Here is a 72089-nt window from a genome sequence, read left to right as displayed (position 1 = left end):
AGCTACGCGACAGTGCATCAGCCTTAATATTTTTAGACCCAGCCCTATAGGTAACCAAAAAATTGAATCTGGTAAAAAATAACGCCCATCGAGCTTGTCTCGGGTTTAGCCTCCGGGCAGATTCTAGGAAAACCAGATTCTTGTGGTCGGTAAGGACCGTTACCTGGTGTCTAGCCCCCTCCAGGAAGTGGCGCCACTCTTCAAATGCCCATTTAATGGCTAAGAGTTCGCGGTTGCCAATATCATAGTTACTCTCAGTTGGCGAAAACTTCCTGGAGAAGTATGCACAGGGGCGGAGATGGGTGAGGGACCTGGTACCCTGGGACAAGACAGCCCCCACTCCCACCTCAGATGCGTCAACTTCCACGATAAATGGCTCCATTTGTTTGGGCTGAACCAGCACCGGGGCCGAGATAAAGCACTTCTTAAGGACCTCAAAAGCCTGGACAGCCTCAGGAGGCCAGTGGAGGAGATCAGCACCTTTGCGAGTGAGGTCCGTAAGAGGCTTAGCGATGACCGAGAAGTTAGCAATAAATCTCCTGTAATAATTAGCGAACCCCAAAAAACACTGTAACGCCTTCAGGGAGGCAGGTTGGACCCATTCCGCCACAGCCTGAACCTTGGCGGGGTCCATGCGGAATTCATGAGGAGTGAGGATTTGACCCAAAAATGGTATCTCCTGTACCCCAAACACACATTTTTCGGTTTTGGCAAACAGTTTGTTTTCCCGAAGGACCTGGAGCACCTTCCTGACATGCTCAATGTTGGAGGACCAGTCCTTGGAAAACACCAGTATGTCATCAAGGTACACTACAAGAAATATCCCCAGGTAATTTCTCAAAATCTCATTTATGAAATTCTGGAAGACCGCAGGGGCATTACACAACCCAAAGGGCATGACGAGGTATTCGAAATGGCCTTCGGGCGTGTTAAACGCAGTCTTCCACTCATCCCCCTCTTTGATGCGAATAAGGTTATACGCCCCCCGTAGATCCAATTTAGAGAACCATTGGGCCCCCTGAACCTGATTAAAGAGATCAGGAATCAAAGGAAGGGGATACTGGTTCCTTACCGTGACCTTATTCAGGCTACGGTAGTCAATGCATGGCCTAAGACCACCATCCTTCTTCCCCACGAAGAAGAAGCCAGCACCTACCGGAGAAGAAGAGGGACGAATGTAACCCTTGGCCAGGGATTCCTGGATATACTCTCTCATGGCTTCACGTTCGGGACAAGAAAGATGAAATATCCTACCCTTAGGGAGCTTAGCTCCTGGTACCAATTCGATAGCGCAATCGTATTCTCTATGAGGAGGTAACACTTCGGAGGCCTCCCTAGAGAAAACATCAGCGAAGTCCTGAACAAACTCGGGTAGCGTATTCGCCTCCTCAGGGGGAGAAATAGAATTAACAGAAAAACATGACATACAACATTCATTACCCCATTTGGTTAGCTCCCCAGTATTCCAGTCAAACGTGGGATTATGCAACTGCAACCAGGGAAGGCCTAGAACCAAATCGTACGATAATCCCTGCATCAACAGTACAGAGCATTGCTCCAAATGCACGGAGCCAACCAGGAGTTCAAAAACAGGGGTATGCTGTGTAAAATAACCATTAGCAAGAGGAGTGGAGTCGATACCCACTACCGGGACAGGTTTAGGCAAATCAATCAGAGGCATAGCAAGAGACATAGCAAATTCCACAGACATAATATTAGTAGAGGACCCTGAATCCACGAAGGCACTGCCGGCAGCAGACCTACCACCAAAAGAGACCTGAAAGGGAAGCAAGATCTTAGTACGTTTCCTATTTACTGGAAATACCTGTGCGCCCAAGTGACCTCCCCGATGATCACTTAGGCGCGGAAGTTCTCTGGCTGCATTCTTACGCTTAGGACAGTTGTTCACTTGATGCTTGTCATCCCCACAGTAGAAGCAGAGACCATTCTTCCTGCGGAATTCTCTACGTTGTTGGGGGGACACGGAGGCCCCGAGTTGCATAGGTATCTCTGAGTCTTTCGGGGAGGAACGAAGCAACGGAACTTCGGGAGGCATCATGGGGGAGTCGGAGGAGAAAACACATAAACGTTCATGTTGTCGTTCCCTGAGACGTCGGTCAAGTCGTACCGCTAAAGCCATAGCCTGGTCTAGGGAGTCAGAAGAGGGATAGCTAACTAGCAGGTCTTTCAGGGCATTCGACAGACCCAACCTAAACTGGCACCTTAAGGCAGGGTCATTCCACCGAGAAGCTACGCACCACTTCCTAAAGTCAGAGCAATACTCCTCAACAGGTCTCTTACCCTGACGTAAGGTCACCAGCTGACTCTCGGCAAAGGCAGTCCTGTCAGTCTCGTCATAAATAAGTCCGAGAGCAGAAAAGAAACAATCAACGGAGGAAAGTTCAGGGGCGTCAGGAGCCAAGGAGAAGGCCCACTCTTGGGGCCCTTCCTGGAGCCGGGACATAATTATACCCACCCGCTAGCTCTCAGAACCTGAGGAATGAGGCTTTAAACGAAAGTAAAGCCTACAACTCTCCCGAAAGGAGAGAAAAGCCCTCCGGTCCCCTGAGAACCGGTCGGGCAACTTGAGGTGGGGTTCAAGAGGTGCGGTGGGGTGAACTACCAAGGTAGCATCAGGCTGGTTGACCCTCTGAGCCATGGCCTGGACCTGTAGGGAGAGACCCTGCATTTGCTGAGCCAGGGTCTCACGGGGGTCCATAGTGGTGTCAGGGACCAGGGTAGACTAGGTATGGGCTTGTGATTATGTAATGACCGGGGGGTAGGGAAACGGACAAGTGAGCCCTAATCTACCCGCCACTCTGTCCCTGCCTACTTGCAACGACCCGCCCTAGGCGACGGGGTACAACTGGGCGGCGGTCCCTGCACTCAGTAAGTGCACGACAAACACGACGAACATACAAGGGAATACAAGCAAGGGAAAGGGGCAGTTGCCCACGGCAACACCGTGAGCAACCAGAGTGGTGAACGAGCCGAGTCAAGCCAGGAGTGTGCGAGGTACCAAACGAAGAGCAGAAGAGTAGTCAGTAAGCCAGGGTCTGTATGGAGCAGGAACAAAATAGAAGGAGCTGTAGCTGGGCCAGGAAACCACACGAAAAAGAATCACAAGCACTGGAGGAACAGGAAAGGCAGGCTTAAATAGACCGAGGGCGGGAGCTAGCTGAGTCTGGCCAGGTTGCGATAGGCTCTCCCACTCCTAAGCCTGCCAGCCTGAGTGGTGGAAGCTGGAGTCAGTCTCAGGGATGTAGATTCAGGTGCTGACTGATTAATTAAGGGAGTTAACCCCGAAGCTGTGCCTGGCAGATCCTTTACACATATATGTATTATTGAAACAGCATATATGTGTAATAAGTTTTATTAGAGTTTTCAAGAAAACACAAACAAACCCTAGGTGAAACATACCCCGACATTGAACAAGAAATACAAGTCACATAGGTCACAAAAATAGAAAACTTGTATACCTGTAAATCATAGCCATATTTCATGTATACAACGGCACTGATAATAAAAACTTTGAGGTAAGCAATAGTCGACCTGCAGATAGACAAGGAGTCCAGTATGGAATTTATAAAATGTATTAGCGAGCAGATAAGCCAGTATCATTAGTGACCTGGAAGTCGACCAAACAGAACAATAGACACACCAGGAAATGGGGAGTGGGAGAGAAAATAAAATAAATATAATAATCACGAAAAAAAAACAGTATATAGGAGTGCGGTTAAATGGACACTAACTTTTCAAACAACTTATGCTAAGGAAATAGTATACCTGATATAGATCAACTTTGTAATTTACTTACTGTTAAAATTTTGTTATTTTTTTCCTTGCAAATTCTGAGTGAAGTTACTGCCACTAGGTGTCTCCCTTTCTGTAATCTGCTGTCGACCCCCTGTTGTAAAGCAATGTACGTCCCTGGTTACAGAGCAGAATTGATGGACTACAGAAGGTGGGGGTGTGTTGCTTCATTGCCTGCCAATACAAGTCTTTGTAGAAGTACTGGGCAAATGTCTCCCGCTAAGTAAACTTACTGCTTCACTGGCCCGTAATGAAACCAATTAACGAGCCGAGTAAGGAGCTACGCCTAATCATATAATCATAGGTCAGAGAGCCCCGTCCCACTTCTATATTTGGGGCATGTGAGAACCGTTCTTGCTATAAGAGGCCTATCCTTGCCCCAGACAAATCGTGTGAAGGCAGAATATAATTCACCAAAAAAAAGGACAATCGGTACTGTCTGGAACAGGTTGAGGAATCTAGGCAAAACATCCATCTTTAGGTCATTTATCCTCCCGAACCAGTACAGAGATTTCCGTTGATATACCCCAAGGTCGCTAAAGGATTTACAGAGGAGGGGAGAAATGGTATAAATTACACTTCAGATCAGTGGGTATCTTGACCCCTTAATATGTAATGAAAGAAAGACACCATTGGTAAGGGAAGCTTAATTGTATTGAGTGGGCTAAACAGAGAAACACAGAGGGAAAAGATGCCCACAATGATGTATCAAAGGCATATTCCAAATTTTACATATATGTACAAAATAATTATCAATTAATACGGGAGAGTCAGTGCAAAAAGATGTAATGATCACCACTGCGATCATAGAGACAGAAAACCCTTGGTGTCTCACCAAGCCATACACAAACACTCATGTGAGGGACCTTTTCCTGCGCTGCCCGACAGGACAGTCCTTCTTCTTCTGCCCATCATGGGTGAGAGGATGTGGTGTAGGTGCCGGCAACAAGATTTAGGCGAGGTGAAGGCGCGGAACAGACAAAAAAGTTTTTTTCACATAGCCAGGACACTCCCACTCCCGTAACAGCATTTGTAATAATAACATATTAGTACATTTCTATACAATTCATTCTATACACTTTCTATATCCTTTTGGCCAGGATCTCACACACACAGATTTGATGCAGCTTTTGGCTTCGTTTTTCGAGCCAAAGCCAGAAGTGGATCCAAACGGAAGAAAGGATATAAAGAAAAGACTGATACATCTCTTTTCTTTTGTGTCCACCTCTGTGTTTAGCCTTAGGCCAGGATCACACGCACAGATTTGATGCCGTTTTTTATGCCGTTTTTGGCTCAGTAACTTTAGCCAAAGCCAGAAGTGGATCCAAAAGGAAGGAAGGTATAAAGAAAAGACTGATGCATCTCATTTCTTTTGTGGCCACCTCTAAGTTTTATCAAACAAACTGAGGCAAAAACTGCATCAAAACTGTGTGTGTGATCATGGCCTTAAGGTAACTGTAAAGTGAACATCACAAAGTTATCTAATATAATTATTTACATTTTAGTATGCAATAAAAACGGAAGAGTGCAAAATCATATTTTTATCCTACTGTAACCATCAGGACATGCAGATTTACTGCACATTTTTGGTGTGGATTCTGCACTGAAAATCCTCAGCGATATACAGTTCAATTCAAGTGAATTATACAAAAATTTCAAAATTCAGAGCATGCCCTACTTGTCGCAAATTTGTTCCGGATTCTGTACAACATTTCACTTTTGGTACTGCTAGGGTGAAATCCACACCCAAAACTGCAGCTAAACTGGTGGTTGCTGGTCTGTTCCACAGCAGAAATTTCCGCTGCGTGTGAACATGGTTTAATGTATTCATGTTTCATCCATTGTCATTCATGGTATGTTCACACACTACAGATTTGTTCTATACATCTGGCTAGGGTTTGTAAATATCTATTCACATGCAAAAACTGCACCAAAGACTGTCTGTGTGTGTGATCCTGGCCTTATAGTGTTTTTTTTCTGAGATTTGTCCACACACATGGTTTACATGGAGACTTTCTTTAACTTATATCATTGTTTTATTCCATTTAGTCTTAGCTGAATGACTAATTTCCTAGTAGTAACCCACAGTTACACTTCCAATGCTACTTCCAGTAATCTATGATGACTTGTTAATCTTGTCATGTCTTGTTTATTGTCAGTGATTAGATATTGTAATATTATAATATGACCGGGCAATTCTCCTGCATTAGGGAGATCTCTGTCGCAAGAAGTTTTTAAATTTAGAATGAGTGGGAAAAAGTTTTGATCTTGGTTATTTACTTATGGATTATGTTATGATCACCCTAACAGATGTTTGCTTTGCCTTCTAGTTTTGTGAGATCGTGAAGAGGATTATCAGAGATCAGAGAAGTGTGTTCGTTTCTGCTGCTTCAGGACTGGTTTTAACCCTTTGTCTGGGACTGGATCCTTCAACAACTCTGCCTTGTCTCCTTATCACTTTCACCCTGTGGATGGCGAGCTAGAAGCAGTGGACTCTCGCAAACTGTAAATAGTACATAATGTAAAATAATGTATTTATATTGTATCTGTTAAGGTGATGTGTATAACAAGTCATGTAATATTTACTCTCATTTGTTTGTACAAAGAGGTTACTGTACAATAAAAAGTTTTGTAAACTCAAGTGAGATTGTTGATTGACATGTTTTGTAAGTACAACCCAGACTGCTTTCCCTTAAAGTGGTATTCCCATCACAAAATGTTATGGCATATCACTAGGATATAACTTATATATAAAGCATTATGATCAGTAGAGGTCTGACCTCGCCGTTCCTGTCCCCCTGCCACCCAATGTAACGGGAAGTGCAATACAGCTCCATTCAAGTGAATTGGTGGCTGGGAGCTCCACTGTGTAGGAAAAGACTTTAAAAGGGGCCCCAGAGCTAAACTAGTACTATGGCCTCTTCTTACTGAGGATCAGTGGGGGTTCCAGCAGTGTTACCAAGAGACGATGAATTGAAAAATTAAAGTACAGTGAAATACCTTTAATCACAATTCTGCTGGTCAGGCACTTGTTTTCATCACTGCACAAAAATAACACAATATTTAATAAACAGTCACCTCTCAAGTTCCATTAATGCCAGATTTAAAGAGAACCTTTCACCTGCCCATAAATGATCAGCTGAATGCAGCATGTACTGGGGAGGGCTGCACAAACCCTGGCGCACTTTATATTTTTTTCCTATCTTCCTCCGTTATTTAGATATCGGTGCCATTATATTTGGCGCACAATATTTATATAACACCCTGAACTGTCAATGGGGCGAGTAATTGGCAAGGGGGCATGTAAAATCACTGTGACACTGTCCAATCCACTACGGACAATGTTACAGCAAGAGCTGGAGAGAAGAGAGCGTGCGCGCACGCACACGCAGCTCGGAGCAGTGCACGCTCTCACTCACTCTTCTGCCCTCGGCAGACAAGACTGTGTGATCTCTCGCGAGAGATCACACAGTCTTGTCATCCTTGTCTGCCGAGAGCTGAAGAGTGAGAGCATGCGCACACTTGCTCGCAAAGTTCCGAGCTGCGCGCGCACACGTTCTCCTCTCTTGTCAATTACACGCCCCATTGACAGTTCAGGGGGTTATTTAAATAGCGGGCACCAAATATAACAGCATAGGAAAAAAAAATGTAAGGTGTCCCAGGGTTTGTGCAGCCCTGCCTATTACATGCTGCACTCAGCTGCACATATATTGGCAGGTGAAAGGCTCCCTTTAAAGAATTTGACTGTACCTAAATAGGGTTTGATAAATATGTTACAGATGTGTCCACCCTTACCTTTTCTTGAATTTGGTTATGTACTTTAATTTCCCATTAAACAAATTCAATACAATATCGCAATATGCTAGCAAAACCTTTGAAAGGCTGCAACTTACATCACAACCACTAGGTGGCCACACATAGACACATATAGCATAAATATCTTATGATAGTAAATCGCAAAATCATGTTTTTTTTTCAAAGCTGGCCATCTCGAACCATACATCTTAGTATATGTTGGGAGGAGGTCTAATACTCTTTACAGGTGCCTTTGATTAGGAGGACCCCCAGAAATAACTTTGCTTGCGTCCCCAGGAATGCTAAATCCGCCTCCCCTGAGATTGAGCACAAGGATACCTACTGTTGGGGCCCTATATCTAAGCCTATCATGTGTGATACTGTCTGCTAGACCCTGTATCTTAGCCTATCATGTGTGACAGTGTCTGCTGTTCCCTGTATCTAAGCCTATAATGTGTGATACTGTCTGCCTTTCTGCTGTGTCTAATCCTATCATTGGTGATACTGTCTGCTGAGCTGCTGTATCTAACCCTATCCAGTGTTGCAGCTATAAGGGGGCAAAACATATGTATTGGGGCTACTGCTCCTGATGTCTTAAGACCTTAGCGATGCTCCTGGCTGCTAGTGCTGCATCGATGGATCACCTATAAGACCCAGCGATGCAGCTGACAGCTGCGAGCCATCGACAATGAAGAGAAGTTGGGGGGCACCAAGATGAATTTTGCGCCGGGACCCATGAGCATTTAGCTACACCCCTCTTAGTGAATGTTTTGGCAGGCCTTAATTATTCTTAGCAATATATATTTTTCACGCAGTAATGATTTTCCAGCTAATGCACAGCCCTCTATAATCATAGGTCTTTAATAATTATTTGTCAGGCAAGAGGATGTGATTCATGTTTACACATATTTCAAGGGTGTCCAGTTGAGAAATTACATTCGTATGACACAATGAAACAATACAAAATCACAATAGCCTGCATCTCTCACATTACATCACACAACTGCTGACATATGTTGTGTAGGGCTATTTGAAGGTAATGCCTACATAAAAAAAAGTTATAACATTACCAATAGTTGCAAAAGAAATAGGTATCTAAACCACATTGAAGAGTGAGAGGAAAATAAAATCTGCACCCACTTTTCTGCTCCCGGTCCAATCACATTTCCTACCAAGTTTCTCACAGTGATCATGTTTATATTTTTCAACTTTCCAAATGCACTGTTTTCCCTGAAATTGGGAGCATATATTTTCCATCTCCTAAAACACTGCACCCCCTTTAATGAAGACCTCCCACACTGCCAGTCCTTCACAGAAATAAATCTTCAAAAATGTCACTAAATAGCACTGGCTATATACATATATACAGTGCCCACGAAAACACCCGGAACACCCTCATAACTTTTGAACGGCTCGAGGTAGAGGGTTGAAATATGCTGGGATTTAATGGGGTCATAAAATCTACCAGTTAACTCCAAAAAAAATCACCCCACCCCCTTGGGGGCGGTGGGGTGGACGGGGGTAGCAAAATCTTAAATGGCACGGGGGTCGAGTGGGGGCTCATTTGAAAGCTCTTTTCAATACAAAAACGATGTTGCAAACAATTTTTTTTCGCTGAGAAATTTAACGTTAAAGTTGTCATCTAAATTATCGGCTACCGCCGGTGTTCGCATTACCCAAAATGTACCGCACGGGTAAAATCCTAAATGAGTGTGGGCGTGTGTGTGTGAGAGCTTGGGAATGTCACCTCAAGGTGACTTTAAGTTACGTATTAGTACAATCGGCTTCGGCGATACAAAATATATATATTTCCCTTTAGAGAATTGGTTGTTCTCTTTTACTTACCTTTTATATAATTACTTTTTATACAATTATGTTAATTATCATATTTAGAGTACAACTAGATACAAAAAAAATGCATCTCACTGGTTTAGTCATGTGAGTGGAACTGACACTACTCAAGTCTAAATTTTTGGCTTTGACTAGAGACTTCTTGTTATACCAGTTTTGATTACAGAGTACGTCTCTATGATCAAGGAAAAAAAGGAAGCTTGGTCCAGCGCAAACTCTAAAAAGTAGTAGTTTTCCAACTTTATTCAAAGTATATTGAAATCCGATGTACAAAGGGGTGGATGCATCAAACGCAAGTCACCTGTCCTTACACATGTAATGTTGTGCGGCTCTATGATGTTGTTAGTTCACGTAGGCTCTATGATGAGGTTAGTTCATGTAGGCCCTATGATGTTTGTTCACGTAGACTCTATTATGTTAGTTCTAGAAGGCTATACAATGATTTTAGTTCACGTAGGCTCTATTATGTTAGTTCACGTAGGCTCTATGATGTTGTTAGTTCACGGAGGCTCTATGATGTTGTTAGTTCACGTAGGCTCTATGCTGTTGGTTTACGTAGGCTCTATGATGTTGTTAGTTCACGTAGGCCCTATGATGATGTTAGTTTACGTAGGCTCTATGATGTTGCCAATTCACATAGGCTCTATGATGATGTTAGTTCACGTAGGCTCTATGATGTCACTTCACGTAGGCTCTCTGATGATGTTAGTTCACGTAGGCTCTATGATGTTAGTTCACGTAGGCTCTATGATGTTGTTAGTTCACGTAGGCTCTACGATGTTGTTAGTTCACGTAGGCACTATGATTATGTTAGTTCACATATGCTCTATGATGTTGTTAGTTCACGGAGGCTCTATGATGTTATTAGTTCATGTAGGCCCTATGATGATGTTAGTTCACGTAGGCTCTATGATATTAGTTCACATAGGCTCTGTGATGATGTTAGTTCACGTAGGCTCTGAGATGTTAGTTCACGTAGGTTCTATGATGTTAGTTCACGAAGGCTATACAATGATATTAGTTCACGTAGGCTCTATGATGTGAGTTCACGTAGGCTCTATGATGATGTTAGTTCACGTAGGCTCTATGATGTTAGTTCACGTAGGCTCTACGATGTTGAAAGTTCACGTAGGCACTATGATTATGTTAGTTCACATAGGCTCTATGATGTTGTTAGTTCATGTAGGCTCTATGATGATGTTAGTTCATGTAGGCTCTATGATGTTAGTTCACGTAGGCTCTATGATGTTAGTTCACGTAGGCTCTGTGATGATGTTAGTTCACGTAGGCTCTGAGATGTTAGTTCACGTAGGTTCTATGATGTTAGTTCACAAAGGCTATACAATGATGTTAGTTCACGTAGGCTCTATGATGTTAGTTCACGTAGGCTCTATGATGATGTTAGTTCACGTAGGCTCTATGATGTTAGTTCACGTAGGCTCTATGATGTTGTTAGTTCACGTAGGCCCGATAATGATGTTAGTTCACATAGGCTCTATGATGATGTTAGTTCACGTAGGCTCTATGATGTTGTTAGTTCACGTAGGCTCTATGATGATGTTAGTTCACGTTGGCTCTGATGTTGTTGGTTCACGTAGGCGCTATGATGTTGTTAGTTCACTTAGGCTCTATGATGTTGTTAGTTCACGTAGGCACTATGATTATGTTAGTTCACATAGGATCTATGATGTTGTTAGTTCATGTAGGCTCTATTAGTTCATGTAGGCTCTATGATGTTAGTTCACGTAGGTTCTATGATGATGTTAGTTCACGTAGGCTGTATGATGATGTTAGTTCACGTAGGCTCTATGATGTTGGTTCACGTAGGCTCTATGATGTTGTTAGTTCACGTAGGCTCTATGATGTTGTTAGTTCACGTAGGCTCTATGATTATGTTACTTCACGTAGGCTCTATGATGTTAGTTCACGTAGGCTCTATGATGTTATTAGTTCATGTAGGCCCTATGATGATGTTAGTTCACGTAGGCTCTATGATATTAGTTCACATAGGCTCTGTGATGATGTTAGTTCACGTAGGCTCTGAGATGTTAGTTCACGTAGGTTCTATGATGTTAGTTCACGAAGGCTATACAATGATATTAGTTCACGTAGGCTCTATGATGTGAGTTCACGTAGGCTCTATGATGATGTTAGTTCACGTAGGCTCTATGATGTTAGTTCACGTAGGCTCTACGATGTTGAAAGTTCACGTAGGCACTATGATTATGTTAGTTCACATAGGCTCTATGATGTTGTTAGTTCATGTAGGCTCTATGATGATGTTAGTTCATGTAGGCTCTATGATGATGTTAGTTCACGTAGGCTCTATGATGTTAGTTCACGTAGGCTCTATGATGTTAGTTCACGTAGGCTCTGTGATGATGTTAGTTCACGTAGGCTCTGAGATGTTAGTTCACGTAGGTTCTATGATGTTAGTTCACAAAGGCTATACAATGATGTTAGTTCACGTAGGCTCTATGATGTTAGTTCACGTAGGCTCTATGATGATGTTAGTTCACGTAGGCTCTATGATGTTAGTTCACGTAGGCTCTATGATGTTGTTAGTTCACGTAGGCCCGATAATGATGTTAGTTCACATAGGCTCTATGATGATGTTAGTTCACGTAGGCTCTATGATGTTGTTAGTTCACGTAGGCTCTATGATGATGTTAGTTCACGTTGGCTCTGATGTTGTTGGTTCACGTAGGCGCTATGATGTTGTTAGTTCACTTAGGCTCTATGATGTTGTTAGTTCACGTAGGCACTATGATTATGTTAGTTCACGTAGGATCTATGATGTTGTTAGTTCATGTAGGCTCTATTAGTTCATGTAGGCTCTATGATGTTAGTTCACGTAGGTTCTATGATGATGTTAGTTCACGTAGGCTGTATGATGATGTTAGTTCACGTAGGCTCTATGATGTTGGTTCACGTAGGCTCTATGATGTTGTTAGTTCACGTAGGCTCTATGATGTTGTTAGTTCACGTAGGCTCTATGATTATGTTACTTCACGTAGGCTCTATGATGTTAGTTCACGTAGGCTCTATGATGGTATTAGTTCACGTAGGCTCTATGATGTTGGTTCACGTAGGCTCTATGATGTTAGTTCACGTAGGCTCTATGATGTTAGTTCATGTAGGCTCTATGATGATGTTAGTTCATGTAGGCTCTATGATGTTAGTTTACGTAGGCTCTATGAAGTTGTTAGTTCACTTAGGCTCTATGATTATGTTAGTTCACGTAGGCTCTATGATGTTGGTTCACATAGGCTCTATGATGTTGTTAGTTCACGTAGGCTCTATGATGTCCTTAGTTCACGTAGGCTCTATGATGTTGTTAGTTCACGTAGGCTCTATGATGTTGTTAGTTCATGTAGGCTCTATGATGTTGTTAGTTCATGTAGGCTCTATGATGTTTTTAGTTCACGTAGGCTCTATGATGGTAGTTCACATAGGATCTATGATGTTAGTTCACATAGGCTCTATTATGATGTTAGTTCACGTATGCTCTATGATGTTGTTAGTTCACTTAGGCTCTATGATGTTGTTAGTACGCGTAGGCTCTATGATGTTAGTTCACGTCGGCTCTATGATGTTGTTCGTTCACTTAGGCTCTATGATGTTATTAGTTCATGTAGGCCCTATGATGATGTTAGTTCACGTAGGCTCTATGATGTTAGTTCACATAGGCTCTGTGATGATGTTAGTTCACGTAGGCTCTGAGATGTTAGTTCACGTAGGTTCTATGATGTAAGTTCACGAAGGCTATACAATGATATTAGTTCACATAGGCTCTATGATGTGAGTTCACGTAGGCTCTATGATGATGTTAGTTCACGTAGGCTCTATGATGTTAGTTCACGTAGGCTCTACGATGTTGTTAGTTCACGTAGGCACTATGATTATGTTAGTTCACATAGGCTCTATGATGTTGTTAGTTCATGTAGGCTCTATGATGATGTTAGTTCATATATGCTCTATGATGTTAGTTCACGTAGGCTCTGTGATGATGTTAGTTCACGTAGGCTCTGAGATGTTAGTTCACGTAGGTTCTATGATGTTAGTTTACAAAGGCTATACAATGATGTTAGTTCACGTAGGCTCTATGATGTTAGTTCACGTAGGCTCTATGATGATGTTAGCTCACGTAGGCTCTATGATGTTAGTTCACGTAGGCTCTATGATGTTGTTAGTTCACGTAGGCCCGATAATGATGTTAGTTCACATAGGCTCTATGATGATGTTAGTTCACGTAGGCTCTATGATGTTGTTAGTTCACGTAGGCTCTATGATGATGTTAGTTCACGTTGGCTCTGATGTTGTTGGTTCACGTAGGCGCTATGATGTTGTTAGTTCACGTAGGCTCTATGATGTTGTTAGTTCACGTAGGCACTATGATTATGTTAGTTCACATAGGATCTATGATGTTGTTAGTTCATGTAGGCTCTATGATGATGTTCGTTCATGTAGGCTCTATGATGTTAGTTCACGTAGGTTCTATGATGTTGTTAGTTCACGTAGGCTGTATGATGATGTTAGTTCACGTAGGCTCTATGATGTTGGTTCACGTAGGCTCTATGATGTTGTTAGTTCACGTAGGCCCTATGATGTTGTTAGTTCATGTAGGCTCTATGATTATGTTACTTCACGTAGGCTCTATGATGTTAGTTCACGTAGGCTCTATGATGGTATTAGTTCACGTAAGCTCTATGATGTTGGTTCACGTAGGCTCTATGATGTTAGTTCACGTAGGCTCTATAATGTTAGTTCATGTAGGCTCTATGATGATGTTAGTTCATGCAGGCTCGATGATGTTAGTTTACGTAGGCTCTATGATGTTGTTAGTTCACTTAGGCTCTATGATTATGTTAGTTCACGTAGGCTCTATGATGTTGGTTCACATAGGCTCTATGATGTTGTTAGTTCACGTAGGCTCTATGATGTCCTTAGTTCACGTAGGCTCTATGATATTGTTAGTTCACGTAGGCTCTATGATGTTGTTAGTTCATGTAGGCTCTATGATGTTGTTAGTTCATGTAGGCTCTATGATGTTTTTAGTTCACGTAGGCTCTATGATGGTAGTTCACATAGGATCTATGATGTTAGTTCACATAGGCTCTATTATGATGTTAGTTCACGTATGCTCTATGATGTTGTCCATTCACTTAGGCTCTATGATGTTGTTAGTCCGCGTAGGCTCTATGATGTTAGTTCACGTCGACTCTATGATGTTGTTCGTTCACTTAGGCTCTATGATGATGTTAGTTCACGTAGCCTCTATGATGTTAGTTTATGTAGGCTCTATGATGTTTTTAGTTCACATAGGCTCTATGATGTTACTTCACGTAGGCTCACTTATGTTATTAGTTCACGTAGGCTCTATGATGATGTTAGTTCACGTAGGCTCTATGATGTGAGCTCATGTAGGCTTTATGATGTTGTTAGTACACGTGGGCTCTATGATGTTGTCAGTTTACATAGGCTCTATGATGATGTTGTTTCACGTAGGCTCTATGATGTTGTTTCACGTAGGCTCTATGATGTTAGTTCACGTAGGCTCTATGATGTTAGTTCACGTAGGCTCTATGATGTTAGTTCACGTAGGCTCTATGATGTCGTTAGTTTATGTAGGCTCTATGATGTTGTTAGTTCATGTAGGCTCTATGATGTTTTTAGTGCACATAGGCTTTATGATGGTAGTTCACATAGGCTCTATGATGTTAGTTCATGTAGGCTCTATAATGTTAGTTCACGTAGGCTCTCTGATGTTGTGAGTTCACGTAGGCTCTATGATGATTTTAGTTCACGTAAGCTCTATGATGTTGTTAGTTCCCGTCGACTCTATGATGTTGTTAGTTCACTTAGGCTCTATGATGTTGTTAGTCCACGTAGGCTCTATGATGTTGTTAGTTCACGTCGACTCTATGATGTTTTTAGTTCACTTAGGCTCTATGATGATGTTAGTTCACGCCGTCTCTATGATGTTGTTAGTTTATGTAGGCTCTATGATGTTGTTAGTTCATGTAGGCTCTATGATGTTTTTAGTTCACGTAGGCTCTATGATGGTAGTTCACATAGGCTCTATGATGTTGTTAGTTCATGTAGGCTCTATGATGCTGTTAGTTTACTTAGGCTCTATGATGTTGTTAGTTCACGTAGGCTCTATGATGATGTTAGTTCACGTAGGCTCTATGATGATGTTAGTTCACGTAGGCTCTATGATGTTAGTTCACGTAGGCTCTATTATGTTAGTTCACGTAGGCTCTATGATGTTATTAGTTTATGTAGGCTCTATGATGATGTTAGTTCATGTAGGCTCTATGATGTTTTTAGTTCACATAGGCTCTATGATGTTAGTTCATGTAGGCTCTATAATGTTAGTTCACGTAGGCTCTCTGATTTTGCGAGTTCACGTAGGCTCTATGATGATTTTAGTTCACGTAGGCTCTATGGTGTTGTTAGTTCCCGTCGACTCTATGATGCTGTTAGTTCACTTAGGCTCTACGATGTTGTTAGTCCACGTAGGCTCTATGATGTTGTTAGTTCACGTCGACTCTATGATGTTGTTAGTTCACTTAGGCTCTATGATGATGTTAGTTCACGCAGGCTCTATGATGTTGTTAGTTTATGTAGGCTCTATGATGTTATTAGTTCCCGTCGACTCTATGATGTTGTTAGTTCACTTAGGCTCTACGATGTTGTTAGTCCACGTAGGCTCTATGATGTTGTTAGTTCACGTCGACTCTATGATGTTGTTAGTTCACTTAGGCTCTATGATGATGTTAGTTCGCGCAGCCTCTATGATGTTGTTAGTTTACGTATGCTTTATGATGATGTTAGTTCACATAGGCTCTATGATGTTAGATCACGTAGGCTCTATGATGTTCTTAGTTCACGTGGGCTCTATGGCAGGGGTCTCAAGCACGCGGCCCGCGGCTCTGCTCCGAGACTCTGGAATTCCCTGACATCGCTGTCCACATATGAACAGCGATGTCTGGGGCTTCCCCAGAGCCGGAGTCCCGTGCAGAGCGCTAGTATCGGCTCTCCTCTAGGACTCTGTGGAATTCCCTGACATCGCTGTCCATATATGGACAGTGTGTCAAGGTCTTCCCCAGAGCGGAGTCCCGAGCAGAGCGCTAGTAAAGGCTCTGGTCCGGGACTCTGTGGAATTCCCTGACATCGCTGTCCATACATGGACAGTGTGTCAGGGTCTTCCCCAGAGTGGAGTCCCGAGTAGAGCGCTAGTACAGTATCTGCTCCGGGACTCTGTGGAATTCCTTGACATCGCTGTCCATATATGGACAGTGTGTCAGGGTCTTCCCCAGAGTGGAGTCCCGAGTAGAACGCTAGTACAGGCTCTGCTCCGGGACTCTGTGGAATTCCCTGACATCGCTGTCCATATATGGACAGTGTGTCAGGCTCTTCCCCAGAGCGGAGTCCCGAGCAGAGCGCTAGTACAGGCTCTGCTCTGGGACTCTGTGGAATTCCCTGACATCGCTGTCCATATATGGACAGTGTGTCAAGGTCTTCCCCAGAGTGGAGTCCCGAGTAGAGCGCTAGTACAGGCTCTGCTCCGGGACTCTGTGGAATTCCCTGACATCACTGTCCATACATCGACAATGATGTTAGGGGCTTCCCCAGAGCAGGAGTCCCAGTGATGTCAGGACCACAGCTGGAGTCCCAGTATCCACGGAGGACTCTGCGGCAGCATCCACTGAGGGCACTGCGGCAGCATCCACGGAGGGCACTGCGGCAGAATCCACGGAGGGCACTGCGGCATCATCCACGGAGGGCACTGCGGCATCATCCACGGAGGGCACTGTGGCAGCATCCACGGAGGGCACTGCGGCATCATCCACGGAGGGCACTGTGGCAGCATCCACGGAGGGCACTGCGGCAGCATCTAAAAAGGGGCTGCCCAATCTTGACGTGTGTCTGCCAAACGCTGCCAACTGAGCGACTGGAAAACTGGATTGTTGAAATAAGCACGTGGAGAAATATCTCAAATTTTAAACCTAACGCTATTATTATAGTAATGTAGTATTCATTTTATAGTAATGTATATATTATATATTATATTTTGTGTTGTATCAAATTTGAAAGCAATGCGGCCCGTCAACTTCCCATTTTTTCTATATGCGGCCCACTTACCCTGCCGAGTTTGAGACCCCTGCTCTATGGTGATGTTAGCTCATGTAGGCTCTATGATGATGTTAGTTCACGTATGCTCTTTGACGATAGTTCACGTAGGCTCTATGATGTTGTTAGTTCACTTAGGCTCTATGATGATGTTAGTTCACATAGGCTCTATGATGTCGTAAGTTCACGTAGGCTTTATGATGATGTTAGTTCACATAGGCTTTATGATGATAGTTCACGTAGGCTCTATGATGATGTTAGTTCACGTAGGCTCTATGATTATGTTAGTTCACGTAGGCTCTATGATGTTTTTAGTTCGTGTAGGCTCTATGATGTTGTTAGTTCAGGCAATCACACCGGCTCATGTAAAACTGGCCAAAGGCTGTCCAATTGTGCAGGGCATTGGTTTGGTGTTTCTGTAGTTCAGGATTTTACAGGTGCCCTTAAAAATTTCCTTTTTTAAGAAAAAATTCTTTATTTCATCAGAAAGAGAAGAACATCAGCAAGAAATACCATTGTTTCAATGGACTGTGTGAAGGGCCTGTTGAAAAATAGAACATGTCCTATTTTCTTACATTTTCATGGATCTCTCCATAGACTCAAGTCTACACTTAAAAGTCAACAGATGTATCTGGGTTACAAGACTGCTTCACTCAGTATTTTTTTTAAATTATTATTATTGCAAACCAGTATATTATGCTCATTAAATGCTATTAACAACTTATACATTTATAGCATATCCAGAGGATATGCTATAAATGTCTGACAGATGCGGGTCCCAGCTCTGGCTGCAGATTCCAGGCGGTGACCAGTGGAGAGAGGGCCATCCATATATTAGCTATCTTGCTTTTAGCAGCAGCATGGACTGTCTAAAGTCTGTGCTTGCGGCTGCTCATAATTATACAGTTAGGGACAGAGCCGTTAGTGCTATAGCATTCTACAGTATTGGTGGCAGTTCTGGATATGGGAGCCAAGGAGACGAGCAGGACGCTCTGTCTTTAAATGCACAGTTATGAGCAGCCGGCATCATGGACTTTACACAGTCCGTAAAAATGATTACAGTGTACAGTGCTGCACTATAATCGATCTTCACTGAAAGTGGAGGTACACTTCAAGGCTGGTTGGCTGTTGCTTATGAACTGGAATTTTAAGATTTCAAGAAGATGTAGTTTGTAATTCCGATAAATTGACTTTTTAGGGGGGTTGAATACTTTTGCAAGGCACTGTATATGGTAATATATAATCTATATATTTTCTATACATTGTATATAAAACAATCTTTGAGACCATTACTATTATATAGTATTTGCAGCACTTATATATTATAAACAACTTAAGCTGAATCAAAACAGATGTGTTGACATGTCTTTAATGGTGACAGACCTGCTCATCCTGGCATGGTGTACATTTCAAAGATCTTGCTGCCCTTCAGGGAGTTGATCAGAAGAGGTTGATGATGAGAGCTTCCCTTCAAATTCTAGACGTCAGCATTGATTAGGATAAGACAGGGATCATCTGACCCCAGGGTTAACCGCTATCAATGACTGAGGGGCCTTCAAGGCATATGGTTAAAGTCCTCACAGGAAGGCCAAATTAAAGATGAAATCAGACACACAGAGAAAGTGATCAGCAGACACTGAGCATCATATACCATGGTTGTGGGTCTAAATCAGAGAACCTGGTACCTGGGTAAATGTATATTTAATCTCTTATACTTGCTTGCAGACAAAACAGTAAATACACGCTGATTAGACATATGTGATCAGTTCTAGAATAGTAAGACAGAGTTAGATATCTAGTACATGACTGTAAATGAATACTAATGGTGACAGCGGACACAATACCTATTGAGACTGAAGTTCTTATAGGATTGAATGTTTATGGGTGGTCACAGTAACAAGTCCTACTCACAAAAGAGGGCTAGAAAATGTATCCCCTAACTGAAAAGATGCTGATTTGTCCAATAACTGATCTTGTCACGGCCAAATTAAATCCAGTGTGTGACTGTAGTACAAAGCCATACAATGGTCTGTAACAGCAATTTTCTAATATAAAATCAGCGCAATATACCCTAACAGACCTCCCTGCTGCTACAGTTCACATATTCTACAACTCCCCTCCCCTCTATGACTACGCATAGCACCTCTCCGTGACTACACTGGTTCTATGACTCCATACTGAGTGATGGTTGTCCCTACTGTAGAAGTGTTTAAGGCTCTGACAGCCCATACAGAAGATGGAAAAATTTGACAATTATCGTGATATTATGTCTTCTAAATTACCATATGCTTAGTTCGGAATTGTGAAACAAGTCTCAGGTCTTCCCTTAGGTGTGCCTCCAGTTTTGAGATGCACAAGTCTGAATTGTCTGCAATTCCCTAACATGCGTTTGTGAATATTTGTTCCTGCTATGAGCAGAAAAAATTCTGCAGGAAGGCAGAATATAAAGGCGTTGTCCTGGATTAGAAAAAATGGTCTGCTTTTTTTTTTTTTACACAAACAGCACCACTGTTGTCTATAAGATGTGTTAGTTGTTTCAGTTCATCCCCATGCAAGATAATAGGGCTGAGATGTAATATCGCGTGAAAAATGTGTGTTGCGTTATGCATCAGTGTGCTTTGCGAGGGGCATGCATTAAAGTCAATGGGTGCGTGAAAATCACGGACAGCACACGGACGTTCATCCGTGGTCTGTCCGTGATTCACGCAACAGTTGCTAAAGAAATGATGAGAAAAAGAAAAACACCTCCTTCAGTTTATTTTGCTGACGTTAAAAACTTGTGACATACGAAAAAACATACGCGCGTAAAAACCGCAGACACGCACCATGCACGTACGTCACACGTAACTGCAACGCAATAAAAACGATGCATTTTTTACGCGCGCAAAATGGAGACGTTCGTGTGAATAAGGCCTTAGGAAATGAAAAACACGGCACCAATAAAGGCAGTGGATTCTCAAGTTGGTTCAGGAATAGTCCCTGTTCCCAATGTCCCAAAGGACAAAAATACTTTATTTTTGGATGTTGGAATAACGTAGTAGACTGAGCTATTCCATCTTGAGGGATCCTGCTAAAAAAAAGTATAACATGTGGTATACGTTTTTTTTTTAACATGGGAGCCTATGTTTGACGGATGCCACTGTGTCCACTATATGGACAGTGATGTCAGGAGCTTACCAAGTAGCGCTGTGCCGGGGAGTTCTGGTGACGTTTCCCACTGTATAACTATACAGTGGCATATGTCACTACCTTTTGTCAAAGGTATATGTCGGGACTTCTCGCGAATACCTTACACCGTATACCTTTGATGGAAGGGTTAAAACGTTGTGTAAATCAGGCCTGACATAGACAAGAGCAGCACTGCTCGACAATCTTGAATAAAAAATAAGTATTTTTTTATAACCTTTAAACTGCAAATTACAAACTGCCAATAGTTTGCCTATAGAGCAGAACTCTAGTGAAAGCGATTCCCTAAGAAATATCATGTAAATGTGACATATTGAGCAGTGGTACATCTATGTATGTGAAAATATTCACAATAACATTGTATCTTATTTATGCCAACTGCTAAAACCACCTGCCAGGGCATTATAAAGATCATGAGCTTTTATTATACCCAAGAAGGGAAAACACAACACTATGCATTTTACTTTCTCTCCAGTAGACGCCATTTGACTTTGACAAATAGGAGGCGTCATATTCATTTAAAACATAATCATTCTGCAGGGCATAGACATAAATGGCTGAGGTTAAACTTTAACCAGACCTATGCTTAGAAGGTCTCTCCACACTATGCTCCATAGACTTGAGAAGGACAATGGGCAATACGGGATAATGTGACATACAAAACAGATGTTTTTGTTTAAAATTCCAAGTTAAAAAAATAAGTGGGACCACCTAATATGTTAAAGATTACCATGTTCTGTGCAGCTGACTGTGATCTCTCTTGCACTGAGTGTTGTGCTGTCCATCAGCTATTGACTACTGTTCTGTCTGAAGAAAGGTCGTGCCCCTGACACCAAGAAAAAAGCCTGTTAAATACAATGTAAAAGTGTTCTTTCATATTTTATGGATCTAGTGCCAAGTTTATCCAATGCACATAATTGATCGCAAATCACTGTACTAATATGTGTTTTTTCCAATTTTTATTAGATTTTTTTGATGGTGGCTGCTGATTTGCAGTATATGGGTCATGAATTCAAATCTGACTAAGGCCACATCTGAATGGAGTTGACATACTCGATCTATGTCTCCATTGGTTTCCTATGGCTACCTAGGTTTTCTCCTACTTTCCAAAAACAGACTGATAGGCTTTCTCTAAAAGACTGGCCGTGGGGTTTGTCTATAAGGAGATTATATTGTAAGCACCACTGGGGACAGGAACTGATGAGTGAAAGATTACAATCTGTGTTGAGAGTCATGGAATTTGTTGGTACCATATAAATGATAACAAAATAACAAAAAACAGGGAACACATTGATTTTCCGTCTTTTTATATAAATAACTAAACACATGTGTTGACCACATTGTCTAATAATGTCAAAAAAACAGTGCCCCTCACTAGTGTTTACAACATGTTTCACATTTGCTTTTAGTATCGGTGTGGGCTAAATAACTATCATAATAAAATACATATATTACAACGTATTACCATTGTTAGTAAAACATTTTTTTATTACGTATTACAGTAGATGGAATATCATACAACATAATATTACAGTGGTAAATCACATACAAGGCGCAATCATGTTACGCGTGTATTAAATCTGCCTAGGCGAAATAAGAGGTTTTCCGCTCTTATGTAAATTAAACTTAGTTACTGCACATTAAATAGTTATGTAACAGTTTGCTACAATTGTATCCAGTCTAGTCAAACTTTTGCGATATTATCAGCCTGGTCAATATTTTACCTACACTGATACATTGTAGCAAGCTATCAGGACAGGAGAGATTTGCGCTACTGACGTCTTTAGTTCACAGAGTATTAGCTTTGTATGGGTTTTCAACCTCTGACTAGAAACTGGAATATTCTTATTCACTGACAGTGAATATATGATATAACCCTGAAGAGCCCCTGCAGGTTGAGGACCCCATCTATAGCCCTCCTTAGTTTTTAAGTAGAGTTAGGTGTAAAGTCTACCATTTACTTCTGTAGAAGTATTTACGTATTTAAAGGGGTTTTCTAGGATTACCTAAATAGATGCAAGCTGCCTAAAAAGTTATGCTTATTATTTTACTGTTTTAGGCATCTTTGCAGCCATTTAAAATTAAAACAAAAACCTAGGTAGAATAGAATAACTAAAAAAATAATCAAACTGTATGAGTGTAGAGTATAAATTGAAAGATAATTAGTAAAAATATATATACAATATATACTACTGCTAGATAGAATGAAATATAAATATAGTTCATACACATCTATGTTATCAAACGGATTTCCATAGTTTTTCCATCAAAATTGTCGTCTCTCTACTTAGAAACAGAGCAACTGTTAAAAAGTGCGAGTAATACGGCATAGAACACAATTTACATGTAGTGTATCAGTTGTGATAAATATCGGAGCAGGATAACTGGTATGTTTATGGCAAATGTAGTTGGTAGATTAACTGAACCTCTGTGCACACGGCTGCTATGTGACATGGTTGTGAATATAGTCGAAACCCTACACAAGCAACTTCAATCTGGTAATTCAGTTAGTAACAATGAAATAAATATATTGTGAATGAAAGCTCAGCAAGTAGGAAGAGAATTGGCACAGACAGCTATTTCCCAAGAAACGTGAGATCATGTGACATAGCCATAGTTATGCATCTATGGATTGTGGCCTCAATACTCTGCATTACTACATTGTACTAAAATAGTAATACTTCTCATTGTAAGAAATTGTAACTCTATCTTTAAAAAAAAATAATTATAGAGTTACAAATTAAAACGTTTTAGTCTTCTCATAAGTATGCTACAAACTACAATATCCAAAACCTAGTGATCTCCAGTATTCTTACTCGTGGGTTTGGCCAATACTTTTCATTTCTATGAACATTGCCTAAAGCTCATGTTGCACATTTTGAAGGCACATAGCAGATTTGGTCATTCAATGTCTTGTCACACGTGTCCCAGCTCAGCTAGCCATCCAGAGGGTGAAGGTAATAAGAAAACTGGGAAGGGCGGTGAATGGGCCTACTCCCACACCAAGCGTCAATGCCATCCCTACGGCAGCAGAAATTACAACACTTCTTTGGTCTCGAATGATCTTCTTCACGATATCACAAAACTGAAATGAAAAGAAAAGTAAAAGAAATGAATGGTAAGTATAGAAAATTAAATACAATGATGTCATCAGCGTGAAAATAATATTCACCTTTATGACAAACATACTGAATGAGTATATATATATGTATATATATATGTATATATATAAATATGTATGTATACATACATGTATATATATATACATATATGTATGTATATATACATATATGTATATATACATGTATATATACATATACTTGTGTGTGTATATATATATATATATATATATATATATATATATATAAATAAAAGGAGAGAAAGAAACTATATACAGCATAGTCATACAGTTGTGCTATAGTCTTAACTTTATTTTTAAGCTATCCAACGGAAATCAAATAAAACAGTAAAATGCACCTTTATAGCAAATAACGCAAATTACATGCTACGTAACATTAGGGGCTCTATAAGTTTAACAAGCAGTAACAAAGTGTAAGACTTGTAATTGTGTAAATCGTATTGTATACTATATAAGACAAAGAAGTTTATTACAAAAGCACTGGAAATAATGTCGATTTTATTGATTTTTATCAATATTTCTTGGAAAGTTCAGAATTAAACATAATACATTTAGTATGAAAAGCTAAAAAAACAAAACATTGGTTGCAATGAAGGAGAATAATGTAATTATCCAAGAATATAAATATTTCTGACAATAGTGGTCTGGCAGAACATATATAGAGAAAATGAATGAATGTAGATGTGTTGTCTATTCCATGTAATATATATGATACATATCCATGATACATATAACACAAGCATTTGTTCCACATAGTAAAGCAAGGAATAAAACCCCATGAATTATTTTATTGGACAATTATAGGGAAGTAACACCTTCACAGACTCTTAGCAGATACCACAAGGCCCAGACAAGGTTTTATGTCTGCTGTTACTACAGGAACTATTTAACTATTAGAAAGGTTAAAGGTTATTAACAATTAAAGTGAATTGTTCCAGGCCCATCCACAATACCAGGTATACGTCGCCCAGCAATAAAGGGGTATAAAATCCAGCTTTAAAGGAAAAGAAGAAAGTGACTTTGTACTTGATACTTCCACCCGTTTTATGTGTAAATGAAATTGCGGCACTGAAGGAGTTGTAATTACAGAGTGTTATTATACTGGTCAAGTACAGACATACAACCTCATAAAGAAGAAATCTCAATAACCATGAATGTACAAGTCGATTATGTGGCACCTATATACAAACCTCTAATTTTATGTTAGAATAGATCTTAACATTATTAATATGTTTTGTTGTTGAAGTTTGTACACAATTCTTGCAGTTCTAAAAGTGAATAAAGCCTAAATAAAATGGATACAAGTTGCTTTCATTTCAAGTTAATATCAATAAATTAAATACATGATTCCATTTTCATGCATATAATGCATTATACACTATGATAAAATTGTAATATACATGAAGAATTCTACAAATAACAGTGTGCACAAATCCTATTAAGCTGAGTTTACCTTATCAGTCTGAAAGCTTACAGGAGACCCGTATCTACAATAAGTGACAAAGTGCTCGCAGTTATCCCACAGCAGACTGTATGATGTGGCCCCCACCAGTTTCTCAGCCCTCTGAGCCACTTCTTCATTAGAAAGAGGTTTTGTCTTGAAACATTTGTCCATGTGATTAACTATTATACTTCCACCATAGGCAAAGTCCTGCACAGTGTCCACCCTGATACTGGCCACCTTAGCCAAGACGCCCAGGATAAGCCTTTTGTTGGTGACAAGTTTTCCAGTCAGACACTTGTCGTCCGAAATAGCAGGGAGGATATCAGGCATCAGATGGGCAACCTTGTTATTTCCCAAGTAGATCCCAAAGTGAACAAACAGAGTCCTGGGGACTTGCAATAAGTCCCCTCTCTTCAGAGTGCAAATCTCAATAGCACATCTTGCTCCAATTTTCCTCTTTGCCAGTCTAAACTTCTTTAAGTTTGCAAAAATGAAGATTTTTTCAAAGATGAAGACCATCAGTCCTACCAGAAGGGATTTCATGATGCTCACCTTGAGCAGTGCAAGGCACGTATTAACTACTGTGTTGTCTTTCATGCTAATCTGTGGTTTTTGTTAGGCACATGGGGGAGAATCTCTTGAGAATAGTCTGAAAGCATTGGTCAAAACTAATGTGGGAGTCACCCTTCGTGGCATTCTATTAAAAATATTTAATACAAGAAAAAAACACTCCAAAAAAAATACATATGAGCTTTTAATATTATGACTATTTTATCTTAGTCTTGGTTTTATTTTTTTAATTTAAAAACGACAGTTAAAATTTTGAAGGGGTCCATCAACATATTCCGTAGTGTAATACAATTTTTTTTCCAAAAAATAATACAAATATATAAAAAAAATAATAATGAATTATTGCAGTACATGCTACGACTTGTATATTTTCAACATTAGTTAAGTTGTTCCACACGTACATAATAAAGCAATATACAATATTTAGAGATATTGTATACAATGGAACATACTATTTTTAATGAATAAATAATATGCTACAAAACAAAATTGTGCTTCTAAGTGCAGAATTAACATCTTCAGATGTTTTTTTTTAAAGAGCTCCATAACCAATAGATCAAGAAACATCTGAAAATGTTGTAGAGGTAGGAGTAGCATATTAGTAGTAAAACACATTTATACATGGATACTTACTATCAATCTCTGTAGGATTTTTTTTTTTATTGTAATTATTCAACCCGTACTGAAATTACTGAAATCAATTTAAAATATGAATTACTTTAGATCTAAAAATTCTTGTTCATGAAATGTTTTTAATTCTTAGCATACAAATGTATTATTTCAGGTTATTGCTAGGCCTGAAAACTAAAATTATCATCTGAATATCCTTTTTAATGCTCTGTCCTATCTTGTTTCAACGTCCTATCAACGTCTGCTGTTTGAAAGATACAGTGCTACTGTTGTGTGTCTGTACTATTGTATCCATTTAAAGACAAATTCCACAAAACGTCTAATAAAAGGGATGATCCCGGTGTTCGCTGATCAGTGCATTGTGAAGATGTGACTAGAATAAGATAGTAACGCTTCAGTAGTAGCCAACTTTAAACTGCAAGAGTCTTTGTATGGTAGTAATAGCACCCAGTTGTAAAGACAAGTGGCTGCTCTGAAGAAAAAAGTGGAAAAAAGTGTGGAACAAAAATTGTGAATACGTCTATAATTAAACAAACAATATAAAAATAAATTATTTGTATTATAATTCCTATGTTTTTCATTTCATATGTCTTATTTTAATAAAGTTCACTCAGGAGCCCAGTGCATTAAGAAGTGTAAGGGTAATTTTAATTGGTAAAAACCAGCGCCAATCGATGCTTTTTAGGCCATCATAAAAGACAAGTGACCAATTTCTGATTTCTAAATTCTATTCCAAGCCCACAACACAGGTCGACTTAGTTACCAACACAGGGTTAAAAAAATGACGTGTGTTTTATGTTAAGTGTGCATGTTTGTTACAAATGTTACAAGTTGCGATGCCAAACATGGGAAGTGTTAGGCTGGATTCACACACAGCATTTTGAATGGCATTTTTAATGGTGTTTTTGGCGGAGGTTTTTCATGTAGTTTTAAGTGCGGCCAGATGTTACGCTATAGTCTACAGTAAAATATAAAATGCACTACATAAAACAATGTTTTAATTTGTGGCCTTTTGAGGCAATTTTGTGGTCAGTGAAGTTTTTTCAAAAAGCAGCATGGATCCGGCTTTTTTTTCAGATCTGTTTCCCAAAAGCTTCTCTATAGGACTTCAAAAACGCCAGAAAAAAAAGCATTTACAAAAGGACACCGATTCAAAAACGCCACTAAAAACGGCTTAAAAAAAACATTATTTTAATAACCCTAGCGTTTTTAGAAGCTTGTTTGATGCAGTTTAAAATGCCAGAAATGTTCTGTGTGTGAAGGAGGTCTTATAACTATGGAACGAACAGTACTTTACTCAAATAATAATTACATATCAAAAATGTCATCAAAAGACCCCTGACAAGTGAAGAGGACATCTACTAGTGTGAATGCTACTAGTATTTGTATGTTAAATAGAATACTACGGGATAGTGCTGGACACATTATTTGACACCTTGAGAAGATATACAATATTATTACATGTATAAGTAATATAGCCTTTTTATTTCCCCTAGTAAAGATGTAACAATGGCGGCGCTCTCCTTACCAGGTACGTATTATTCCTACATTATATATTAAGGTAGTAGTCGTGAGCGAATACAGTTGTACCATATTCTTAAATCCATCAAAAAGGCAAGCAGGAAAAATGGAGTAATCCGTTAAAGTGCATTTTGATACATGTTAATCCATTATGTAAATGAATAAACCCCAGGAACAAAGCTCACAAAGGGGCAGCTCTGTCTTGTCAACAAAGCTTCTTATTCGGCAGCTAATAACATCGTCAGCCAAGTAAATGCACTACTAACCCACAGGGCTTCAACTTCCCAGAGAGTCTGCAAGTAATGATAGATGGGATGACACATTCATCTTACCTGAAAAATGACTGAGCCATTGAGGCCCAGAGAAAAGAGAACTTGATCCTTTATCCACTTGTATACAGACAGCTTTTCCCTTAGTGCCTGCCAGCGCGCTGTCATCAGCCATTAGCCAGGCTTTTTTGTGCTATCTCAACAAGGCATCACAAAAGCTTACCTTCTAACGCCTACTTGGTAAGAAATGATCCCTACTCCCAGCATAAAACCAAGCAGAGAACATACACCTTTCACACTGTTCCGTGCTTTGTCAATTGACATGTTTATGGCCCAATTTCCTGACTTTCCAGGTTACGTCTTGCTATAATATATAATTGTTCTTACTCATCAAAGAGAAAAGATGTTTAACTGGATACTTCCTTCCCGGCGTCTGGCATGGCAGGACAAGCAACAGCTATGATGATGCCTTCAAAAAGCTCTAAAAGACAATCTTAAGAATGCTAAGTATACACATAGAGGAGGAGAGGCTTTAGACGGGAAAAATTAGAGGCTCGCTTTCAGTTTTAGGGATTGTTTTGGATCCAAATGATTTTGTATGGACACTCACCTTATTACCTAATAGGCTCTCAACATGATAGTCAACGATACAAACCAATAAGCAACCAGTTACACATAGATAAAACATAATTTTATGTACTTTGCCTAAAAAAGTGTAGATAGGGAATTGTAATAGTTCTATTAGGCCTCATAGACATTGCGGCTCGTATAAGCATCAAATTGTAAAGAGCCATAAAGGGCTTGTCTACCCGTAACGCATTTGCTGCGTATTTTCTGTCCGGAATTGTGGATGGAAAATATGCAGCGGAATACAGTAGCAGCAAAGCGGGGGTGATTGAACAAATGTCATTCACCCGCTGCGGAAAAGTCCAGTCCAGAAATTCACCTGCGGTGCGTAATTTTAGTTCGGCATCATGTCAATTACTGGTGCGGAAAGTGGACTGAATTCCTGTGTTTTTCTGAAGAAATATCACACAACCTTGGAAAAAAACGCCGCAAAATCAGCACTATTTTCCACAGTAAAAAAAAAAGCATGAAATGGTGCAAATTTTCTGCAGCAAATCTGTTACATGCGGATAAGCCCTAATAGGCAACAAAAAGGCCACAAATCAAAACGCAGTTGTACGTAGTGCATTATATATTTTATTATAGACTTAAGGCCGGGTTTACACGAGCGTTTGCGTTTTGCGCACGCAAAAAACACGGCGTTTTGCATGCGCAAAAGGCACTTAACAGCTCCGTGTGTCAGCCCCGTATGATGCGCGGCTGCGTGATTTTCGCGCAGCCGCCATCATTAGGACACTCCGTTTGGATGCTTGTAAACAGAAAAGCACGTGGTGCTTTTCTGTTTTCATTCATCCTTTTCAGTGCTGTTGTGCGAATCACGCCTGTCCCACGGAAGTGCTTCCATGTGACATGCGTGGTTTTCACACACCCATTGACTTCACAGTGACAGCGCACAAATATAGAACATGTCGTGAGTTTTTCGCAGCGGACTCACGCTGCGTAAAAATCACGCACCTGTCTGAACGGCCCCATAGACGAATATAGGTCTGTGCGACGCGCGTGAAAATCACGTGCGTTGTACGGACGTATAGCACGCTCGTGTAAATGAGCCCTTAATGTAACATCACATAAAAAAGTTATTAAAATACCACGAAAAGCAAACAAAAATGCAGCAAAACGTTGTGTGTGTGTGAATCCAGCCTTATGCCTCTTTCACATGGCAGTATTTTGCTTTAGGAATTGGAAGCCAAAACCAGAAGACATAAACAGAGAATAATATATTGGAAAGATTTGCCCCTCTTCCGTGTTATGGACTTCCTGGTTTTGGCTTCCAAATACTGACGTTTAAAAGAGACCTAAGGCTGGATTCACACGAGCATGTTCGGTCCGTAAAGGACGGAACGTATTTCGGCCGCAAATCCCGGGCCGAACACACTGCAGGGAGCCGGGCTCCTAGCATCATAGTTATGTACGACGCTAGGAATCCCTGCCTCTCCGTGGAACTACTGTCCCGTACTGAAAACATGATTACAGTACGGGACAGTTGTCCCGCAGCGAGGCAGGGACTCCTAGCGTCATACAAAACTATGATGATAGGAGCCCGGCTCCCTGCAGTGTGTTCGGCCCGGGATTTGCGGCCGAAATACGTTCCGTCCTTTACGGACCGGACATGCTCGTGTGAATCCAGCTCAACACGTCTCACATGAAAACTGACCTTGCCTACAGCAAACCACTCAAAGCTCAGCTTATGTTTCCTATACTTATCTGGTAAAATGAGAGCTGAACTTTGGTTGCCATGGGCTACAAGGACAGGTTTTTTTTGTTAGACAGTTTTGATAAATGAGGCCCATTTGTTTTAAAGATTCTGAGAGATTCACTAAACATTCATAACAAGTGGAACTTCAGTTTGTATAGGAGTTTCAAAATGAACATTTTATGTTATTTGTCTACACAGTGATTGTCCAGTAACCTTTTGGGTGTATTCACATGGTTGGTTAATCCACATGCGTTTTTGCACTGCGAGAATGCACCCTTAGGCCTTATTCACACAATGCAGATTTGCTGCAGAGTTTACCAGTATTTTTTAAGCCAAAACCAGGAACGGAACCTAAACATATATAAAGAAAGGCCTCATAGGTCTGCTTTCTTGGATCCAATTCTGGTTTTGGCCAGCTCTGAAATCTGCAGAAAATCTGCACTGTGTGAACAAGGCGTTAGGGTATGTTCAGATGCCATAGATTCTTTGCAGAAATTCCTGCGACTGAAAAATCCATTCCATACATCTAAATGAGGTTGTTTCTGCAAACCCGTTAAGATAAAATTGACAGTTGCAGAAATTTCTGTAAAAAATCTGCCACGTGTGACTACACCCTTAGGGGGGATTCACACGAACGTGATTTGCGTCCGTGCAGCCCGCGTGGTTTTCACGCGGGTCGCACGGACCTATGCAAGTCTATGGGGCAGTGCAGACTGTCCGTGAGTTTTGCGCAGAGTGAGTCCGCTGCATAAAACTCACGACATGTTCTATATTTTGGCGTTTTTCGCGCATCACGCACCCATTGAAGTCAATGGGTGCGTGAAAATCACGCGCACCACATGGAAGCACTTCCGTGGGAAGCGCGTGATTCGCGCAACAGCAGTAAAAGAATGAATGTAAACAGAAAAGCGAGTGATTTTCTGTTTACAAACATCCAAACGGAGTGTCATAATGATGGCGGCTGTGCAAAAAGCACGTAGCCGCGCATCCATATGAACATGACACAAGGAGCTGTCACGCTGCTGCCACGCGCGCAAACCGCAGCGTTTTTTGCGCGCGCAAAACGCTCACGTTCGTGTGAATCCGCCCTTATGCTAGGAACACACACAGCGTATTCAAGGCGGATACACTCCTTCAAGCTGCGCAGCGTATTCGCCCTGAACACCGCAGGGAATGCCGTCTGAAATCCCACACCACACTGTTGTGCATTTTTTCGGGCATAAATTCTGCTGTGTAAATTATCGCACATACTTACCCCATCCCTCCTCTGATATCCGTTCTGACTTCCCTGGATGACGTTGCAGGCCACGTGACCGCTGCAGCCTGTGATTGGCTGCAGCGGTCACATGGCCTGCAACGTCATCCAGGGAGGCTGGACTGGAGAAGAAGCAGGGAAATCTGGGTAAGGCTGGGTTCACACGAGCGTGGCGTTTTTGCGCACACAAAAACGCGGCGTTTTGCGTGCGCAAAAGCCACTTAACAGCTCCGTGTGTCATCAGCATATGATGCGCGGCTGCGTGATTTTTGCGCCCATCATTATGACACTCCGTTTGGATGTTTGTAAACAGAAAAGCACGTGGTGCTTTTCTGTTTATTCATCCTTTTGACAGCTGTTGCGCGAATCACGCAGTTCGCACGGAAGTGCTTGCGTGCGGCATGCGTTGTTTTCACGCACCCATTGACTTCAATGGTGCGTGATTCGCGCAAAACGCCCAAAGAACGGACATGTCGTGACTTTTTTTCAGCGCACTCACGCTGAGTAAAAATCACGGACATGTCTGCACGGCCCCATAGACTAATATAGGTCCGTGCAACACGCGTGCAAATCACGCGCGTTGCACGGACGTTTTTCCCGTTCGTCTGAATAAAGCCTAAGTATAACTTTATTTTAACTTTTTCTTACTTGGGGTTTTTTCGGCAGAATCACTGTGATTTTGCCGCAAATATCGCAGCACGCACCACACCCATTGCATTCAATGTGAAAACCCGCAATGGAAGAGCTGCAGCATTAACATGCTGCAGTTGAGGAAACCGCACCACAGGTCAATTTATGTGCGTTTTCTTCTACTGTATTTTTCTGCAATGTGGGGACCAGATTTGTTGAAATCTCACCCACACTGCTGCTATTTTTTTCCCCAATAAGACGTAGCTTTAGCTCAAATTTTTTCATTTTCTCAACAAATATAAGAAGAAAAAGTCCCCCAACTTTTGTAAAGCAATTTCTCCCGAGTACGGCAATAGCCAATATGTGGTCATAAACTGCTGTTAGGGCTCAGAAGGGAAGGAGCGCCATTTGGCTTTTGGAGTGGAGATTTTGCTAGATTGGTTTCAGGGCACTATGTCGCATTTGCAAAGCCCTTGTGGGACCAAAACAGTGGAAACCTCCCTGAAGTGACCTCATTTTGGAAACTACACCCCTTAAGGTATTCACCTAGCGGTGTAGTGAGCATGTTAACCTCGCATGTGTTTTCCAGAAATGAGTGTACACTCGATATTGCAGAGTGAAAATGGCAATTTTTCTATAGATATGCCAATATGTGGTGCCCAGGTTGAGCCACCATGAAAATACAGCTTTCTAATTAATATGCTGTGTTTCCCGGTTTTAGAAACACCCTACATGTGGCCCTAATATTTTGACTGGACGATTGACAGGGCTCAGGAGTGAAAGAGTACCATGCGAAATTGAGGCTTAAAGAGGCTCTGTCACCAGATTATAAGTGCCCCATCTCCTATATAATCTGATCGGCGCTGTAATGTAGAGAACAACAGTGGTTTTTATTTTGAAAAACGATAATTTTTGAGCTTTATTTTAGATTTATGCTAATTAGTTAATAGACAACTGGGCGTGTTTTTACTTTTTACCAATTGGGCGTTGTACAGAGGAGTGTATGACGCTGACCAATTAGTGACCAATCAGCGTCATACACTTCTCATTGTTCCAGCCCAGCTTCTTTCACTGCACAATCACGCTGTAACAATGAGAAGTGTATGATGCTGATTGGTCACTGATTGGTCAGTGTCATACACTCCTCTGTACAATGCCCAGTTGGTAAAAAGTAAAAACACGTCCAGTTGTCTATTAAGAAACTAATTAGCATAAATCTAAAATTGCTCACAACTTGCTCAAAAATGATCTTTTATCAAAATAAAAACCACTGTTGTTATCTACATTACAGCGCCAATCACATTATGTAGGAGATAGGGCAATTATAATCTGGTGACAGGGTCTCTTTAATTTGGCGTCTTACAAAGTATTGGTTCACAATTGCAGAGCCTCTGATGTGAAATAATAAAAGAAACCCCTGAGAAGTGAACCCATTTTGGAAACTACACCCCTCAAGGCATTTATTAAGGGGTGTAGTGAGCATTTTCACCCCACAGGTCATTTCCATAAATTAATGTGTTGCGGATGCTGCAAAATACTAATTGCAATTTCTCCCTAGATATGAAATTTCAGTGGCAAATATGTCGTGCCCAGCTTGTGCCACTGGAGACACACACCCCATTAATTATTAAAAGGGTTGTCCCTGGTTTGGCAACGCCATATATGTGGAAGTAAACTGCTGTTTGGGCATGCAGTAGGGCTCAGAACGGAGGGAGCGCCATTTGGCTATTGGAGCACATATTTTGCTTGGTAGTAGTTTTGTTTAGAGTTTTACAGGTGTTTCAGTTTATAATGTGGGGGCATATGTAAGCTGGAAAAAGTACATCAGGGCATAGTCAGGTGGTATAATAATAGGGTAAAAAAAACAAACAATAAAATAATCCATACATGTGTGTTACGCTGTGAATCATTTATGCACAGGCGAGTGCCATACTGATAAATGGTGTCCTTTCTTATCCCCCTTAGGCCACGTTCACACGTGGCTGAATTTTTCTGCTGCAAATGTTGGTGCAGATTTGGGGCAATTATGCAACGAATCTGCACCCACATTTGCATATTTGACAGATAATTCAGACGTTGCAGATATCACAGCGGACTTGCCACAGATTTCAGTTTTTGCATTTCAAAGGCTGAAATACGCAGTGAAATTCCGCTGCTTCTCCGCAACATAATGTGCATGATGCGGAGGGGAAATTCTGCACGCAGCCTAATTTCCGCACAGTTAATTTCCGCACCGTCCGAACTAAGTTTCCTAAAAATTTATAGAAACAAAATGTCAAAAACGGCTGCTGCAGAATTCCACTGCGGACCGTCCGCAGCGGAATTCAACAGCAATTCCGCCACATCTGAACGTGGCATTATGGTACACACGCTACACCTTTTTTAGTTTGTGGAATTTTGCTGGGAAAGTGTTGTCCTGGTATAATATGTGCGCCCTCGCTTTCATCAGATAGGTTTGGGCCCTCCCCTTCCTGGTTCCCTAATTTTAGGTCAATTCTGGCATCGTTTTTGTAGGGTTTTTATATACAGCATTCATCATGCGTTATAAATTACATGTTAACTTTATTCTGCGAGTCAGTACGATTCTGGCGATACCAAATCTATAGCACATTTTTATGTTTTACAACTTTTTTCACAATAAAATTACTTTTGTAAAAAGAATGTATTTTTTCTTTCGCCATGTTCTGAGAGCCATAACTCTTTATTTTTTGTTGTTGATGGAGCTGTATGAGTGCTTGTTGCGAAACAAGCTATAGTTTTTATAGGTATCATTTTTGGATCGTGCAGCTGTTTGATCACTTTTTATTCCAATTTTTGGAAGCCAAAATGACCAAAAGACAGTAATTCTGGCATTGTTTTTTTAGTTTTTTTTTTAACGGCGTTCACCGCACGTGGATAAATAACATAATATTTTTATAGTTCAGGCCGTTAAGGACGCGGCGATACCAAATATGAATCGTTTATTTAGTTTTTTTTCGATAATAAAGGACTTGATAAGGGAAAAAGGGCAATTGTGTTTTATTTTATTACTTGAAACTTTTATTCTATTTTTTACACTTTTTTTTTAGTCCCACCAGGGGACTTGAAGGTCCAACTGTTTGATTGCTGTTCCAATACATTGCACTACCTACGTAGTGCATTGTTTTAGAACTGTCAGTCGTTCTCCGACAATAAACCGATTAGGCCCCGCCTCCGGACGGGGCTTAATCGACTTCCGTAATCGGCAGAGCAGGAGACCATTGTTAGGCCTCCTGTTGCCATAGTAGAAGTCGGCAGCCCTGTGATCGTATTGCAGGGCTGTTGATTTGCTACAAACCACTAAGATGCAGCGATCGCTTTCGATTGCTGCATCTTAGGGATTAATGCCAGGAATCGGAGCTAGCTCCAGTTCCTGCCGGGTGTCTGCTGTAACATACAGCTGACATCCACCACTAATGACGCTGGCTCAGCTCCTGAGCCGGCGCCATCTTGCCATCGGCTACGGAAGCCTTTTAGGCCCTGCCTCCGGGCGGGTCGTAGGAGGCTTCCGTAGCCGAAAAACCGGGAGGCCAGTATTAGGTCTCCGGTTACTATTGTAGTTATTGGCAGCCCAGCGATCGCAAAGCTGGTATGCCGGTGGCTAAAAACCCCTCAGATGCTGCGATCTCTATTGAGCGTAGCATCTGAAGGGTTAAATGGCCTGATCGGAGACTAGCTCCAGTCCTGGCCGTTACAGCAGGGTGTCAGCTGCAACATACAGCTGACACCCGGCAGTGATGGTGCGGGCTTAGCTCCTGAGCTCGCACTATAACCACAACGTAACTTACTGCGTTTTGCGGGAACCCCTTCCCGGCAGTGCCGTATATATGCTGCAGATGTCGGGAAGGGGTTAAAAAAAACGGAATTACAAGTATCTACATGGAAACAAAATAACAGTCATAATGTACAAGCTGTACAAAACTATGAATTCCGGGATCTGGGCTTTCCAGTTCTGAGCTGTCCTCAATCCGTAGATTAACTGTAGCTATTACATTGACATAATTGTTCATTTGCCACTGTTGTTCATGTGTCAAAGTGTAAAGATTAAAACCCAGGCGTGTCCACACTTTGTAAAGAATACTAGGTCTGCATACTTTGTTGTTGTGTAGTATGATCCTGTAGAGCCACATGTATGTAAACTATTTTCAAATAATGTGAAATAGAATGAGATTCATAAAGACAACCCCTGTCCTTATGCACATATGGGCGGTTCCCCCTCTATAAGCCTCAAGTAAGACTTGAGACGTCCCTTTATCACAGCTCCCGACTCCCATATGAAAGTGGTTATCTGTAAAGACACAACCCATTTAAAGGAACACTCCGGGAAATATTCCTGGTGCAGGGACTGATATGTTGATATGCATCTCTCCTCGGGGCCCTCCCTAGCCATAACACAGTGTATATCATTTTTGCTCGGAGTATTTCTTTAAATGATACAGAACCAGGTCATTTATTGTTTTAGGGCTTGTTTTTATTTTCAAGGACGAGCTGTAGTTTTTAACAGCAGCATTTATTGTACCATATAACTTACTGAAAAGCTGAAAAAAATAAGTGGAATATAAAAAAAAGCCATTGTTTTTTTACAAGGGGCGTAACTAGGAAAGAATGGGCCCCATAGCAAACTTAACAGGGTCCCCCTCCCCTGGGTGCCACACAACCCCCTCTGTAGATAGGGTCATACAGCCCCACCTCGTAGATGGCGCCATACAGCCCCCCCATAGATAGCGCCATACAGCCCCCCCATAGATAGCGCCATACAGACCCCCCCGTAGAAAGGTACATACAGCCCTCCTGTAGATAGCACTATACAGCCCCTCCATAGATAGCGCCATACAGCCCCCTGTAGATAGCGCCAAACAGCCCCCACTGTAGATAGCCCCATACAGCCCTCCTGTAGATAGTGCCATACAGCGCCCTCCATACACCATACAGCCCCCCCTGTAGATATCATACAGCCCCCCTGTAGACTGCGCCATAAAGCCCCCCTGTAGATAGTGCCAGACAGCCCCCTGTAGATAGCGCCAGACAGCCCCCACTGTAGATAGCTCCATACAGCCCTCCTGTAGATAGTGCCATACAGCGCCCTCCATACACCATACAGCCCCCTGTAGATAGCATCATACAGCCCACGTGTAGATAGCACCATACAGCCTGCCTGTAGATAGCGCCATACAGTCCCCTCCCTGTAGATAGCGCCATACAGCCCCCCTGTAGATAGCGCCATACAGCCCCCTGTAGATAGCCCCATACAGCCCCCCTGTAGATAGCGCCATACAGCCCCCTGTAGATAGCCCCATACAGCCCTCCTGTAGATAGCCCCATACAGCCCTCCTGTAGATAGCCCCATACAGCGCCCTCCATACACCATACAGCCCCCCTGTAGATATCATACAGCCCCCCTGTAGATTGCGCCATAAAGCCCCCCTGCAGATAGTGCCATACAGCACCCCTGTAGATAGCGCCAGACAGCCCCCTGTAGATAGCGCCATACAGCCCTCCTGTAGATAGTGCCATACAGCGCCCTCCATACACCATACAGCCCCCCTGTAGATAGCATCATACAGCCCAAGTGTAGATAGCGCCATACAGCCTGCCTGTAGATAGCGCCATACAGTCTCCTCCCTGTAGATAGCGCCATACAGCCCCCCTGTAGATAGCGCCATACAGCCCGTAGCTAGCGCCATACAGCCCCCCTGTAGCTAGCGCCATACAGCCCCCCTGTAAGATAGCGCCATACAGCCCCCTGTAGATAGCGCCATACAGCCCCCTGTAGATAGCGCCATACAGCCCCCACTGTAGATAGCGCCATATAGCCCCCACTGTAGATAGCTCCATACAGCCCTCCTGTAGATAGTGCCATACAGCGCCCTCCATACACCATACAGCCCCCCCTGTAGATAGCATCATACAGCCCAAGTGTAGATAGCGCCATACAGCCTGCCTGTAGATAGCGCCATACAGTCTCCTCCCTGTAGATAGCGCCATACAGCCCCCCTGTAGATAGCGCCATACAGCCCTCCTGTAGATAGTGCCATACAGCGCCCTCCATACACCATACAGCCCCCCTGTAGATAGCATCATACAGCCCACGTGTAGATAGCGCCATACAGCCTGCCTGTAGATAGCGCCATACAGCCCCCCTGTAGACTGCGCCATACAGCCCCCCTGTAGATAGTGCCATACAGCCCCACTGTAGATAGCGCCATACAGCCCCACTGTAGATAGCACCATACAGCCCCACTGTAGATAGCACCATACAGCCCCACTGTAGATAGGGCCATAGAGCAGCCCCCTCCCTGTACATAGCGCCATACAGCACCCCTGTAGATAGCGCCATACAGCCCCCTGTAGATAGCGCCATACAACCCCCTGTAGATAGCGCCATACAGCCCCCTGTAGATAGCGCCATACAGCCCCGTGTAGATAGCGCCATACAGCCCCCCCTCGTAGATAGCGAAATACAGCCCCCTCATAGATAGCGCCATACATTCCCCCCGTAGAGAGCGCCATACAGCCCCCTGTAAATAGCACTATACAGCCCCTCCATAGATAGCACCATACAGCCCCCTGTAGATAGCGCCAAACAACCCCCACTGTAGATAGCGCCATACAGCCCCCTGTTGATAGTGCCATACAGCGCCCTCCCTGTATATAGCGCCATATAGCCTCCTGTAGATAGCATCATACAGCCTGTAGATAGCGCCACACAGCCCCCCCTGCAGATAGCGCCATACAGCCCCCCTGTAGATAGCACTATACAGCCCCTGTAGATAGCGCCATACAGCCCCCTCTAGATAGCGCCATACAGCCCCCTCTAGATAGCATCATACAGCCCTGTAGATAGCTCCAGCCACCCTGTACATATCGCCATACAGCCCCCCCCGTACAGAGCACCATACAGCCCCCTGTAGATAGCACTATACAGCGCCCCCATAGATAGCGCCATACAGCCCCCTGTAGATAGCGCCAAACAGCCCCCCCTGTAGATAGTGCCATACAGCCCCCCTTGTAGATAGCGACATACAGCCCCCTTGTAGATAGCGCCATACAGCCCCCTGTAGATAGCGCCAAACAGCCCCCCTGTAGATAGTGCCATACAGCCCCCCTTGTAGATAGCGACATACAGCCCCCCTTGTAGATAGCGACATACAGCCCCCCCGTAGAGAGCGCCATACAGCCCCCCCCATAAATAGCGCCATACAGCCCCTGTAGATAGCGCCAAACAGCCCCCACTGTAGATAGCGCCATACAGCGCCCTCCATGTATTTAGCGCCATACAGCCCCCCTGTAGACAGCATCATACAGCCCGGCTGTAGATAGCGCCATACAGCCTCCCTGTAGGTAGCACCACACAGCCCCTGTAGATAGCGCCATACAGCCCCTGTAGATAGCGCCATACAGCCCCTGTAGATAGCGCCATACAGCCCCCTGTACATATCGCCATACAGCCCCCCCTGTATATAGCGCCATACAGCCCCCCCTGTAGATAGCGCCATACAGCCCCTGTAGATAGCGCCATACAGCCCCCTGTACATATCGCCATACAGCCCCCTGTATATAGCGCCATACAGCCCCCCCTGTAGATAGCGCCATACAGCCCCCTTGTAGATAGCGACATACAGCCCCCCGTAGAGAGCACCATACAGCCCCCTGTAGGTATCACTATACAGCCCCCCCATAGATAGCGACATACAGCCCCCTGTAGATAGCGCCAAACAGCCCCCACTGTAGATAGCTCCATACAGCGTCCTCCCTGTATATAGCGCCATAGAGCCCCTCTGTAGATAACATCATACAGCCCGGCTGTAGATCGCGCCATACAGCCTCTCTATAGATAGCACCACGCAGCCCCCCTGCAGATAGCGCCATACAGCCCCCCTGTAGACTGTGCCATACAGCCCCCTGTAGATAGTGCCATACAGCACCCCTGTAGAGAGCACCATACAACCCCCCCTGTAGATAGCGCCATACAGCCCCTCTGTATATAGAACCATACAGCCCCCCTGTAGATAGGGCCATACAGTCCCGTCCTTGTAGCTAGCACCATACAGCCCTCTCTAGATAGCGCCATACAGCCCCCCTCTAGATAGCGCCATACAGTCCCCCTGTAGATAGCACCATACAGCCCCCCAGTAGATAAGGCCAACACCACACAGCCCCCTCCCTGTACATAGCTCCATACAGTCCCCCCTGTAGATAACGCCATACAGCGTAGGGAAACGGACAAGTGAGCCCTAATCTACCCGCCACTCTGTCCCTGCCTACTTGCAACGACCCGCCCTAGGCGACGGGGTACAACTGGGCGGCGGTCCCTGCACTCAGTAAGTGCACGACAAACACGACAAACATACAAGGGAATACAAGCAAGGGAAAGGGGCAGTTGCCCACGGCAACACCGTGAGCAACCAGAGTGGTGAACGAGCCGAGTCAAGCCAGGATTGTGCGAGGTACCAAACGAAGAGCAGAAGAGTAGTCAGTAAGCCAGGGTCTGTATGGAGCAGGAACAAAATAGAAGGAGCTGTAGCTGGGCCAGGAAACCACACGAAAAAGAATAACAAGCAAGGAGGAACAGGAAATGCAGGTATAAATAGACAGAGGGCGGGAGCTAGCTGAGTCTGGCCAGGCTGCGATAGGCTCTCCCACTCCTAAGCCTGCCAGCCTGAGTGGTGGAAGCTGGAGTCAGTCTCAGGGATGTAGATTCAGGTGCTGACTGATTAATTAAGGGAGTTAACCCCGAAGCTGTGCCTGGCAGATCCTTTACAGTACCCCCCCTTTTATGAGGGGCCACCGGACCCTTTCTAAGTGGACCTGGCTTACTGGGGAAACGCAGGTGGAACCTCCTGACCAATACCCCAGCGTGAACATCCCGGGCGGGTACCCAAGTCCTCTCCTCGGGCCCGTAACCTCTCCAATGGACCAGGTACTGGAGGGAGCCTTGGACCATCTTGCTGTCCACAATCCTGGCCACCTCGAATTCCACCCCCTCAGGGGTGAGGACGGGAACAGGAGGTCTCCTCGAGGGAGCCAAGGACGGGGAGCAGCGTTTAAGGAGGGAGGCATGAAACACGTCGTGTATACGAAAAGACGGGGGTAACTCTAGCCGGAAGGAGACAGGATTGAGGACCTCAATGACCTTATACGGCCCAATAAACCGGGGAGCAAACTTCTTGGACGGAACCTTGAGACGCAAGTTCCTAGATGACAACCACACCAGATCCCCGACCATAAACAGGGGGTTAGCAGAACGTTTTCTATCAGCCTGAGTTTTTTGTACGCTCTGGGACGCCTCTAGGTTCTTCTGAACCTGGGCCCAGACTGTGCACAGTTCCCGATGAACGACCTATACCTCGGGATTGTTGGAACTACCAGGTGAAACGGAGGAGAACCGTGGATTAAACCCAAAATTACAGAAAAAGGGAGAGACCCCTGACGAGTTACTGACCCGGTTATTAAGGGAAAATTCGGCGAGGGGAATGAATGAGACCCAATCATATTGACAGTCAGAGATAAAACACCTTAAGTATTGTTCTAGAGATTGATTAGTCCTCTCCGTTTGACCATTGGTTTCAGGATGGAAGGCAGAGGAGAAGGACAGATCAATCCCCAACTTCATACAGAAGGCTCTCCAAAACAATGAAACAAATTGTACCCCTCTGTCCGAAACAATATTGACAGGGACCCCATGGAGACGCAGGATGTGTTTGACAAACAAGGTAGCCAACGTCTTGGCGTTGGGTAGTTTCTTGAGGGGCACAAAGTGGCACATCTTACTGAAGCGGTCTACCACCCACCCACACCACCGACTTGCCTTGGGATGGAGGCAAATCGGTGATAAAATCCATGGAGATATGTGTCCAAGGTCTCTGGGGAATGGGCAACGAACGCAGTAAGCCCGCTGGTCGGGACCTGGGAGTCTTGGACCTAGCACAAACCTCACAAGCGGCGACGTAGGCCTTAACGTCTTTAGGCAACCCAGGCCACCAATAATTTCTAGTAATGAGGTGTTTGGTACCCAGGATGCCTGGATGACCAGATAGTGCGGAGTCATGATTTTCCCTAAGTACCCTTAGCCGGAATTGCAGGGGAACAAACAGCTTGTTCTCAGGAAGGTTCCCGGGAGCTGAACCTTGATCAGCAGCAATTTCAGAGACTAAATCAGAATCGATCGAGGAAATGATTATACCTGGAGGCAAAATACAAGCAGGATCTTCCTCCGAAGGAGGGCTGGCCATGAAGCTACGCGACAGTGCATCAGCCTTAATATTTTTAGACCCAGCCCTATAGGTAACCAAAAAATTTAATCTGGTAAAAAATAACGCCCATCAAGCTTGTCTCGGGTTTAGCCTCCGGGCACATTCTAGGAAAACCAGATTCTTGTGGTCGGTAAGGACCGTTACCTGGTGTCTAGCCCCCTCCAGGAAGTGGCACCACTCTTCAAATGCCCATTTAATGGCTAAGAGTTCGCGGTTGCCAATATCATAGTTACTCTCAGTTGGCGAAAACTTCCTGGAGAAGTAGGCACAGGGACGGAGATGGGTGAGGGACCTGGTACCCTGGGACAAGACAGCCCCCACTCCCACCTCAGATGCGTCAACTTCCACGATAAATGGCTCCATTTGGTTGGGGCCCGGTTATTAGGCTTGTTATTATGTAATGACCGGGGGGTAGGGAAACGGACAAGTGAGCCCTAATCTACCCGCCACTCTGTCCCTGCCTACTTGCAACGACCCGCCCTAGGCGACGGGGTACAACTGGGCGGCAGTCCCTGCACTCAGTAAGTGCACGACAAACACGACAAACATACAAGGGAATACAAGCAAGAGAAAGGGGCAGTTGCCCACGGCAACACCGTGAGCAACCAGAGTGGTGAACGAGCCGAGTCAAGCCAGGAGAGTGCGAGGTACCAAACGAAGAGCAGAAGAGTAGTCAGTAAGCCAGGGTCTGTATGGAGCAGGAACAAAATAGAAGGAGCTGTAGCTGGGCCAGGAAACCACACGAAAAAGAATAACAAGCAAGGAGGAACAGGAAATGCAGGTATAAATAGACAGAGGGCGGGAGCTAGCTGAGTCTGGCCAGGCTGCGATAGGCTCTCCCACTCCTAAGCCTGCCAGCCTGAGTGGTGGAAGCTGGAGTCAGTCTCAGGGATGTAGATTCAGGTGCTGACTGATTAATTAAGGGAGTTAACCCCGAAGCTGTGCCTGGCAGATCCTTTACACCGCCCTGTAGATAACGCCATATAGCCCCAACACCCCCCAAAAAAAAGAAACAAAAAAAAACGGCCTGTAGCCTATGGGTTGTCCCACAAAACACATGTATCCCCTAGCCACAGGATGAGGTATACATGTGTGATAGCTGGGGGTCCGACCGCTGGGACCCCCAGCTATAAGGAGAATGGGGGACCGAAAGTCCCCAGAAGTGCTCCATGAGAAACCTTGGACTTCCGGGTCTGTGTCCAGCAGCTCAATAAAAATGAAAGGAGCGCACAAGGGCGACCGGCGCTCCATTCATTTCTACGGAGCTGCCGGACACAGACCCCGGAGGTCCAAGGTTTCTCATGGAGCACTTCGGGGACTTTCACTACCCTGTTCTCCTTATCACTAGAGGTCACAGTGGTCAGACCCCCAGCGATCACACATGTATCCCCTATCCCGTTGTACAGAGGTAGTTACGCCACTGGTTTTTACAGCGTTTACCATACGGTAAAAACAACACATTAACATTATTCTGCATGTCTATACAAAATTTAAATATTTTTTTTAAGACTTACTACTTTTACAGAAAAAAGCTATTTGTTAAAAACAAAAAATTGTTTTGTCCCGCCATATTCCGAGAGCCGTAGCTTTTTACGTTTTCTGTCAATTGAGGGGTGTAAGGAATTGTTTTCTGCAAACTGTTATGTAGTTTTTGTTGGTACCATTTCGGGGTACTTTTTGATCACTTTTTATTCCATTAATTGGACGAGCTAAGGTGACCAAAAAACTGCAATTCTGGAATTTTATATATTTTTTTTTAAGGTGTTCACATTGCGTGTTAAAGCACATTATATTAAAATAGATGTGCGAAGGGTCAGCTTTAAAGGAACAGTGTCACCACAATTTTTTTTTTAATATGTTAAAGATGTTAGTGCTTTATTAAAAACGTTTGGATTAATTTGTGTGTTTGTGTGTTACTTTTTTTTATTTTAACACTTTTTCTTCCCTATGGGGGCTGCCATTTTTTTTTCCATTTCTGTATGTGTCGATTAACGACACATACAGACATGGAATACGGCAGCTCCAGTCCCATAGGGACTGCGAACGGGGCCCGTTCCATCCACTATCGTGTACGCCGCTGTGTGGGAACGGCGCATGCGCCGCTCCCACACAGTTCAATTTGAAATGCGCGCCGTCCGGCGCCATTTTACTGTGGACCGGAAGTCGCGGCCGGACAGTAAGATTACTACTTCCGGTCGCGGCTTCCGGACTTGTGCACATGGAGCAGCGGCAGCAGACGGAGCGGATGGACCGGAGGGAGCGGCGGCGACTGGAGCAGGTAAGTTATTTCTATGTATGTTCGTGTTTCAGTGTGTTTACTACTGTATGTTAACCTTCTACACTGTGTGTTAGCTCAAAAAATGGCGACACACAGTGTAGTAGGTCAGACCGTTCAAACCCCTCATTTCTCCCGGCACTAGCCAGGATAAAGGAGGGGGGGATTCTGAGAGCTCACTAGAGCGAGGGATTTTTACCCAATTTTGCAGCATAAAGCAATGTGGTTGCTTTACCACATGCAATGCTGCAATTTTGGGAATGGCTCCATCTAGTGACCAGTGCTGGGAAATATTATAAATTGAATCCAATTTATAATATTTCCTGACTCGTGAAAAAATAAATAAAAAAATTTGAACAATGTTTAATCACCTATACACTAACTGTTTAACTAAAAAAAAAAAAACATGTTTTGCTGGCAACACATGTCCTTTAATACACAGCCCACACCCACAGCGTATGGAGCAGGCTCAGCTCCATACTTCTTCCTCAGGTACAGTTTTGTCATGGTGCAAAAAGGGGTTGTAAACGGTCACTGCTACGGCCAGTAATTGGCTGTAGCGGTCACATGCCCTTTTGTCGGCGCATCATCGTTGCAGCAGGGAGTTCAGACGGATGAGAGATTAGGCAGCAACGAAGTACATCGGTGAGTATGTCTTTTTTTAATGTAAGTACACCATTGTGAGCCATTTTAAAAATAATTTTTATTTACTGGACTACCCTTTTAACCCCTTTCGGACGCAGCCTGTTTTGGCCTTGTGGAACTTTGTGTGGTAATAACTCGGTAATGCTTTTACCTATCCAACCGATTCTGAAATTGTTTTCTCATGACATATCGTACTTTATGTTAGTGGAAAAATTTGGTCGATAAATTCTATATTTATTAGTGAAAAACACCAAAATTTTGAGAAAATTTGTAAAAATGTGTATTTTTCTAAATGTAAATGAATCTGCTTGTAAAACAGATAGTAATACCACACAAAATAGTCACTAATTAACATTACCCATATGTCTACTTTATGTTCTCAGCGTTTTTTTAACGTCCTTTTATTTTTCTAGGACGCTACAAGGTTTAGAACTTTAGCAGTAATTTCTTACATTTTCAAGAAAAATTCAAAAGGCTATTTTTACAGGTACCAGTTTAGTTCTTAAGTGGTTTTGAGGGCCTTATATAATACAATCCCCAATAAGTCAGCCCATTTTAAAAACTGCACCCCTCAAAGTATTCAAACCAGCATTCAGAAAGTTTCTTAACCCTTTAGGCATTTCACAAGAAATAAAGGAATGTAGAGGGGAAATTTACAAATGTAGTTTTTTTTTGCCAAAGTTCGTTTGTAATAAAAAAAAATCTGTAACACAGAAGGTTTTACCAGAGAAACTAAATCAATATTTATTGCCCAGATTCTGCAGTTTTTAGGAATATCCCACATGTGGCACTAGTGTGGTAATGGACTGAAGCACCAGCCTCAGAAGCAAAAGAGCACCTACAGTATTTTGGGGCCTGCTTTCTTTTAGATTGTATTTTAGGCACCATATCAGGTTTGAAGAGGTCTTGTGGTGTCAAAACAGTGGAAACTGGGTATAGTTAGCATTTTGACCTCACAGGTATTTTGCTATATTTATTGGAGTTAGTCTGTGAAAATGAAAATCTCCTTTTTTTCTGAAAAAACATAGAAAATTGAAATATTTACAAGGAATAAAGAAAAAAATGCACCCCAACATTTGAAAAGCATCTTCTCCCGACTACGGAAATACCCCATATGTGGTAATAAACTGCTGTTTGGACCCATTGCAGGGCTCAGAAGGGAAGGAGCGCCATTTGGATTTTGGAGTGCAGATTTTGCTGGATTGGTTTTCAGTGCCATGTCTCGTTTGCAATGAACTGGAGGGACCAAAACAGTGGAAAAACCCTAAAAGTTACCCCATTTGGGAAACTGCACCCCTCAAGGAATTTTTTTAGGGGTATAGTTAGCATTTTGACCCCGCAGGTTTTTTGCAGAAGGCCGTGAAAATCAATATCAACATTTTTGTCCACTAAAATGTTGAATTTTTTTTTTATTTTCACAAGGGATAAAGAAGAAAAAGCACCGCAACATTTGTAATGCAATCTCTCCCGAGTACGGCAATACCCCACATGTGGTAATAATTGTTTTTTTATTAGAAATTAATTAACCTTTGCAGGAATGATCCTTTTTTGCTTTTCCATTTTAGTTTTTCACTCCCCACCTTCCAAACGTCATAACTTTTTTTATTTTTCTATCAATAGAGAGGTGTGAGGGCTTATTTTTTGCGGGAAGAGTTGTAGTTTCTATTGTCACCATTTAAAGTACCATATAATGTACTGGGAAACCGAAAATAAAATTCTTTACAGGGTGAAATTTGAAAAAACTGCGATTCCTCCATTGTTTTTTGGGTTTCATTTTTACCGCTTTCACCATGCGACTTTTTTTTATATTTTACTACTTTTACGAAGAAAAAAACTATTTGTTTTGTATCAACACATTCTGAGAGCCGTAACATTTTTATTTTTTGGTCGATTGAGCGGTGTGATGGCTTATTTTTGGCGGGACGAGCTGTAGTTTTTTTTTTTTTGTACCATTTTTTGGTACATACAACTTTTTGATCACTTTTTATTACATTTTATTTAGAGCTAAGGTGACCAAAAAAAACTGTTATTTTGGCGTTTAAAATTCTTTATTTCTTACGGCGTTCATTATGCGCTATAAATGACAGTTTTACTTTATTCTACAGGTCGGTACTATTAGGGCACGTTCAGACGTGGCGGAATTGCTATGGAATTCCGCTGCGGACAGTCCGCAGTGGAATTCTCCAGCGGCCGTTTTTTACATTTGTTTCTATACATTTTTAGGAAACTTCGTTCAGACATTGCGGAAAACTCCGCTGCGGACCATAGGCTGCGGTGCGAAATTTTCAGTCCGCAGCATGCACTGTCTGTTGCGGAGAAGAAGCGGAATTTCACTGTGTATTTCAGCCTTTGCAATGCAAAAACTGAAATCTGTGGCAAGTCCACTGTGTTTTCTGCAACGTCTGAATTACCTGTGAAATATGCAAATGTTGGTGCAGATTTGTTGCGTAATTGCCCAAATCTGCACCAACATTTGCAGCGGAAAAACTCTGCCACGTCTGAACGTGCCCTTACGGTGATACCATATGTACGGTATATATATTTTTATTTATTTATTTATAAAGTCTTTCCTCCTACCCTCTTGTAGTCCAGGATCTCCCTCACCTCGAATATCAGAAGAACCGCTGGGAGCAACTGTGGAACTAGAAGTCTTGCTGTAGCGGTTCAGGACCACTGGTCTCAGGAGGGACACATGAAAGGAGTTGGGGATTCTGAGGGTAGGTGGCAGCTGCAGCTTATAGGAGGCAGGGTTTATCTGTTGCAGAATCTCGAAAGGACCAAGAAACCTGGGAGCAAACTTGTATGAGGGTACCTTCGAGCGAATGTTCCGAGGTAACAGCTAGACTTTAGTCCCCGGAAGATACTGAGGCGGCTCTCTTCTCCTAGTATCTGCTTTTCACTTCATGCGATTGACTGCCAGTAAAATAGAGAACCGGGTCTGTTGCCAGATTTGCAAAAAGTCCCCATAAGCAGTCAGCAGCGGGTACTTGAGATGTGGTCGACACTGGGAGAGGCACTCTAGGATGTTGACTGTACACAATGTGAAATGGAGAGGAAGTGGTGGATTCACTTGTGTGGTTGTTGTATGAGAACTCGGCCCATGGAAGAAGCTGTACCCAGTTATCGTGCTGTGAAGAGATGAAGTGGTGGAGATAATTCTCCATTATCTGGTTGATCCTCTCAACTTGCCCATTGGACTGGGGGTGATAAGCTGAGGAAAAGTCCAATCTCACATCCAAGAGTTTACAGAGGGCTCTCCAGAACTTTAAAGTAAACTGAACCCCTCGGTCGGACACAATGTGTAGAGGCAAGCCATGCAAGCGAAAGATGTGTAGAATGAAGAGACTCACCAGTCGAGGAGCAGAAGGTCAGCGGGATAAAATGTGCCATCTAAGAGAACTGGTCCACCACCACCCAGACAGTGTTGCATTCTGCTGAGGGGGGAAGGTCTGTGACAAAGTCCATCGCAATGTGCTGCCAGGGGGCATTGGGTACAGGCAGAGGTTGAAGCAGGCCGGCAGGCTTGGAGTGAGTAACTTTGTTACAGGCACACACCGTGCAAGAAGAGACAAAGCCCAGAACATCTTTAGGTAGCGTAGGCCACCAGAAGTGATGAGCAATCAGGTCTCTGGTTTTATGGACACCAGCGTGCCCAGCCAGCTTAGAACTGTGTCCCCAGCGGAGAATTCTTCTCCTGTCTGCCAACCGAACAAAAGTCCTCCCAGGAGGGATGTCTCTAACCTGCAGAGGATTAGCAGTGACAATGCAGGATGGGTCTATGATAGTCTGAAGGGACTCCAGCATGTCTTCCGTCTCAAACGATCGGCCCTCAAATTCTTGTCTGCGGGACGGTAGTGGAGCACAAACTGGAAACGGGTGAAGAACAGCGACCACCTGGCTTAACGGGGATTCAGTCGTTGTGCAGACTGAAGGTAGGTAAGGTTTTTGTGGTCAGTGAAGATCAGGATGGGGTGAGCAGCGCCCTCTAGAAGATGTCTCCACTCTTCCAGAGCCAATTTGATGGCCAGCAGCTCCCAATCTCCAATAGAATAATTGCGCTCAGCAGAAGAAAAAATTATTGACCAATAGCCACAAACTACTGCCTTTCCTTTGGAGCTGCTCTGAAACAGAAGTGCAGCTGCACCAACAGAGGAAGCATCCACTTCCAGTGAGAACTGCCGAGATACGTCAGGATGATGGAGGATAGAAGCTGAAGTGAAGACTCTGCCTCTGGAGTCCACACGTTGGCGTTTACACCCTTCTTGGTAAGGGTAGAGATGGGAGCCATCAGAGAAGAGAAGTTAGGAATAAACTGCCAGTAGGAATTGGCGAATCCCAGGAACCGCTGTATGGCCCTTAAGCCTTGAGGACGTGGCCACTCCAGGACAGCTTTCACTTTCTCAGGATCGATTTTGAGGCCTTGTTCCGAAGTGATGTAGCCCAGGAAGGGCAGAGAACTGTTCTCAAAGACGCACTTCTCCAGCTTGGCGTATACATGATTCTCACTTAATCGTAGTAGAACCTGACGGACATGCCTCCGATGAGTCGTCGGATCTGGGGAGAAAATCAAAATATCATCAAGATAAACAACAACACAGACAGATAGAGGAGATCACGGAAGATATCATTAACGAACTCCTTAAACACTGCGGGAGCATTACACAGTCCGAAGGGCATCACTAGGTATTCGTAGTGCCCGTCCCGGGTGTTAAATGCCGTCTTCCATTCATCACCCCGGGGAATCCGGACTAGATTATAAGCCCCCCCCCCGCAGGTCTAGCTTAGAAAAAATTTTGGCTCCTCGTATGCGATCAAACAGCTCAGATATAAGTAGCAACGGGTATTTGTTCTTGACCATGATCTGGTTGAGACCACGGTAGTCAATTCAGGGTCGAAGGGATCCATCCTCCTTTTTAACGAAGAAGAATCCAGCCCCGGCCGGGGAGGAAGACTTTCGTATGAAACCCCACTCCAGATTCTCCTTGATATAGGCCGACATGGATAGAGACTCATGCAAGGAGAGAGGATAGACTCGACCACGGGGGAGAGAGGCATTAGGAACCAGTTCAATGGGGCAGTCATAAGTCCGATGTGGAGGCAGCGTCTCAGCCTCCCTTATGCTGAAAACATCTGCATACTGAGCAAACTGGGGAGGCAGTCCCACCAATTACTGAGGTAGAGGAGGCTTGACAGGATGGATCTGCAATAGACAACAACCATGGCACTTGGAGCCCCATTGGAGAACCTCTCCAGAATTCAAGTCCAGGACTGGGGCATGTAGTCGAAGCCAAGGCAGGCCCAGCAGAACAGGATTGATGGCCTTGGGCAAAACAAGGAAAGACATCAGTTCAGAATGAAGGACTCCAAACTGGAGCTTCAACGGCTTGGTTTTAGAAATGATGGGATCAGGCAGAGGCAGTCCATTAACTGAGGCAACAGCCAAACACGTCTCCAGGGGGACTGTGGGCAACTGAAGATGATCCACAAGCTCTCTATGGATGAAGTTTGCAGCAGAACCAGAGTCAAGATAGGCAGAAACTTGATGCGTCCTCTCGCCGGATACTAGGGTCACAGGAATAGTCAGCTTGGAACAGAGAATGCTTTATTAGGTACCGTTCCATCTAGGGTTGTCTCTCCAATCAGTCCTAGGCAATGGGGTCTCTCTGGCCTCTGGAGACACAGGCGCACAATATGGCCTCCGAGGCCGCAATACAGACAAAGTCCAGAAGTGTGTCTGCGTTGTCTCTCCTGGGTAGACAATTTGACATAGTTACTCTGTATAGGATCCTCTGGTGGAATGACTGAGGAGGATTGCTGAAAAGTAGAATCCAGCCTACGAAGTTCTCTCTCCTGTAGAACCTCTTGGGAATGCTCCCGGATCCTCATGTCAACCCGGGAGGCGAGTAGGATAAGATCGTCCAGGGTAGATGGCAGATCGCGAGCAGCCAGCTCGTCCTTGATCCCTGAAGACAGTCCCTGCCAGAATGTGGCCACCAAAGCCTCGTTGTTCCAGGTTAACTCAGCAGCCAGGATACGGAACTGAATGGCATACTTGCCCACGGAGAGGTCTCCCTGATGTAGGGTCAGCAAGGATGCAGCAGCCGAAGAAACTCTCCCAGGTTCCTCAAAGATCGAGCGGAAGGTCTGTAAGAAGCAGTGCAAGTCACGGGTCTCTGGTCCCGGATGTTCCCACAGAGGATTAGCCCATGCCAGGGCTTTGCCAGTAAGGAGAGAGATGATGAAGGCGATCCTGACGTCATCCGAAGAGAAGGACCTGGCATGTAATCTGAAGTGGATCAGGCACTGATTCAAAAATCCCCTGCAGGACCCCGGATCTCCGTCATAGCGTGGAGGTAGCGGCAAGAAACACAGGGGATTGGTACCGGTACAGACAGGAAGTGTAGCAGAAGGAACAGCATTAATGGGTGCGGTGACGACTGTGGTTGGAGCAAGCAGCCGATGGGCAATGGCATTCACCGACAGGAGGAGTTGGTCTTGTCGTGACTGGAGATCCTCCATCTCAGCCAGCATGGCTTGTGTAGTCAACGTCTCAGGTTGACCAGCGGGGTCCATGGCTTGAGCGTACTGTCACGAAGTGGGTTAGTGGACCCACTAGGCCGTACCGCCGCAGCAGGGAGGCAGCTGGCCAAACAACAGGACACCCCAGAAATACAATGTCCCGCACAAGGGTACCTGGATAGTCCAGACAGTGGCCGCAGCTCTGGCACTGATGGAGATGGGTGCAGCAGATAATGCCAAACGTGGAAGATGACACAGGTGCCACAGGTTGCGCCAGATTCCTCCGGACGTGGCAGATGACACAGGACATGGCAGATTCCTCTGGACGTGGCACGACTCAATACTAAAGGCACAGCACGGGAAACAGGAAAAGGTAACAAGGCACGGGTAACAACTGGAACGAGAAACACTAATGGACCATTTGCAAGACAGACTGGTAAAACTAACAACGCTCAGGCAGGGATTAGAAGGCCTGGAGCCTTCTTATAGACCAGGAAATCGTGGCAGTTGATGATGATGACGATTTCCTTTGTGTGCGCGCTGGCCCTTTAAGGCCGGGCAAGAGCATGCATGCGCACCCTATGGGACAAAGCAGACCGGAGCGGATGTGAGCGCTGGCGTCTCCTAGGAGGGAGATGGGGACCAGCGCTCACGGATCCATGGCTGCGGGTGTCGGGAGGTGAGTAAACTCGACGGCCCACGGCCATGGACGCTACAGGAATGCTAACCTTCTAAAACAAAACAAATGATTAATCTTTATCTATTTAATCTTTAAAATATACCAAAAAATATATAGAAAAAACACATATACAAATCATAGTTCTAGGAACAGACACCTCACCCAACTAAATCGCAATACTACAATATAGGAATTTCTGTATTTGGGATATTGAAGAAATTACATTTGGAGGTTCCCCAAGATTTCACTGAATCTGCATTTCTTGTTGTCAACGTCTCTACTGCTAATTTAATAGTAGGTACATTTCATAACTATGCAAGTTGTTTTGTTAAAATAAGAGTGGTGGTAGAAAAGTAAAGTGGGAAAGGATTTACCCTCTCAGAGAGGGTCAGAGTCAGAGACAAGTGTGTTGCAGCACAGTTATTAAAGGGTCAGACAAAAGCTAGATTGCTGGAGGTCTAGTCGCTAGAACACGTACAACTCTTATGGCCACTTATGCACTGTTCCTGTCCGCTGAAATTAATAGATGCAGGATAGGTAACTGCTATTAAAATGAATGGAGAGTGAACACATCCTTCTGAGGCCACCACTCTGATGAAACTAGGTAATTGATAGGGACTGGGCCCCCCTCATTCTTGGGATCTGTGGAGGTCCTTGCTCCTAGACCCCAATATTCTGACATTTATACCAACTGATAGACGTCGTCAAAAGCACTTTTTTAGGAGAACCCCTTGAAGGAAGCTAAAACTGAAAAGTTTGGATCATATGTGGGGACTTTTTTTTTATTTATAAACTTCAAATGTTTATTTAGCATAAGTTGAATATTCTGTTGTATAAAAGAGAAACAAACACAACACTACACTAATCTTATTAAGTTTTTCCCCCCAGAAAATAACACCAATGTTCAAAAGTCGAACTCTATACTCGTGAGGTGCATCCCTGCCAACTTCTTTGGCTCTGATCAACCTGTAACTTTCTATTCATGGAAATCTATTGACTTCAATGGAAAGCATCCCAGTCTTCCACTGATGTTATTTTTTAAAATGTATCAAGAGAATTTGTCCCCAGTTTTATAGTGCCCTATCTGAGGGAAGTGTAAAGTAGTGACAGACACATGAATCAGCCATGAATAAGAGCACTGACTGTGCTCGAAACGCGTAGGCTTCCTTTCATTTGCCAATTCAACCACCTTGTCATCTCTCCTGTGTTCACCTTTTATTGTTCGTGATCAATAAAGTGGAAACCGAGTTTCCCCATTTATGTATACATCGCTGGATCCTACTTCTCTTTTTTCCTGTGTTGTCTGCCGTGTGCCGTCACGGAGATCCGGGCGAGACTTGGACACAGGAACGTGGAGCTGGAGGTTTCCTCCCATTCCCTCATTCCCGTCTACAAATCTTCGTGACAGACACACTCTAATAATAGCAGGGTGTCCCTTGTTTTCTTGCATTAGTTTTCATAACATCACTGTTCATCAGCTGCAGTGCCAGCCAAGCCAGGAGTTCGCTCAATGATGTGTGCACGCTAAGGAGACCTCGATATTTGTTAGCTGCGGCTCCCCCCGCCCACCCACCCACCCACCTACGTGCCACTGATTGACAGCTTTCTCCCTATGCACAGTATAGTGGGGACAGGGGAAGCTGGATGCGCTTAGCTCACGCTGCAGCTGACAACCAATAATTAAAAAAAATATATACTACAGCAAGAAAACAAGTAAGGGACACACCGCTGGTTATTGCGACTTTATGCTGCCCTCAGCATAAACCTGGTGACAGATTCCCTTTAAGTGACAAGTGAAATAATAATAAAAGTAGATGTTCCCTTTAAATATCCTGTTGTAAGTAAATCATCATCATATTTTGAATATACATGGCTCGAAACTTTTAATATATATATATATATATATATATATGTAACACAGACCTATGTCCATGTTCATTTTAATGCTCTGGCTCACAGCAGCACTAACTGGACCTTATTTCACTGCATTTCTATGACTTATGAACATGAAAAATGCTGCATTTAAAGAGGCTCTGTCACCAGATTATAAATGCCCTATCTCCTACATAATCTGATCGGCGCTGTAATGTAGATAACAGCAGTGGTTTTTATTTTGAAAAACGATCATTTTTGAGCAAGTTATGAGCTAGTTTAGATTTATGCTAATTAGTTTCTTAATGCCCAACTGGGCGTGTTTTTACTTTTTACCAACTGGGTGTTGTACAGAGAAGTGTATGAGGCTGACCAATCAGTGATCAATCAGTGTCCTACACTTCTCATTGTTCCAGCCTGGGCTTCTTTCACTGCACAATCACACTGTGCTGTGGATCATTCTGGGCTGGAACAATGAGAAGTGTAGGACACTGATTGATCACTGATTGGTCAGCCTCATACACTCCTCTGTACAACACCCAGTTGGTAAAAAGTAAAAACACGCCCAGTGGGGCATTAAGAAACGAATTAGCATAAATCTAAACTAGCTCATAACTTGCTAAAAAATGATCGTCTTTCAAAATAAAAACCACTGCTGTTCTCTACATTACAGCGCCAATCAGATTATGTAGGAGATAGGACACTTATAATCTGGTGACAGAGCCTCTTTAAATATCTTAATAATATTTTCCAGTTATATTTACAGGAAATGTTACATAAACGTACTTTCTATATCATGAATTGGTGATATCTAGCCGGACGAGGCTATAGGATGCAACAGCTGTTTCTTCCTGGTTATACAGTACGGGAACATTCATACACACTAGTAAAAACGGCTGAAAATTACCGAGCTGTTTTCACAGAAAACCGCCTCAGATTTTCAGACGTTTTTGAAGCTGAAAACGTTTTTTCTAAACGTTTTAGGAGCCGTTTTTCTAATGACACTATGAACTTCAGCTCCAAAAACGGCTCAAGAAGTGACATGCTCCTTTTTAAGTTTTTTAAAACAGCAGCGTAAAAAAAAGGTTCCGTCTGAACATAACGCTATTTTTCCATTGATTTCAATGGGCAGATGTTTGTAGGCGTTCAGCTACCGTTTTTTCAGCCGTTTACGGCGTTCAGGCGTATTTTGAGGCGTTTATGCCATGAACTACACCTGAAAAGTCTGCGTTTGAACATACCCCAAATGTTAAATCACTAAACGAACCTTTGCAATTTTGCTGGCCTATACCGTTTGTGATAAAACGGCGAAATGTCTCGCTTGACGCATGAGAAACAGCAGTCTCGAATTAAACCTGAGGTTTTCTTCCAGCCTCATTAGGCTTTATTAACTTAGCCAGAATGTTTAGTCTCTGTGACCAGTGATTGTTTAGGTGCCCTTAGCCTGAAAGCTTCGAGTACAGTGATTGGGTTTTGAGGGAAATTACAGAATGTTTACTTTTATCTACTATTGGATTATTCGGGCATCATTAGGAAATGGCATCAGAGAACAGGTCAGAGTATACCCTGGAAAGTGCATAGACAGAATGAAAAGAGCTTAATCCCATTACAGAAAGCATCTCTGTTCAGCACCCTGTGGTGCATGTTAGCAATCCAAACAGTGAGTATGTAAAGAAGAATGCAGGTGAACATCTATTATGTGCATACACCCTAAATGCTATTTGAGCTTATTAAGTGCACGTAAGCAGTGGAGTCCTAAAACAATGCTGGCCTAGGCAGGCAAGCAGAAGGGCTACAGTAAATAATATACAAAATACGGACATGTTTCTATACACCCCTATGAGAAATGTCATAATTTCTCCTACTTTTAGTCTTGGAAATAGTGGACATGGCTACAGTGGACTTGGACACCCATCTTTTTGAGCAGAACTATATTTTTTATGGCATACATAATACTTGACAGTGGCACATAGTGACATAAGGAGTTCTTTTTATTTTGTCCAGGATTACATTTTATAGGTCATTCGACTCATTTCTTCTCTGATTACGCATTAGAAATTAAATAGAAACAACATTTAAAAATAAGAATGAAACTTTATCACATTTAGAAAGGTCAATTATGCATACTGATGAATAACTTGATATAAAAAAAAGTTTATTTCTGCAGATTCTCTGTTAAAAATATTTAAGAAAAATGAACTCTGTCATTAGATAGACCTATTTATATCATGGCATCTATAAGGCTGGGATTCCACATGGCGTTTTGATCGCAGGCTGGTTTTAAAATACTTCACCTGTAATAACCGCACAGCCAAAAACTGCATCACAAAACTATGATTTGCGGTAAAACGTGTGCGCTTTTTACAATGGGTTTTTCACAGAAATGAAAAAGCACATGAAAATGGCTACAAAACTGCAGTAAAAACTCAGTGAAAACGACCTGTGGAATTCCAGCCCAAAATACCCTAAGGGCACTAATCTGGTCAGTGCAGTTTTACACATGCCAATAATCTGGTGAACGAGCATTCATAGGAACGCTCATTCCTGATCATTACCCTGTATAAACAGTGCAACGATCAGCCGATAAATAAGCAAATGCTCGTTCTTTGGCTGATCGCATCTTTTATGCGGCCAGAAAAACTGAAAACAAATAAACATGAAGATGTGCTGCCGACATGGTGCAAATGCATGTGGACAAATCCTTGCATTGAAGTTCGTCCCCATACTAATTGATCATTGCTCTGTTTGAAGGGAGCAAATGAGCGCTGACCGAAACATGGGCAAATATCTGCCAGTATAAAACCACCTTAACACCGACTGTACAGCTCTCAAACTCCTTATCCGGCAAGCATGTGTAAAACTTTGCATTTTATTCGCTAACTGGATCAAAATAGTGATCACCTGACCCTCTAAAAGTGATCACCTGACCCTCTCATTGACTGCTTTACGAGAAATCTGATAGTTGTCCTAATATATATATATATATAAAAAAAAAAGAAGTCACGTGACATATCCTCCTTAAATACAGTATTTCTAAATAAACATTGTCAGTGGTGGGGATAGTCAGAATTCAGCCTTTAAAAATGGCACCAATACTACCACAAGTAGTTTACATTGTGTATGAAAACGCTTGAGAGGTGGTCAATTGCATGCAACCACACAGCATTACATTTTCACACACTCACGCACACGCACGCACACATATTAACAGAGTTTTACATGTCCTTTATCTATTTACCTTCTCAGTCTGTAAGCTCACAGGGGTATCATATCTGCAGTAGGTCACAAAATGCTCACAGTTGTCCCACAGCAAGCTATAAGATGTGGATCCCACAAGGTTCTCGGCCCTCTGAGCCACTTCTTCATTAGCCAGAGGATTATTTTTTATAGTTTGGTCCATGTCGTTAACTAATATATTTGAACCATAAGCAAAATCCTGCACATTGTCCACTCTCACACTAGCAATTTTAGCTAGCACTCCTGCTACCAATCTCTTGTTAGTCACAACTTTCTCAGCCTTTTTGCAAGTTAAAGCTGGAAGAATGTCTGGAATCAAATGAGCAACTCGATTGTTTCCAAGGTAGATGCCGAAATGGACGAAGAGAGTGCGTGGAACTTCCAGGAGATCACCTCTTTTAAAGAGGGTTGTCTCATACACGTTACCATTTTTGTCAGTCACTGAAGTGCAGTTTGCTTTTGGTTTTACAAAAAATAATATCTTGTCCAAAAGAAATGACAGGACACCCAAGACTGTATTTTTCATCTTCAGTAGTTGCTTGCTGGGTTACCAGTGGCCTTAATGAACTCACATTCTTCGCAAATCCTGTATTTTATCTTGGCCTGTGGGTTGGGACCTGTGCTTTATACAGCTTAGAAGGATTGGTTAAAATGTAGGCAGCTCTTACAAGTCTGACACTAAGTGCTGCATACTTAATAAGGAATAAATATACACCTATGGAAACATGACAAGTGTACGATTAACCCTTTTGAAGCCATGGAAAGAAAACAGTTTTTGCCATACTTAATAGTCTGCTTCTGTCCACTACTTCTAGAGTGAATGTGTAAACCAAAAAAATTTTTCATCGCTACATAATAAAACTCAATGACAAATAAACACTAAATATCAATTCCTGGTCATAAAGTGTCCATTCAGTATAATAATAATAATAATAAATATCACAAATGTAACAACTGCTTTCATATAATTTTTTTATATCGTAAATAAAATTTACTTTGAACTTATATTAAGGTATATAAACTAAAAGTACCAGGTTTGTCCTTGTCATCGTTTAAAACCATTATTTGGTCATGGTTCAACTAAGGCTCTGTTCACATCTGCTCTGTAGCTTCCATTTATCGGTCGGGTCCGTAGTCCGTCGGTGGCGGAAGGATACCATTGACTTATAATGTGGTTCGTCAGGTTCCGTTGTAGTGTCCGTCAATTTGACGGAAGAATATTGCTGCATCTAAACAAAGCCTAAGAAGGAGAAACACATTAAAAATCAAGATGTCCTTGTTGGGAGAAATACATTCTAAATATAGATATAGTATATTCACAAATGTTTATATATACTTACAGAAAACATTACTAACATAAAAACGAATGTTCTAAGTGCTTGGTACACTTTACATTACATCACATTCGTTTCTATGGGAGTGCTGTCAACATTAGTCTGGAGAAATTTCTGAGTCAAAAGCTTTGGGGCCTGGAGCCCGTTCAATATGGTGACCTCCCAGCAATGTTATCTCCTGAAATGTTTCTATGGCAAAACTGAAGGTACTCTTAAAATATTATACTTTTTCTTTAAATGGCATTCACAAAGATGCTGGTGAGATGTCTATCAGCAGAAAATACCATTCACAGAATACAAGCTACTGTTAAATATGGCAGTATTGTACTGAAAGAACCGGTGGGAAGGCAGGAAGAAACTTATCACAATTAGGCCTCATGCTCATGGCAGATTCACGTGCAGCAGGCTGTACAGTAAACTCTATAGCGCCATATTATGAGGTTGTTTTCCCTTGGAAGTAGAATAGCTACATACATATGAGATCCAATAGAGCATGAATATGAAAAATATCATTTGAAAATCCTCTATATGCCTCCATATGACATCGGAGATATACAGAGGTATAGTGGGGCCCCATAGAAGTCTATGTGTGCCGTATTACAGCTCACATACAATTCTAACTTTGTACGGAGCTGTGATATGACCATGTGCGTGAGGCCTTAAAGTAGTTCTTTGTGGAGCTTTACTTTAATGCACCACACTTGTAAACTAAGAGACATAATATTACCACATAGCTGGTTGTGCTTCTGATCACACGTCTCTTCATTCTCTGTATATAAGTGTATGCAGCTTCTTTATAAAGAAATATTTTGCAGTGTAATAGTTGTACTTTGCTTCATATAATAAAGCCTATCAGATACGATCATATTATATTAGGGCTATCAATATGCAGATTCTAAGATACTGTAGTATCATCATTCACTGTAAACCACACACTTTAACCATGTATTTGTCAGATTACGCTCAGGTTTCAAATTCAAATAAAAGTTAAAGGGGTTGTCTGGTTTCAGAAAATTAATGTTATTTTTTTGTATTATTAAAACGTATGCAATTTTCCTATATTTTTTCTGTATTAATTCCTCACCGTTTTCAAGATTTCTGCTTGTTGTTATTCAGTAGCAACATTCATTATTTACTTCCAGTGGATAAAATTCTGTCCATGGTCATGTGATGGACACACAGGTGCTGGGATCATTAGAAGACACAGCTCTGATACACATACTGTAATGAGCCGTGCACCTGTGTGACCGTCACATGACCATGAACACAATTTTATCCACTGGAAGTAAACAATAAGGGCACATTCAGACGTGGCGGAATTGCTGTTGAATTCCGCTGCGGACAGATGTTTTTTATATTTGTTTCTATACATTTTTAGAAAACTTAGTTCAGCCGTTGCGGAAAATAACTCATTATGCTCATTATGTTGCGGAGAAGCAGCGGAATTTCACTGCGGATTTCAGCATTGGCATTGCAAAGGCTGAAATCTGCAGCAAGTCCGCTGTGATATCTGCAACGTCTGAATTACCTGTCAAATATGCAAATGTTGCTGCAAATTCGCAATTCAGCGGAAATACTCTGTCACGTCTGAACATGGCCTAAATGTTCCTATTAAATAACAACAGGCAAAGATCTTGAAAACCGTGAGGAATTAATACAGATAGTATATAGGAAAATTCTATAACTTTTAATTATACAAAAATAACATTCATTTGCTGAAGATGGACAACCCCTTTAAGCTAGCGTTTTCACATTTGACATATTTTTATGTGACACAGGAAGGATGTAATATATACTGTATGAATGCCAACTGAAACTAACACAAAGCATAAGCTTATGTAGTTATGTCATATTAGTGGACTTTGTTTTTCAGTTAAACATATAATAAAAAATATCTGCCTCTTTATTCAGACTAAAGCAAAATAATTCTAATAATCTAGTAAAATAATTCTAGTACTATCTGGAAAAAGAAAGATGCCTCTCCGAAGATAGAGCAGTAATGTTTCATTTCGTAGGCTAATTTCTTAGGGCACGTTCAGACGTTGCGGAATTTTTCTGCTGCAAATGTTGGTGCAGATTTGTGGCAATTACGCAACGAATCTGCACCAACATTTGAATTTTTGACAGGTAATTCAGACGTTGCAGACATCACAGCGGACTTGCCTCAGATTTCAGTTTTTGCATTGCAGAGGCTGAAATCCGCAGTGAAATTCCGCTTCTCCGCAATGGAAAAGGCGTGCAGCGTGGGGGGGAAAATTCTGCACCGCAGCCTGATTTCCACACAGTTATTTTCTGCAAAGTCTGAACTAACTTTCTTAAAAATGTATTGAAACAAATGTAAAAAACGGCTGCTGCAGAATTCCACTGCGGACTGTCCGCAGTGGAATTCTGCAGCGATTCCGCCACGTGTGAATTTGCCCTTAGGCTAACCCATGTCACTGAAATGAAAAGTCTTTTCACATAAGTGATTTAGAAATTATGTTTTCAGCACATACTGTACCACTGCTCATGTATTAATAAACTCGCTGGGACGACTGGGTAAAACTGTTTAGTGTGCACCTATCTCATGACAATACCGGTCTAAAAAATTAACATTGTCCCACATTTGTCATGCTGCTTAACAAGGGATTAGTGTAAACTGTGTCAAAGCAAAATGCAACAAATTTGTGGTAAAATTTGCAACTTTCTCAATGCTCAAATTTGGAAAGCACCGAGAAAAGTTAGCGCAGTCGCCAAGGAGACATATCTTTAGTCAATTTCATTAAGTAAACAGCTTTAAAGGAGTTATCCGAGATTTTACAAAATTGGCAGCAGGGAGGGGGATGGAATTACATACTAACCTAAGAGTGGGATACTCATCCTCTGTAGAGCCCCCCTGAGTGCTGAAGCCCTGCTCTCTTTTGTTAAGAGGCATATGCCGGTAGTGTTTATTTCCTCAATCCCGACACTTACAGCATCAGCCGGTATCGGCTACACTGCCCTGCTGATGAGCTCCAATGTGTACAGCTTGGCGAGGCGGCGCTGCTGGTACTGTAGTTCAATGCAGCGCTGTACTTAACTCCACCATCCATTTACCTTCATTGGACCTACCAGCATTAGTTATAGGCTGATGGCAATGCTTTGCCATTAATCCCTACAGACTCTGTGGAGCAAAGTGGCAAAGCTAAGCATAGAGCCCTACCGTTCAGGGAGAGTTTATCACTATGCTCCCTGATAATTCCAGCATCTAAAGAATTATTAAAGTTCCAGTGCTACATTCCCTATGGAGTGCACAAACTATAGCTCCTGTTGCAATACCTGACATAGACAGATATAGTGCTCTGCATAAAAATAAGTACCATCACTGTTATGTTTATAAGTTCATATATCATCTAATGTCTATCACTGGCCAATTTTGCCCAGTCAGAAAGTGTTATACTAGGGGTCATTTGCACTCACTCTATTTGACCTTGGTGCTAAAGGAGAATTTTTAATTGTATGTTATATTCTTACACGATGAAATAAGTTACTTTAATTTTTTTTTATTGTTACGGTACATGACCACACACTTTGGTCCCTCTTTCCCTTGGCCATTCTTTTAAGCCCTGAGCCACCTCACTGGTATGTACATCTTCCTTTACCCTATCTCTAACTAGCGGTGCCAGCCGTTCGTTAGAATAAAATGTGCTAACAGTTTTTTTGTTTTTTATTACCACAATCAATGGCATGTTTCTTTTCCCCTGAGAGCTGTATAACAGCAAGGGAACATTTACATTCCGACCACTTCTGGGCCTGATTATACTGCCACGGCTTTGTGGTTGTCAAATGATTTTACATTAACGGTCTGAAATAATTGCTGAATGCTCCAAAAACATATATTTTTCACGGCTTGTATGTGATTTGAATTTGAGAAAATACCGTTTTTTTTTTATAAATAGCGCCATATGGGCTGTGTCTGGGATTACTATTGGTGATAATCTATAATACCAGAGACAGCCTATAGACAAGAGTGTCTCTTTTTCTGGAAGAAAACGCAGGCCATTTTTTAAAATCCGGGACGCCTTTAACCGTGATTTTTCAAAATCCTACTAACTTTAGTGGCTGGTCTTTCCACTGTATCTCTTTTTACAAAATTTGCATGTGAACCCCCAGAAAATCTCTTATTCATCAATCATTTTATGACTCAGTTGCCAACATTACCAAGTGATCCAGAAGCATTTGCAAACTGTATTCTCTTTCTAAACAACTTCTAACTAAAAGAAGGAAACAGCAATCCTCTTTCTCTAATAACCCACCTGACTACAACAAATCCAGTAACTCCGTAAACTCCTTAGAAGGTTAATGGAGTCTTCTGTTGGTGAATGTTACTTTTGTAGAAATCTTTATAAAATGAAAAGAATATTTGCCAGTATATACAGTGTCTTATGCTGCCTCTTTTTTTGGATTGCAGTGTCTTATGAAAGTATTCACCCCATTGGTGTTTTTCCTGTTTTTCCTGTGTTTTTCCTGTGTTTTTCCTGTTTTGTTGCATTACAACCTGGGATTAAAATGGATTTTAAATTTGATTATATGTATTTATCACCTTCGCTATAAAACCTCTAAATAAGGTCTGGAAATCCGCAGCAGACCATTGGTTTCCACACCTTTTTAGTTATCTTCGCACAGACGTTGCGGACAACTCTGCTGCGGACCAGAGGCTGCGGTGCGGAATTCGGTGTCTGCAGCATACACTGGCTGTTGCGGACTTGATGCGGACTTGTGGCAGAATTTCTCCATTGACTTCAATGGAGTTGCAAAATTACGCAATGAAATCCGCAGATGTTATGTGTGTTGCGTTGCGGATTGCTTTCACGAACAGGATATTTCATCATTCTGGCTAGACCTATGTGTTTCGAGGTCTATAGCCAGACTGAGATGGAATGTTTTAAAAGAGAGCAGGGTGTACTCTTCACCTGAATCCGCAACGACTAATCCGCAGCATTTTCCTTCACATTTTAGGCAAAGGCGCAACGAAATCTGGAACGCAGATTATGTGCGGCATTGATGCGGACAGTGTCTGCAGAATTCCGCCACGTGTGAACATGCCCAAATAGTTGAATAATGAAAGTGCTATAAAAGTATGACATGTTCTATCACATGTCAATATAAATACACCTGTTTTAAAAGGCCCCTGAGTCTGCACTACCACTAAGCAACATGAAGATCAAGGAGCTCTCCAAACAGGTCAGAGACAACGTTGTGGAAAAGTATAGATCAGGGTTGTGTTATAAAAAAAAATATCCCAAACTTTGAACATCCCATGGAGCACAATTAAATCTATTATAATAAAATGGAAAGAATATGGCACAACTACAAACCTGACAAGAGAAGACGGCTCACAAAAACTCACAGACCGGGCAAGGAGGGCATTAAACAGAGATTCAACAAAGACACAGACGATAACACAGGGCATCACCAGATGTGGCGTATTTCTTCCGCCACTGTCCACATCAATGCCGCACATAATCTGCGTTGCAGATTCTGTTGCCGCTCTGCCTAAAATGGGCAGTAAATTGATGCGGATTAGCCGTTGCGTATTGAGGTGAAAGTACTTCCCTTCTCTCTATCAGTGCAGGATAGAGAGAAGGGACAGCCCTTTCCCTAGTAAAAGTAAAAGAAATTCATACTTACCCGGCCGTTGCCTTGGTGACGCGTCCCTCTCTTGACATCCAGCCCGACCTCCCTGGATGACGCGGCAGTCCATGTGACCGCTGCAGCCGTCACTTGGACTGAAACGTCATCCCGGGAGGCCGGACTGTAGGAAGAAGCAGGGAGTTCTCGGTAAGTAGGAACTTCTATTTTTTTTTACAGGTTGATGTATATTGTGGTCGGAAGTCACTGTCCAGGGTGCTGAAACAGTTACTGCCGATCGTTTACCTCTTTCAGCACCCTGGACAGTGACTATTTACTGACGTCGCCTAGCAACGCTCCCGTAATTACGGGTGCACACACGTAGTCACCCGTATTTACGGGAGCCCCATTGACTTCTATGGGCCTGCCCGTGCCGTAATAACGGCCTGCCCATGTGCATGGGTCCTCAGTCTGGCTGTAGACCTAGAAATACATAGGTCCAGCCAGAATGAAGAAATGTCATGTTCGGAAAACAAATACGCTACGCAGCACACAACATCTGCGGACTTCATTGCGGAATTTTGACTCTCCATTGAAGTCAATGGAGAAATTCCGCAATGAGTCCGCAACAAGTCCGCTACACGTCTGCAACAACCAGTGTATGCTGCGGACACCAAATTCCGCACCGCAGTCTATGGTCCGCAGCGGAGTTTTCCGCAACGTGTAAATGAACCTCACTAAAAAGCTGTGGAAAGCAATGGAGAAATGTGTACGCTGCGGACTTCCGCAGCGGACTGTCCGCAGCGGAATTCCAGAGCAATTCCGCCACGTCTGGTCATGCCCTAAAAGGTATGTTCACACGGGCTAAAAATCGGAAGCAGAACGCCTCCAAACATCGGTCCATTGATTTCAATGGGAAAAACGGCATTCTGTTTCGACGTGCCGTTTTTAAAAAAAAAAATGGATGCGTAAAAAAACGGCCGCGAAAAAAGTGCAGGTCACTTCTTAGGACGTTTTTGGAACCGTTTTTCATTGACTATTGAAAACAGCTCCAAAAACGGCCGTAAAAAAAGCTGCGAATAACGCAGTGAAATTCCCTTGAAAACAGCTCCGTATTTTCAGACGTTTTTGAGTTTGTGTGTGAACATACCCTTAAGGAGCTCCAAAGATTCACAGCGGAGATTGACGTACCTATCCATAGGACCTGTTTAACCTGTATGCACAGAGTTGGGCTTTATGGAACAGTGGCCAGAAAAAAAAGTAATTGCTTAACCCCTTCCCGCTCCTGGACGTACTATTAGGTCATGGCAACTGTATCGTTCTCGCTCCATGACCTAATAGTACGTCGCAGGAGTAACGGCCATTTCGGCCGTCTTCCCAACACATACAGGAGCTGTGACAGCTGCTGTCTTGTACAGCGGTTGCCGCAGCTCCTATAGCGGGGATTGAGCGCTGTGTCCCCGCTGATTAAGCCCTTAAAAGCTGCGTTCAATAGTGATCGCGGCTTTTTAGGGGTTAAACCATCATCGACGGCCCGCTACATGATACGGGCAGCAATGGTTGCTATGGCAACCTGACACCTAATAATGGCGTCCGGGTATGCAATCTACGGAATCCTAGTGGGTCCTGACAAAGTCAGGACCCACTATGCTTGCTGTCAGTGAGTAGCTGACAGCTCTAGTACACTGCACTACACATGTAGTGCAGTGTATTAGAATTGCGATCAGGACCTCCTGCCCTCAAGTCCCCTAGTGGGACAAAGTAAAAAAAAAAGGAAAAAAAAGATGTGGAAAAATAAGAAAATAAAAGTTTGAAAAGTTATAAAAGTAAAAATCCCCTTTTTTCCCTTATCAGTCCTTTATTATTAATACAAATAAATAAATAACAAATAAACTATACATAATTGGTATCGCCGCGTTCGTAAAGGTCTGAACTACAAAATTATTTCATTATTTATCCCGCGCAGTGAACGCCATAAAAGAAATTAATAATAAACCATACCAGAATCACAATTGTGTGGTCACTTCACCTTCCAAAAAATGGAATAAAAAGAGATCAAAAAGTTGCATGTACATAAAAATGGTTCTGATCGAAACTACAGTTCGTTATGCAAAAAACAAGTCCTCACACGGCTTTCTTGATGGAAAAAAACAAACGTTCTGGCTCTTAGCATAAGGTAACACAAAAAGTAGATGACGTTTTACAAAAAGTATTTTATTGTGCAAACGCCATAAGACATAAAAAAAACTCAAAACATCTGGTATCGCCATAATTGTATCGCCCCATAGAATAAAGTAAATACGCCATTTATAGCGCACGGTGAACGCTGTAAAACAATAGTAGAATTGCATTTTTTTTGTCACCACGCCTCTTAAAAATAGAATAAAAACTGATTAACAAGTCGCATGCACCCCATGAAAACTAAAATAAATTCCACAAGGGGTCTAGTTTCCAAAATAGGGTCACTTTTGGGGCCACATGTGGGATATTTCTCAAAGCTGCAGAATCTGGGCAATAAGTATTGAGTTGCGTTTTTCTGGTAAAACCTTCTGTTTTACAGAAAAAAATGGAATAAAAAGGATTTTCTCACAAAAAAATAAATATGTAAATTTCACCTCTACTTTGCTCTAAATTCCTGTGAAACACCTAAAGGGTTAATAAACTTTCTAATTGCTGTTGTGAATACTTTGAGGGTTCTAGTTTCTAAAATGGGGTGTTTCATAGGGGTTTCTAATATATAGGCCCCTCAAAGCAACTTCAGAACTGAACAGGAACCTGAAAAAAATAAATGAGGCAATACTTTGCTTCTTACATTATGCTGATAATGGGCAGTGCCCACCTCGAGATGACCCCAGTTTTGACCGTTTGTATAAACTGAGACCCCTATTAGACCATTTCAGTACCCGGTCTTCCCTAGCATACACCCCCGAGAAGTATATTTCTATTGATGAGTCCTTGGTACATTTTAAAGGGAGGCTTCAATTCCGCCAGTACCTGCCGAGTAAGAGGGCAAGGTATGGCGTGAAGATGTATAAGCTGTGCGAGAGTGCATCAGGGTACACCTACAAATTTAGGACGTATGAAGGGAAGGACACCAGTATTCAGCCCCCAGAATGCCCCACCCCCCTTACTGGGAGTTAATGCAAAAATTGTGTGGGATTTGGTGCACCCACTGCTGGACCAGGGTTAACACCTCTACCTGGATAATTTTTATACCACGTCCTACTCTTCAAGTGCCTCACTTCCAGAAGTACTGCGGCATGCGGCACTGCTAGAAGAAATCTGAGACCTCTCTAAGACACTGCTTGGGCAAACACTCAGAAGGGGTGAGAGCAGGGCCGCCATCAGGGGGGTATTAGGGGTAGTGGTGTGAGGGGCCCGGCCAAACCTAATTGAAAGGGGGGCCCGGCAACTGCCTCGACATTCTTTTGGTAGGAAAAAACGGGCCCCTGCAATGGGGCCCGTTTTTTTCACCAAAAGAATGTCGTGAGCTGCTGCTGCTGCGGGCCCCCTCCCCTCGTCATGGGGGGCCGTCAAACCGTCCGCGCGCGCACCCGATCGCGCGCACACGGAAACTCCCGCGCGTGCGCACTCGCGAGCGCGCATCCACGAACGCCCGCACTGGAGACCGCCCGCGCGCGCACCCGCGATCGACCGCGCGCGCACCCGTGAACGAAGCGCGCGCACCCGCAACCGGCCGCACGCGCACCCGCGAACGAAGCGCGCGCAGCCGCGGACACACATGGACAAAACTTACCTGGAGCCTGGCTGGAGGTGAAGGACTGGACGTCTGGACCGAAGACCTCCCCTGGAAGACATCGCCGGAAGAGGACTGGAGTGGGAGCAGCTCTTCTGACACAGTGAGTAAATTATCTCAAAGTGTTGTTTATGTATGGCCCTGTTCACACAGTATTTTGCAGGCAAAAAAAAATATGCCTCAAAATTCCTTAAAGAATTTTGAGGCAGATTTTGCCCACACTATCTTGCCGCGTTTTTTTGCTGCGTTTTTTGCTCGCGGCGATTGAGGACAGCAGACAAAAAACGCAGCGAAAAATGCATTTTCTGCCTCCCATTGATTTCGATGGCAGGTCAGAGGCGGAACCACGGCAAGAAAGGACGTGCTGCTTTTTCTTTTTTCCGCAACTGGCTCCCATTGATTTCAGATTAAATCAATGGGAGGCGGTTTTGGAAGTTTTTTGGTGCTGATTCTGACGCAGTGTCCGAGTCAATATCAAGGCCCAAAAACTCTGTGAACTGCGCCTTATTGTTAGGGCTTATTCAGACGAACGTGTAATACATCCGTGCAACGTGTGTGATTTTCACGCGCCTTGCACGGACCTATGTTACTCTATAGTGCCGTGCGGACTGTCAGTGATTTTCACGCAGCATGTGTCCGTGTGTCCGCTGCGTAAAACTCACGACATGTCCTATATTGGTGCATTGTTCGCGCATCACGCACCCATTGAAGTCAATGGGTGCGTGAAAATCACGCCCAGCACTTCCGCAGCCGTATAAACTATGAATGAAATTAGAAAAGCACCACGTGCTACAAACATACAAACAGAGTGTCATAATGATGGCGGCTGCGCGAAAATCACGCAGCCGCGCATCATACGCTGCTGACACACGGAGCTGTTATGGACCTTTTGCATGCGCAAAACGCCACGTTTTTTGCGCGTGCAAAAAGCACACGCTTGTGTAAATCCGGCCTTAGGGTAGGAACACACTAGGCATGAACACTGCGGATTTTATGCAACACATTTTATTGTGGAAAATCCACAGCGTATTAGTCGCAGCAGAGGGGATGAGATATGAACAAATCTCATCCACACGCTGCAAAAATAATGGACCTGCAGTGTGGCTTTGGCTTTTTAAGCCGCAGTGTGTCAATGTATTCTGCAGAATCGCCGCTCCTCTGTTGCGGAAATGCTGCGGTTCTGCCGCAAAAATCACACAAGAGAAGAAAAAAAAGGTACTTTTTTAAATTGGTGACGCGATCCTCTATTCTTAGCGCAGCCCCGCCTCCTGTCATGACGTTTCATCCCATGTGACTGATGCAGCGGTCACATGGTCTACAGCATCATCCCAGGAGGCGGGGCTATGTTCAGAAGAGAGAGATGCGTCACCAGGACTACGGCCCTGGCAAGTCTAAACTTTTTTTTCCCTGCAGGATTCCCGCAGCGGACATGCCTCCCGAAACCTGCGCCACTATTTGGTGCGGTTTTGCTGGCAGAATTCCCTGCGGCTACCGGGGCGGATAAGCTGTGTAGTTTTACTCAGCATATCCGCCTAGTGTGTCCCTTATGATGTCGCTCCTGGAGCTGCTGCCGGTCTCTAAATAGGCAGTTGGTTCAGTAGAATTTGGAATTATTTTTTTTTGTGAACCAGCTTAAAAAAATACAAAACTTTTGTGTTAGGGCCTGTTCACATCACTGCTTGCTTCCGCTCCGGGGTTCCGTCTGAGGTTTCTGTCGGGTGAATCCCGCAACGGAAAGTGAAAGTGATAGCACAGCTTCCGTTTCCATCACCATTAGCGCAGTCGACTGCGCTATTAATTCCGTCCGAAAACCAGCCGGAATGGTGACGAACCACCGCTCCGGGGTTCCGTCTGAGGTTTCTGTCGGGTGAACCCCGCAACGGAAAGTGAAAGTGACAGCACAGCTTCCGTTTCAGTCACCATTGATCTCAATGGTGACGGAAACATCGCTAATGGTTTCCGTTTGTCACCATTCTGGCTGGTTTTCGGACGGAATTAATAGCGCAGTCGACTGCGCTAATGGTGATAGAAACGGAAGCTGTGCTATCACTTTCACTTTCCGTTGCGGGGTTCACCCGACAGAAACCTCAGAAGGAACCCCGGAGCGGAAGCGAACGGTGATGTGAACAGGCCCTAACACAAAAGTTTTGTATTTTTTTAAGCTGGTTCACAAAAAAAAATAATTCCAAATTCTACTGAACCAACTGCCTATTTAGAGACCGGCAGCAGCTCCAGGAGCGACATCATAAGGGACACACTAGGCGGATATGCTGAGTAAAACTACACAGCTTATCCGCCCCGGTAGCCGCAGGGAATTCTGCCAGCAAAACCGCACCAAATAGTGGCGCAGGTTTCGTGAGGCGTGTCCGCTGCGGGAATCCTGCAGGGAAAAAAAAGTTTAGACTTGCCCCGGCCGTAGTTTAAGTGACGCAGCTCTCTCTTCTGAACGTAGCCCCGCCTCCTGGGATGACGCTGTAGACCATGTGACCGCTGCATCAGTCACATGGGATGAAACGTCATGACAGGAGGCCGGGCTGCGCTAAGAATAGAGGATCGCGTCACCAGGACTACGGCCGGGGCAAGTCTAAACTTTTTTATAAATTTAAAAAAGTGCCTTTTTTTTTTTTCTCATTTGTGATTTTTGCGGCAGAACCGCAGCATTTCCGCAACAGAGGAGCGGCGATTCCACAGAATAAATTGACATGCGACTTAAAAAGCCAAAAAGCCACACTGCAGGTCCATTATTTTTGCTGCGTGTGGATGAGATTTGTTCATATCTCATCCCCTCTGCTGCGACTAATACGCTGCGGATTATCCACAATAAAATGTGTTGCATAAAATCCGCAGTGTTCATGCCTAGTGTGTTCCTACCCTAAGGCCGGATTTACACAAGCGTGTGCTTTTTGCGCGCGCAAAAACGTGGCGTTTTGCGCTTGCAAAAGGTCCATAACAGCTCCGTGTGTCAGCAGCGTATGATGCGCGGCTGCGTGATTTTCGCGCAGCCGCCATCATTATGACACTCTGTTTGTATGTTTGTAGCTCGTGGTGCTTTTCTGTTTTCATTCATAGTTTATACGGCTGCGGAAGTGCTGGGCGTGATTTTCACGCACCCATTGACTTCAATGGGTGCGTGATGCGCGAACAATGCACAAATATCGGACATGTCGTGAGTTTTACGCAGCGGACTCGCGCTGCGTGAAAATCACTGACAGTCTGAACGGCCCCATAGAGTAACATAGGTCCGTGCAAGGCGCGTGAAAATCACACACGTTTCACGGACGTATTACACGTTCGTCTGAATAAGCCCTAACAATAAGGCCCAGTTCACAGAGTTTTTGGGCCTTGA

The 72089-nt window shown here is 43.2% G+C and overlaps 3 protein-coding genes across 3 annotated transcripts in view; 1 reads left to right on the top strand and 2 right to left on the bottom strand.

The window, feature by feature from the left end:
- LRAT (lecithin retinol acyltransferase) overlaps positions 1-6454 on the top strand; it is a 15298-nt gene extending 8844 nt beyond the window's left edge. Inside the window, exon 2 of the mRNA XM_075849681.1 lies at positions 6144-6454. Coding sequence (XP_075705796.1) covers positions 6144-6296 — 153 coding nt within the window. The 3' untranslated portion in view covers positions 6297-6454. The remainder of the gene's footprint in view (positions 1-6143) is intronic.
- A 16589-nt stretch (positions 6455-23043) lies between these two features.
- LOC142737021 (lecithin retinol acyltransferase-like) lies at positions 23044-25964 on the bottom strand. The gene is made up of 2 exons (XM_075849680.1): positions 25377-25964; positions 23044-23869 (listed from the first exon to the last, which is right to left on the bottom strand). The coding sequence occupies exons 1-2, from the start codon at positions 25962-25964 to the stop codon at positions 23717-23719; spliced, it is 741 nt and encodes a 246-aa protein (XP_075705795.1). The 3' UTR covers positions 23044-23716.
- Position 25965: 1 nt separating this feature from the next.
- LOC142692828 (lecithin retinol acyltransferase-like) lies at positions 25966-58589 on the bottom strand. The gene is made up of 2 exons (XM_075847606.1): positions 58065-58589; positions 25966-26064 (listed from the first exon to the last, which is right to left on the bottom strand). Exons 1-2 carry the CDS (start codon positions 58587-58589, stop codon positions 25966-25968), a joined length of 624 nt encoding a protein of 207 aa, XP_075703721.1.
- Between the last annotated feature and the right edge of the window lie 13500 nt (positions 58590-72089).

Source organism: Rhinoderma darwinii, chromosome 1 (genome assembly GCF_050947455.1).
Source record: "Rhinoderma darwinii isolate aRhiDar2 chromosome 1, aRhiDar2.hap1, whole genome shotgun sequence".
Classification (NCBI taxonomy): Eukaryota; Metazoa; Chordata; class Amphibia; order Anura; family Rhinodermatidae; genus Rhinoderma; species Rhinoderma darwinii.
The sequence above is the reverse complement of the archived record's forward strand: the minus strand, read 5'-3'. Positions and strand labels throughout refer to the sequence as shown.

Bases quoted from the DNA above. Each gene is read 5' to 3' on its own strand.
- LOC142737021 (XM_075849680.1), bottom strand. From the start codon at position 25,964: ATGAAAGACAACACAGTAGTTAATACGTGCCTTGCACTGCTCAAGGTG. The intron at 23,870-25,376 runs GTAAACTCAGCT...TTTTCATTTCAG, and splicing joins TAAGCTTTCAGACTGATAAG to TTTTGTGATATCGTGAAGAA.
- LOC142692828 (XM_075847606.1), bottom strand. From the start codon at position 58,589: ATGAAAAATACAGTCTTGGGTGTCCTGTCATTTCTTTTGGACAAGATA. The intron at 26,065-58,064 runs GTAAATAGATAA...TATTTTTAATAG, and splicing joins TGAGCTTACAGACTGAGAAG to AATGCCACGAAGGGTGACTC.